Source organism: Halichoeres trimaculatus, unplaced genomic scaffold (genome assembly GCF_033239565.1).
Source record: "Halichoeres trimaculatus isolate MK-OKI-2021-1 unplaced genomic scaffold, fHalTri1.1 fHalTri1_scaffold_13, whole genome shotgun sequence".
Classification (NCBI taxonomy): Eukaryota; Metazoa; Chordata; class Actinopteri; order Labriformes; family Labridae; genus Halichoeres; species Halichoeres trimaculatus.
This window is the reverse complement of record NW_027437191.1, coordinates 9496307-9558556: the sequence shown is the minus strand read 5'-3', so window position 1 is coordinate 9558556 and position 62250 is coordinate 9496307. Positions and strand designations below refer to the sequence as shown.

At 41.6% G+C, this 62250-nt stretch overlaps 1 pseudogene; it reads right to left on the bottom strand.

Moving 5' to 3' along the window:
* Positions 1-56148: 56148 nt before the first annotated feature.
* Positions 56149-57562, bottom strand: LOC141802300 (uncharacterized; annotated as a pseudogene).
* Between the last annotated feature and the right edge of the window lie 4688 nt (positions 57563-62250).

Here is a 62250-nt window from a genome sequence, read left to right as displayed (position 1 = left end):
GCTGGAGCGTGCTTAAGCACTGTACAGTTTGCCAAGTGTGACCACGTCCTAAGGGCCCAAAGTGTGGCAAGAAAATCACCCCTACGCGGTTTCAGCAACAGCAGCAGCCTGAACCATTGACACAAGGCAGGATGGATCCATGATTTCATGTTGTTTACTCCAGATTCTGATCCTACCCCCTGAAAGTGGAGCAGAAATTCTCAGACTTAGTTCCCCAGTGAGGTCTTCTGCTGCTGTAGCCAGCCTGCTTCAAGGTTGGATGTGTGGTGTTTCAGTCTATCTAAATACTCTACATTTATCTTTTTCAATATTGATGGTGAGTCTAGTTATAAAATCATTTCACCTCAGTTGATCTGAGACCTAAAATCCTCCATTAATGTTTGTGAATATGAGATGAATCCTCTGACTGAAGCGGATGGTAACTCATGCTGTTAACTAAACACAACAACCACTTACACCAGTTAGCGTAGGAGCTATAGGAGTCGAACTGTTTGTTCGTTTAAACGTTGTTTTCAGGTTTGTTTATGCGGAGAACTTCTGTTGAGTAACATCCAGAGTATTTAATCGGCTGTGTGAAGTGTTGTCACTTTGAATTTGTTGTTATTGCTTCTATTAAGGAGATGAATGGAAAAGGGAAACAGGCCTGAGGGAAACTTCTTCCCCCTCAGTTCTTCATATCTCTGTCAGAGGCCGGATGAGACGCACTAAATGAAAGCTGAGCTCGATATTTCTCTCTGATCTGTGAACATCTCAGAGTGCGCTCACACCCTGTAACCAGGAGATGAATACGTCTGCAGACATTATCATTAGTTTTGTTGGAGGGATTGGGATGCTGTCTGCTGACTGGTTTATCTTTTTCCTGAGCATTATGATGATTCTTTTTTACTAAGATGATAAAACAAACAGCGTGAGGCTGACTTCATGAGCACAGCGGGGAACTCGGAGCACTCAGGGTAACTTCTGCAAAGACGACAATAAACATCGTTTGTCTTCAGAGCTGCAGTAAAAAATGAAGTTCAGCTAAGAGGCGATGAGCCGTATCCACACACACACACACACACACACACACACACACACGCACACATCTAGCTTTAGATCATAAACACTTAATAAGAAAACATTTTTCATCCTGAGCCTATTGGAGATTTTTTTCACTGAGTTCAAAGGAGCCTCATCTTTTTATGTCTGTTTTTGTGCAAAGTGTAAAAAGTCTGTAGAGTCTTTGCCTCATTTTACTTATTGGGGAATAAACACAAACAAACACACATGAGAAAAGGTGAAAAAAAAATCAAGGTGCATCAAATCAGAACATTTTTTTCTAAAGCGATTTAATTCTGCCAACGTAACTTTAAAAAATATTCCTACAAGCATCCTATGTGTCATCTAATTGTTTCTACCCAGACATTCACCTAACCCTCTGGATAAATTTGAATTAATACCCTGTCAACCCAAATAGAACATATGATACTAAATTTTAAAAAACCCTCTTCTTCCTGGAAGATTTAATTAAAGATGCTATGAGGAGGATCTGTTTTAATTGGACTGCTTCGTCACTTTCTGACCTGGAGTCTCAGGCACACTGTCTGAAGATGTGACTTTTAACCAGGTGTTTGTTTTGGAACCAATTTTCTATGAGTCAACTTTTTACCGGATGCAACGCAACAAGATAAGGTATTTATCAGTACAGTTATGTAGCGTTGTTCTGTGAAACATGACAACAAGCAAACGTAAGTTTGTACTGTACATCAGTAGCCAGTGCTAAGACGTAACTGTAGGCTAACATGTCAACGAGCTAACTGTCAGTTCACTGTTGCTGTGAAATGTGTCCACAATGTGCAACGTCAGTAAATCCTGGTTAGATATGTCCTGCCAGTCATCTACCAAGCAGAGCTAACGTAACCTCACTCTTCATTTTATTGATAGACTCTCAAGTTTGAACAGACCACTGCAGAATAACTGCTGACTGTGGGTTGGTATCATTATTAGCACATACAACTTAGCCCTTTTAGCCTTTAGCTCATGTTTTAGCCTTTAGCTCGGGTTGTATCACTCTCCTGTTTATCTTTCTTCTGCTCGTCTGACCTTTTTCTGTCCGACAGTTAGGCTCCTATGTCCATCATCACTACAAAATACATCACAGAAACCGTTTTCGGGAAGCTATGAAGAAGCTACAAAGTAGCATTTAGAAATAACATACATTGGTGTGGAAAATGTCATTTTAAAGTAGGGGTTACAATCAGGCATATATCTGGAAGTGAGACTTTTACTTTCAAACTTTGAATTTATGGATGGTTTTAGTATTCAGACCTGATAAAGAAAAAGTGCAAAGAAAAACGCAAATGCACTTCCTAGAAAACATTGATCATGCATTTATTTATTGTTGTCCCATTTCTGTTGTCAAGTTTCAGCAAAACCTTTATTCCCATCCTCACTTTCACCACAGCTCGTACTTGTCTCTTCATTCAAGATGTTTTCTAAAAGGGCAAATAGTTCTAATAGTGCGCTGCTGAATATTTTGGGAGCATATCTTTAAGACTTAATCATGATTTTCTTTGCAAGACAACAATGTTATTTGACTGTAATAACAGGGAGAGAAATGCTGATGCAAATGTGTTTTCCTGTAAGTGTAATAGCCTTCTGGTCAGTCCCTACAGAGTTTGAATGATAAATGAAGTAATCAAATATTGAGAGAACTTATAATTACTATTATCTTATTTTATTTTTTTGTTTACTTTTTTAAGGCTTCATATGAGCCACAATCACCTCATCAGTCTAGAAAAATGTCTTATTTCAAGTTATCTAAAGACAAGAAAAAAAAAAATTCTGCAAATTTTTCTTGTTTGTTTTGCAGAATAAATTCATTTGTAACAAGCAATTCAGACCACATTTTTTATTTTAAATAACTTACAACAAGATTTTTTTTGGGCTGACCGGTTGAATGTGCCTCATATCAAGTATAACAAGACAATTTTTACTTAAAATAAGAGAAAAACACTTGATAAGATTTCAGTTTTTCAGAGTGTGTCCAACAGAGAGTTTTACCGGTGAGCTTACCCTGATGGTTGTGGATTCCACCTTGCCTGGAAATAGATGGAGTAGATTGTTTTCTTTTCTATGAGTCCATGTTTTGATTACCTACAAATAGTTTTCTTCATACAAACACATTTTTGGTCTCCATTAAGGTTTTCCTAAGAAATAGTCTTGAAAAAGGTGGTCTTCTAACTGGCTGGCATTAAGACGATCTTCAAACTTGAAGTCTATCCCTGTTTCTGCCAACGCCCACCTCTCAGATTCTGCTTTATAGGCAAACGCATCCAAAGCTAACAACACCACATAGCAGTATTTCCACACCTCTCGTGGACGTAGCTGGTGTCAGTGATGGCGTCGACCACTAAAGCAGCTTTGGCAGCCTCTCTGCTGATTAAAACAGGAACAGCACCAGATTTCACAGGTTTGCCTGCAGGCCGACTGTGAACGGCAGCAGAACATGTTGTGTTGTTAAAACGTCTCGGTGTGAGACGGGCAGACATGCTGACTGCAGAAAACCGGGACACCAGACGAGGGAGGGACTGCAGTTTGTGGTGTGATTGCATTTATGGAAATAACACTTCATGTTTGTGAAACAGTACAAATGTCAGCGTGCGCCAGCTCGCATTCAAACAGCAGAGCAATCCATCACTGTGTCTGTCTGCACCGACACAAACTGGATTCAAAGAGAGGAACTTCCTCCTCCTGATCTACTGAGGATTATTACAGCCAGAGAATAGATCAAATATTAATATACCTTCATTTTGCATTTTAAAAGACTTCCTCGACTCACGTGTTTTTTATTTTACCAAAGGTCTGAAATTCATTCCTGGCAGCTGGAACGAACTGTTCTCTGACCTGATCTGTTTTATTCTGGAGAGTATGAGGAACTTCTACTGTTGCATCATGACTTATAACAAACCAGAACATCAGAAAACAAAACACACATATGAAACTATCTTTTCATATTTTTACTGATGGTTACTAGGGATGAAGCAGTTTACAAAATCCATGGTTCACTTCTCATCACGGTTTTCTGTTTGGTTTGGTGAGCATTGCTGTTGTTTTGAACACTTATTTTGACCATATACCCCAAATCCGGCATTAACAGATTATTTTTAATCCATTCTTTCATGTGTAGTCATGAAAAACCTGAAAGAATGAGGCTGTTTCTCATTTCAAACATCGTCAAATCTGAGTGAAACATTCCTAGTGTCAACATGCCAACTCCTCAGTAAGAAAAGTCACTATAGTCTGTCCCAGAAGTCACTAACAGTCACTAAATGACGCTGCTGTCTAATTTGCACATTAATCCATTTGCGTGTAATTGTCATGGGCTCTGTAGGAGAGAGACATAACATGAGAGAGACAGAAAGCAGGTAAAACACAACATCATAAATATGTTTAGAACTACAAATCAACTTTCTTCTGTCCAAATAGATGATATCAACCCTCCTCCTGTATCTGGGCTGGGGACTGGCAGAAGTGACCATAATGAGACACACACTTACGTGATTTCATCTGCTGTGATTGGTGAGGACTGTCTGTGTTTTGGATAGGGGAGGAGCTCACGTACGCTGACCATTGAGGCGATCAAAACACAATTTAACCTCAGGGCTGTTTACACGACAATGGTTTTAGGATGAAACGCAAAAGTTTTGCTGCGTTTCAGCCTTACGTTTACACGGAAACAGTGTTTTAGCCTACCTAAAATGTAAACTTTTGAGAATGGCCTCCAGAGTGGGATTTTTCTGAAACACTGCAGACACCGTTGCCGTGCAAACAGTAAACCAGCTTTTTCAGTGAAAACACTGACGTCACACTCCACTCTGGGCATACAACAGGTAAACAGTACTATTATTATGATCATCGCAGACTACCGTGTCGTGTTTGTGCTGCTCAATCTGTTGTATCAGCTGACTGTCTTCATGCAAAATGTTCATCTGTTGCTCCACTTCTGCTCTTAGTATTACCCAATACACAAGATAATCGGCTCAACTCTACTTTGGTGGATATCTACCAAAAGCAGCTTCTGGACAAGACAGTTATAGCAGCAAACACAGGTCTGGCATGCTTACTACAGCGTTTCAGTCCCTCAGCGTTAGCATGCAAACGCAGATTTTCTTCACTGTTTTTTTTGTGTTTTTAGATGAGGCCACAGATTCTCCAAACACCAAAGAAGTCAAAAGAGTTGTCAAATTTAAACTTGCCAGGGGGGTCTGAAAGTCATTAAATGCAGAATGAGAGTCTCTAAGTTGGCAACACTCAGTTGCGGTTTTATCCTCCACTTTCTTTCCGCCATCATCAGAGCTCACACTGAATCCAAACTGCTCCCAGACAGCAGAACAACACCACAGGTATATCCTCTAACTCTGTCTTCTCCACTCATCATGAAAACAACACACATGCCTTCCCACAAATGTTTGGTTATACTCCTTCACCTCATGTTGCGTATGATCGGAGTTACATCCAAACTGAGTTGTTAAACGAAGAAAAAAGACAAGTGAGCAAAACTGAACAGTTCCGATTTTTTTCAGAAACCAATCCATCCCTAATGGTTATTCACATAAATGAAGCATGGGAACTGATTTAATGATTTAAATTGCTTAATGAAGCCTGGTAAACTAATATTTTTATTAACTGCTGAAACACTTTTCAACCTGTCAGATATAGTTTTATGGTAAAAGACATGAATAATTTTGCAGGAGATGGAAATAGCTTGGCTGAGTCCAAGAAAACACCAACCTGTCACATCCATATGAAACCGTATCCCAGATTCAAAAAATGAGCTTCCTTTCATTCTATACTTCCCTCCCCCTGAAAAGGCTCATTAATGTACAGTGTGGTGATGGTATTTGGAGTTAAATGTCCTGCTGTGGCTTATTAAAACCTCTATTACCTGCCTCAGTGTGGGCTGCAGAGGGCTGAGCAGCCATCTGTGGCCTGCTCTCGTTCCGCTCCTCACCCTCTGCTGCTAATCTGGACCACAGCAGTGACTGAGAGGGATTAGTAAACAGGAATAACAGAGAAAGCTGCTAATATTCAGCGGTGTGAGTCGCCTGTAGTGCAGAGTCTGCTTTTAGAGACCTACTGACATTATCAAGTGGACTGACATTTCAGATATTTGCAGCGCTCAGCGGGTCCAAATGTGGTTTTAGTGAACCGTGGGCCTCCTCCTTCTCGCCGCCCGGCAAGCCATGCATGGCCATTTCATCACATGCACAGAAATGAGATCCAACAGCCCCAGCTCCCCAGACCTTTACAGTGCAGACAATGCAATCTGAAGAGCAGGTACTTTCCCCTAAACAGGCCACCGCCCCCACTGACTGCAATAGCTTTAAGTGCAAGAGGTGCTTTTTGAAGCACACACAGTGAATGATTAATTCAGGTCAGAGAGCTAAAGCAGCATGTGTGCTATCTCCTTCAGCTGCAGCAGATATTCCTCGTGTGCACTCAAACATCTGCGCCCTGTTCGAGGTGACAATGCAGCACTAATCCACACAGCCCAGGGATGAGGTTTCAGTAATGACAGCAAAGCCTGTGGTGTGTTTCGTATCAGCGCTATAAAAAGAAAACTGTCACTGACACCTCAGAAAACATAAGTGCTGAAAGAATAATCTTGCCAACACAGATTAAGCAACATGAGTGAGTATGTCCCGGCTCACTCTCATGAAAGACATCTCACCAGGAAAAGCCAGAAATCCAGATAAGAGTAGGACAGCTGACTCCGCTCGATTCAGTCACACTCAGACTGAGCACAAAGCGCTGCTGTTTGACACATAAAGAATGAAAACGTTTTTTGTTTCCAACTTGAGCTGTACACTGTCTTTTCTGACAGATAACATGAGAAAAAAGAGCCTTATCATTGTTGTTGTTGCCACTCTTGAGTTTAATAAGCTGCTTTTGTAATCTTTAAAATTTGTTCTGTAATTCGCCTAAAGACTAAAACATGAAACTGTTTATTGATCCTTTTTGTATTTTTAACCTTCAGCCTCATTTTCATGTATTTTTACATCTAAAAAATACATCTGGGATATATTACAGGATTCTTCAAACCTTCACACATTTAGAGAGCACACACTTGATGATAACAAAAGACAGATCACACAAGATTTCTCTCTTCTGATCTCATAGTGTGTGGTGTGCACTCTTGAGGACACCACACACTCATCGATCCTTCAGCAGAGCTTCAGCTTCTTCACACTCAATGTTCCAAGTCTCATGTAGTAAACCGTGACTTCGGTGTAAACAAACATGACGGACGAACCAGAGAAAGTAATGATGGTTGTTTTTGGCTTCTTAAACTTTAAAAAAAAGGAATATGGAAAAAGTTGTGGAGACGGCGGGAATGTGCAAGTTGGTGGTGAGTAAAGGTGTCACAAGTATTATAGATAGATTTCTTATTTCCTCTTCAGTCAGTCAGTTGACTGAGCTCACGTCTTAATTGGCTTCGCTCTGGTACACGTGACATTACACGCTGTACCTGCTCGGCTCCTCTCAGAACGCCCCACACACTACAGGGTTTCCAGTCCCAAATATTAAACATGTTCATTATCTACGATCTCCGACTGGACAAAACCAATCTTAACATAACCCACACCATATGAAAATGGCACAAGATGTCATTTTCAAACATCAGACAATTCGGCCTTTGCTGGCTTTGATCTTAAGGGGGATACCAAGACAAAAATCACCCCGATCATCCTGTAGCGTGTCCCCACCTATACACATCAACATGTACCAAAATATTTGGAACTCTCCCTTTAAATTGCAGTTGTGGGAAGTTATCATGCTGTTAGAGCTGCAAATGAATTGTTCAGGGAAATTTCCCCTAGACCAAAACAAATCTCCTAAGGCACCTTGTTTGTTGCTGTCTGGCTGAGGCTGTTTTTTCAGTGTCTGACAACATTACAGAAAGAATCTCTGAAGATAAAGATCTTTTTTCTAAAAACAGAATGATTTTTGAACTGGCCAATCAGAAGTCAGTGTCTGTGTCTGCCTCGCTCCCCTCCTATGCCTGTATGATGATGTTTTGTTGTTTCTGGGGGCAGAGTAAGTGCAGTTGCATCAGCCAGTCACAGCATGTCCAGTCCACAAGTGACTTTGCGTGTTGATGATAGAGTGGAGATATTATTCTGAGCAGCTATGATAGCAAAGAAAGATAAAAACAACCAAAGTGAAACAAAACCTCAAACAGATAAAGCTTTTTTCTGAACAAAGGTGAAACTTGGTTTGATTTTCTTTGACTTTCAGGGGACTTGGAGAGCAGCATAGGGTGAGGAGCCATGCGAGCTGACTTCCTGCTTAGCTGGTATGTGTCATGTTAGCTTGTGCTAACATGCTAAGTCAGGTGCATCGCTCTTAAGTCTTTCCCATGTAGAAACTTGATGATACAGGTGGTCGCTTGGCAAGTGAGTACGTTCACACAGTCACGGCTGTGGCTGTGTGCTGCTGCTGGCACTGAGCCAAGGAGGAGGAGCTCAGTTTGAATATTGTGTTTACTAACAAGTAGTAAAAGATCCTGCAGACCCTACCTTTAAAGAGACACAACAGTTTTTTAGACATAGGCTGAAATAAGGGTTTTCTAAAACACCAATGTGAAAAAGAGGGATTTTTTTGAGCTGTAAAGTTTGAAAAGCTGCTACAATATCCTCCTAAGTTCCATGCTTACAACTTGAATACATGATGCAAATTTATCCATACTTCTGCTTTGTTGAAAGTAACTGTGATACATCCTAAATCACTGAAACATTAACTCTTTTGAGGTCAAACACTGCTCATCTATGTCCGCTGATTAGTTTTCTATTTATCTACGCTCAGAGAGACTCTTTTTGCCGGCCTGCAGAGGTTTTCATCTTCGCCTCCACCTCTCACTGTTTGGCCTTGTGCTTGATTTAATGCAACGTGTACAGCTCGCACTGAAGAGTAGAGATAGAAGGAGTGAACAAAGTGGAATAGCTCTCCAGTCATCAGGACAGTGACTCACACTCACATTATTACACTCTGTTCCAATGAATAAATCAGGACGTAGCCCGGTCCAAAAACAACAGAATGCACAGAAAATCCCTGCACACTCGTCCTTCAGTCCTGCTGCTGTTTTCTGAGAAGGTGTCTTACACAATTAATGTGATAATGTGAAATTAAACACCTTTACCCCGAGTGCTCATCTCTGACTGATGCATAAATCGGCATTTTGGTGCTGAATGAGACCCGGAGGTGCGATGGCTCAGACAGGGTTGATGATAGAGATTAGTCTAAACAGCGGGCCGGCATGGTCGGATCAGCCCTGGTCAAGGAGAAGCTCATCGTTAAACGCTGCCTCTGGTTTTCAGACGTCCTGCGTGGTTCATTTAAACACTCCTAATGAGGATCCTTAAAGAGGGAGACGGCGTTATCTCCTCCCTCAGAGGCGGAGCTGTCTCATTGTTCACGTTGTCTGGCACGAGGGAAATCCATCAAATCTGTTACCCCTCCTGGGCCGTGGTACACAATTAAAATACCTCAAGACTGTGTGTGGGATTTATTCAGGGAATAAATGAGCCGTGCAGAGCAACACCTGAAAACAATTACAGCACAGTGATAGTGATATCTGTGCAGCAGCACTGTAGGCTTTAACAATTCACCTTGGAGCACCTCTTCTTTTATTAATTTTCTCCTTATTTTTCCTCTTTTGGGTCTTTGGAAACATGATTAATACATCACAGGAGGCTGAAAACTGAGAGGAAGCAACTGTTACCTCTGCCTCAGTTCATGGTGATGAAGTGGAAAAGAGAAAAACACTCATCAACATTAGAAACAGATCCTTAACCAACACAAAAAACTTCTGGGTACGCTGAAACACGGGTTACACAGAGATTTTCACTTCATCCATTTTTTGATTTTTATCAGACAATCTGTGTTCTCACCTGTGATGATGAGCTGTGGGTAGTGAACAGTGTTGGGGAAGTTACTTTTAAAAAGTAGTCGTGCTCATTGCACATTACCTCTTAAAAAAGTAGTCCCTTACTTTACTTAGTAACCCTCTATGGAAAGAAACTTTTTAAGTTACTCGTTACTTTCACGTTACTTTTATGGTGCTCGACTTTGGGCAGAACCCCATCTCATTTCCTAAATGTGTACAGGCTTACATAAAGCTCTACTATGGAAGACATAACAGGTATTTTTTTGGGCTCTTTCTATTGAAAAATGCCACAGAGCACTTGAAAAGAAAAACAGTAATGTCATGATGACTGACTGCTCTCTGTGTGCTACTGCAAATACCGGTCTCAGTGAGAGGCGGCAACTATTGCGCATGTGCGCAGCTGTGGCAGCGTTGCTGTCAAACTGGTCCCTTGGAAATGTAATGTTGTGCCCAAGCAGCAACCTCCGGTCTAAGAATATGAGACAATGCAGAAGTGCTAAAATCTGCTGTTTCTCGAGTGTTAGCTTGAGGCTGGCTCCAGAAGTATCGGAAGTCACATACACACAAAGCCAAAAAAAGCAATTTTCAAAGCAGAAATTAACCAAATTATAGCCTGGTTCAAAAACCATCTCCTGTCTGAGTCGCTAATTTTAGCGGCACCCACTGTACGGGGGGGTGAATTTTTTTCTAACTCGGCTGTTCAGATGATATTAAGATTGCGAACTCTCCCAATAAGAGGCACAGCTGAGGGTTACGTGACCGACAGGCGCCCTATGGCTGTAGGTGAAGCCCTTGCCACTACCAATATGGCCACTATAGCTGATGTGCTTCTTTTTCCATTTCAGAAACAGACGGGTGACGTCGACGAGACTACGTCCATTTTTTATACAGTCTATGGTTGTGCCCAACTGAAAAAGGAACCATGTTTCGTTACCACATTCTCATTAGTAACACGTACTTTACTTTTTACCCAAAAAAGTATTAAAGTTACTGTTACGCAGTTCTTTGTAACTCGTTGCACCCAACGCTGGTAGTGACCAAAAGAACAAGAAGGTCAAAACAAGCAGGTATGAAAAGTTTCTTCGGAAGAAGCCCAGAAATCTGGAGGGAGCGCTAATAGACCAGCTTTGTTAAAGGAGCCAATTACAGTGGATCAGGAGTTTGATGCAGACACATCCAGAGCTCATTCAGAGGTCACAAATCTCACTTGACCTTGGAACGCATTGAGATTCCCAAGGAGGAGAAGGAAGCCTTTACCATCAAGGTAACAGGCAGTGAAGGAAAATAGATGGAGAATGTTTGCAGTGAGTTTCAACTGTTGGATAAACATTTGTTTGATCAGTTGTTAACTTTTTTTTATTTTTTCACCTCCATCAAGGAGGTTGTGTTTTAGGGAGAGTTTGTCTGTTTGTCTGTGAACAACATAACTCAAAAAGTAACAAACAAATCTTGATGACACTTTCTAGAAAATGTTCAAAATGGGATAAGGAAGAAGTAATTCAATTTTGATAGATAGGGCTGTTTTCACCATATGTGTAAATAGCTCCACAATAAATGGTCGGGTTGCTTTGCAAAACAATACAAGACAAGGTCACCATAATTTCTGACAGATGTAAAAGTACGATCCAGATCCTGGCAATATTCTGGATACTAAGATCCAGAATTTGAAATATGTACTGGGTCATCATAATCTTCAACATTTATCGTACAAACCTGCAACTAACACCAAATTGTAGCATACAGTCTGCTGAAAGGGAGTATAACATTAAAGTAGGACTTAAGTGTTGCATGACAATCATAATATGCTTTGCGGAGGTCTGTGCTCTCTGAGTGCTTTTCAAGTTAAATTTGGCATTTACAGATTTTTAAGTTTGTGCTTTAAGGAACCCAAAAGCACAGTTTTACTTGTGCAAGAGACTCAGGCTACCTCCCCCTGAATGTGGGGACGTGCTCGACTGTAGCACTTGTGAAACCACAGAAGGTCCAGCAGGCAAACCTTTGACACCCATTTGTCAGCTGACTCAGCAGCCAGTCAGACAGGAAGCTGGCAGATTGGTCGTTGATCTGGGCTAAGAGATGAGGTAGCAGAGGAAAAAGTAGAGTGGTGCCTCCTCTGTGATTAAAGGCTGCAGAGCCTGACATGCATGATAACCCCGTGACTCCTGTGACCACGGCCCAGGAGAGACAAAGTGACGGCTCTCCTTCTTCTTCTTCTCTGCTGTGCCTTCCTCTGCAGCCGTATTTCACCGGCCTCTGGAGGAGGCTTCTCTCGACTTTACTACTTTTCCTACAGCCTCTGCACCTCATCCCAGCTGCATCTGTCACCAGCTGCAAAGTGTAGGATGCATTAGGGAAAGAAAAAGGCAAAATAAAAGAGGCAGAGTGCTGATTTCAACAGGTAATGAAATAACAGAGATAAAAAAAAGTTCTCTAAAGGCAACACTGCTGATAAAATCAAAAGAGTTTATAGGTGACACGAATAAGCAGAAATGATACAGCATCTTTTTTTTCATATATAGACACAAAGAGGGATATGTACACTCACACAGTGTTGATATAAATTCAGGTAGAGATCATAAAATTAATCACACTGTAAATGTTGATAAACACTGATAACCATTGTCTCAGGAAGGTCGACACCAAACCATTCATCATGTGTTCAGTCCAGAGCTCAGACTCACACATCATCGCTGCTCACTGCAGCTAGACGCCCTGCAGGCTGCTACATGATACAGCATGATGTCATTAGGATAGTGATATATGAGTGTTTGTTAACAATGTTAATTATTAATTAGATTTTATATGTATGTGTAAATAAGAAAAAACAAAAAACAAAAAAAAACAGAGAAATGTTTAAGTTAAAACAAGTTCTCCCAAACAATGAAAACATCAATGTCATCACTGGCTCTGTTTTCATATCATGGCAATCCAGGTAGAATGTTAGCATAAAATATTGGCAATAGGCACCAAAGGGAACGTTATCATTAGCATTATTATTATTATTATTATTTTCATTATTTTTTAAAGTTGGATAGCATTTTTTAACAGTTATATGTTTTAAACATAGTATTATGTCATTTGCATTCCTCAGTTTTTACCAGGCAATATAATTCAAGCTTTCAGAATGAAGTAAAGATATTGAAAATAAAGCCTGTAAAAATACATCTCAATCAGTGAAAGTAGAGATTTTTGCACCTCCTATAGAGAGACTCATTTGTGCTGCTGCTGTTGTGGGATCTCTGCAGGTGTTAAATAAACTCAAAAGTATCTGCGGTTGTGATATCAATGAGATACTGAACAAACATCTTTGACGGTTGATGTCAAATGTGTGATGAAGATTTAATCTCACTTTAGCATGTCTCATTTTTCTTGGTTCATCCGGCACAAATGTGTGCTAAAGTTCCTGTGAGGACTTTCCGAGTGATCTTGGAACAGTCCAACTTTGGTAACACGTCAGTTTAGAGGTCTGCAAATTTCATAACACTTATGTAATGATTAGACAAAGTTTTTTCTTATTTCATTGAAATTACCCCTGAAATTTCATGAGAATTTCGTGAAAATTAGCACACAACTTCTGTCCAGATTCTGTTTTGCAGTGCGCCTGTACTCACAGTGTCTATCACAATCAGGTAAGGCCAATTTACAACCTCACTCTTGGTGAATATCACATCTGGAGCCTTCAGTTGTATCATGTAAAACATTATAGGCCTAATCATAAAGGTTTATCATTTTACATGTGATCTCAATTATGAATATCAACAAACTGGTGAAATTAAATAACAAATAACTATCAACTGCTCATTGGGAAATTGAATTATTCACTGAACATTTCAAAGGTAATTATCAGAGGAAACAATGAACCTAACTTCCGTTTTCAAGAGCTCAGAAGTTCTTGTGTGTGTCAGTTTTACGTGGGAATCTGCAGCAGCACTAAATCTGGCTGACATATTATTGTCATTCATGGTTGGTGTTTTGTTTGCTTTGGATACTGTAGTGTGAATGGAATAGAATAGAATAGAATAGAATAGAATAGAATAGAATAGAAAATACTTTGTTTATCCCCGAGGGGAAATTCAGGAGTCACCGCAGCATTTAAGAAAACAAAAGTAAGAAAGAGTATAGAAAATGCAAAAAGATCCATAAGAAATTAGATGACGACATCCCGTCCACCACTCGTTCACCACTCTCCAGCTCAGCCAGTCTCCACCTCCACAGGGTCCAGGACTCAGCCTCCCCAGCAGTCTGTTCAGTCTCTGTCTCCTGGATCCTGTCTGCTCACAGCAGGCGAAGCTCCTCCGATGTGGGGCCGGCGTCCGATGTCAGCTCCGTCAGCCACGTCCGTGAACAGCACGATGCCGCTGGGCTAGCACAGCTAGCTCGTCCATCCCACCGGAGCTGGATCCCACGTTCCCAACAACGATGGATGGAAGGACAGGTCCACGTTGTCACCTCCCAGCTCACATCCGAGAATCAGCACGACATCCTCACCTCCTCCTCCTCAGCTCAAGGGAAATCATCAAGCCCTACACTAGTTAGCATTGACATGCTACAGGCTGCTAACAGCTAATTTCACATGTAAACAATGCAGCCATGGATACATGTAGGATCTCCAGACAAACACAGGAGAAAAGTAGTAAAAAAATACCGCCGAAGCCACAAAAAGTTTGGTGTCCGTGACCAACAATGAACCATACAAAGTGATGATCCACTCCAAATACAAAGATTACGAAAAAGAGACGAAAAAATTACAAAAAACGGACAAAGACGAGAGAGCTGCTGCAACAGGCAGCTACTTGGGTAGCGCCTAGCAACGGAAAAAAAAGAAAATACGTGTACATCAGTAAGGCAAAAATACCAAAGCAAAAAGCTGAGGAAAGTGAAGAGATGCTGGGTTAACCGGTCAACAGTAAAAGCCTTCAGCACTTTCAGATCAGATCATGCAGGTCTGCATGCTACAAAAGGTGGAAGTAGATTTCATAACCAAAGTCATCTCTTCAGATAAAAGTAAACTTGGTGAGTCATGACTTTTATTTTGGATTTTAAGTCCATTAAGGTCTCAGCTGGATGTGTTATCTGGTCACTCAGACGTATTTAGAGGTCTGACATTATAAAGGTTTTTGACCTTTAAATGGCTGCAGCAGCCACCGTTAAAACTTTCACTTTTACTTTGGTGAGATTTCAGAGTCAAAGCACCGTGGGCATGATACCTGAGCTGTAGACACAGGCCTGAACTACTTTATGTGTTTATGACATTTTGCACCTGTCACAAAGATGGATCTTAGTACACTGAAGGGGGAAGCACAGAGACATTTACATGCATGAAAAAGAGGTCGAAAAGGAGCTGTTGAACACTCCCTGCAGTGGATGTATGAGCGCTGTTACCTTGCTGGAATACTTATGGCGGTAATCCCTCCGCCGACCCAAGAGAAACGCTGAGATGATGGAATAATGTTTTATGTTTGGAGGGGGAAGAGAGCGATGGACAGGTCTGCATACGCTGACAGCAGAATGTATGAAGAGGAACATTGAAGGAGAGTCAGAGAGGAATACAGAAGAAGCTGGCGCTCACCTTCCCTCCCTATGGTGCAACCACACGACCCATAATTCCTGCTGCTGGGAACAGATCACATGGCTGCTCATTAGACAGAGGGGAATTCAGCACAATGTTAACAACCACATCACCTTGCTCCTGTGTTCTTTTTAAGACTTGTTTATGCAGCAGACATTTGTTTTGGGGGGCAGAGTGAGGGCAGGATGATCCATCACAGGCAGCAGTTAATAAAATTACAGCTCACACCGGCTCGTACATCCCTTTGATTCATCACCGGCTGCCAGCGGCTCCCTGCCACACCCCATCACTCTGTGCTGCTGAAAAGCTGCAGTCTGAGAGGCTTTGGGGAAATCAGAGGCAGAAAACAGGAATCAGATTTTGATTAGTAAACACTTACAGTGGTGACTCCTCTCCATGATGATGTGTGACAGTAGTAAATGAGCTCATCTTTTCAGCTCCAGGCAACGGCTGGGTGCTGGAGCAGCTTGCCTGGAGGCTTGTGCTGGCTGTAGCGTGCGCTCAGCGCCACTGATGTGAACAGTAAGTCATTTACGGGAGCTTTCAGGGGACAGGTTGACCCTAAGAGGGAACCTTAGCTCGAAACACACCCTCATTTTAATTCACCACTCCTTTGAGGCTGTGCAGTGTGACGACCCTGCCACCAGGCCTCTGGATGTCTCTGTTAAACTCTGCCTGTGTGTTGTGCAGACGAGGTGTGTCCTGGTAGATGAGATGCACCTGGGCCCAGTGCACCCTGCGTCACACACATAGTCAGGTATTTTCAAAATCAAGTATCCCCCCTCATTCGTTTTTAGAAATACTACATGCTCCAGCAAATCCACCAGTAAGTGCCAACTGAGACGTTTGAGGGACTGTTTTCCAATCCAAGCAAACTCAGAGACAAATATTGAGCCAGTGGAACGGGTTAAAATTTTGTCCTCAAAAGTCAAAATCTAGTTGCATTTGGTTCAGGGGTGGGTAAAAATATTGATGAATTGATGCATAGCCCAATTCAATATCGATTCAGCAAATTCTCTGAATCCATTCACCTCCTGGCAAGTAGGGGGTGCTGTGCGTGCTGTTTATGTTGTATGGACGAGGGCCGGACGAGACCAAACAACAACAAAATGGCAGCCAAAGCATCTGCAGTGTAAAACTCCTTCAGCTTTAAAGTCTGATATTTGGGTTGTTTTATTCCTTCAAAACGTGAGGTGACATTCCACATATGTTCACAAGGGGCATGAAAAACAAAAATCCAAGCATTTCAATCTAATCTTATCACAATTTAAGGAATTGAAATCGAACCGCGAGGTTCTTAGAAATACTCAGCCCTAATTCAGTTTATTGAAAATCTTGTTTTCAATCACGTTCCCTGACATTCAAATGAAATACAATGCAATAAACACACAATGAAATCACTCACACAGGTCAGTTAACCATCTGGGGCATGTATTATGAAAGTCTGTGTCAGATTTTTTTCTATTTAGTGTTTTTACTGTTTTGAGGGCCTATTGTTCAAGCTCAAATAAGAAAACAAACAATATTCAGTGAGGGATGGGTACCTTTCACATTTGAAAAGTCATGGTACCAATGTCCTGTACCTGACAACTGGTGTCGTAACTTAACAGTACAAATTTTTCATACTTAAGTCTGTTATTGTGGTAATGAAGATCAATTTGTTACCTCCACAAAGAAGGTTATATTTTTGGAGTGGAGAGTTTGTCTGTCTGTGAACAACAAATCTCAAAAAGTAACAAACTGATCTTGATGAAATTTTCAGGAAATGTTTAAAATGGGATAAGAAAAAAGTGGTTAGAATTTGGAGGTGATCCAGATCATCGTCTGGAGCTGGGATTTTTTAAAGGATTCTTTATCAATGTGAGATAGGGCTGTTTTCACCATATGTGTATATAACTCCACCATAAATGGTCGGATTGCTTTGCAAAACAATACAAGACAAGGTCATCATAATTTCTGACATATGTAAAAGTATGATCCAGATCCTGACAATATTCTGGAAACTAAGATCTGGAATATGAAATATGTACTGGGTCATCATAATCTTCAACACTGTCAGGAAACAAATTATCGTACAAACCTGCAACTAACACAAAATTTTAGCAGACAGTCTGCTGAAAGGAAGTATAACATAAAAGTAGGACTAAAGTGTTGGTGACAATCACAATATGCTTGGTGGAGGTCTGCGCTCTCTGAGTGCTTTTCTAGTTTAATTATAACATCTCAAAGATTTTCAATTAAACATTTATTTTTCAACATATATTGTAACCTTCCAATGTTGTGTTCATGTCCTGCATGGAAAATAGCCTACTGTCCATTCTTTCAGAGTCACAAGGATGCGTTTACGTACCTAAACATGGTACTGTTTGATTTTACGTGATGTTGGTACGTCCCTGTAAAGGTACCTTATTCGGTACCCATCCCTACTCACGGCTGTGAAACTTTGACCTGAGACAAGTCTGTACTTTTAAAACATTTCCAACAACAAGAACTTTATTATTGTGAGTCTCTTTTGTTCTTCAAGAATTCAGGTATTACCATGCTCAAGTAATATGCTCAAAGGTTTTACATTAACATCATTATTTCCTAACATTGCCTTTCTCTGGGTTTTTAGTCTTCATTTAATCAGCAACCAGCGTGTGCTGAGCAAAAGCAGCCCTGTTTGTGTCATCATGCTTGAGCTGTTTAAGAGCAGAAATAAACTTGAAATAATCACACATAAGAGACACCTTTTCAGGAAAATCCTGATTATTAGGAAGATATTGGCAGACACCTGCACCAGCACATCATTTGGTGATTTTGCTTAAACAAAGGATAACATCTCCCCTGAACCTCCCTGAAATCACCTGCCAATTGTGGGAGAACAGGGGGAGGTGGAGCAGAAGGAGGCAGCTGCTGCAGCCTAGGGGTGACCTACAGGAGGGAGCAACACATCTGTAACAGCTGACAGGCCAATAAGGACCAAACGTCCCATTATCATCGTCAGCAGGAAGCATCACGGCAGGACGTCTGCAGAGAGTCCCTCAGTCTGAAGTCTTTGTGAGCAGCAGAGAAACCGGCGTGCAGCTGCTGATAGTTTCACCTCAAAGGCTCCTTTTACTGCACTAATAAATACACAGAGAGTATTAGCATATCTGGACTGTTTTATTTGTCAGTGAAATCAGGAGCAAAGAGCAGCAATTAGCAACAAAACAGAACAGCATAAAAAAGCGATTAGTTTCCCCCTGAACGGTGATGTGTCAGGAGCCGTTTGATCGTAATGAGCAGAGACAGGGGAGGTTAAAAGAGCCATAATGACAACAGCAGCATTTGTTATGAGCAATTATGGGAGCTGCTGTCTCATACAAACACAAGACATGTGCATCAGGAATAAACAACCAAACAACAGAGGAGGGAGCTGAACAGCACTTCAGTGAGATTACCTGGACGTGTGTCAACAGCTTTCGCTCTCTGTTTGCTTTCAGAGATCTGATACACAGTTTACGCCGCTGTTTCAAGGATTATCACACAAAATGTTGGCAGGATAAACAAAACAGGAGCAGGACAGGAGACTCTTTATTTTTCCAAACAAAACAGACCAAAGAATCCCAAGGTTTTTTTTTTAACATTATTATACCAGATCAGTTTCAGGAACTTCTGCATTGGCTTCATTTTGTGGCCAGAGAAAGCTGCTTGGGAGAAACACAAGATAAGAAGGGAAGCCATGGTAGCCTAAATAAATGCCATAATGCAGAAATCAAAAAGGTGATAGTCAACTGGAAAAAAAAAAAAAAAAAAAGAATAAGCAACCAATGTTGATGTTGAATTTTTAGTAAACCCATCCAAACTGGAATCCAGCTCCATGGCTCAGTGCCAGCAGCAGCACACACCCACTGCCTCCAACCGTGATGTATGTAAACACAAACTAGCCTGGAACCATCTGTAGCATTGCAATTCTACGTGAGAGAGACTTGAGAGACGTGCACCTGACTTAGCATGTTAGCACAAGCTAATCACAGGTATTTGACACATACCTGGTTAGCAGAAAGCTAACTCATGTCGCTTCTCGTCTTGGTTTTTATTTCACTTTGGTTGTGTTTTCTTGCTCTATGTTATGTCCACTATCGTAGCTGCTCGGGATAGCTTCTACTGAGCTAAAGGCTAATTAGCCTTTAGCTCAGGCTGTATCAATCTACAAAACATGGGGCTAAACTGTGCTAATGTTCATTCCAACCCACAGTCAGCAGATATTCTGCAGTGGTCTGTTCAAACTTGAGAGTCTATCAATGAAATGAAGAGTGAGGTTACATTCGTGGACTGCCAGCTGCGCTAAATATAAACGGCTACTAAACTACTTACAAACTGACAGTGTTTACTTGTTGTCACGTTAGCCTACAGATACGTCAGAGCACTGGGCTAACATATAGCTGGCTGCTACAATGTTTGCTTGATGTCTTGTTTCAAACCGTAGCACTACGCAACTCTACTGATAAGTCCCTTACCTTGGTGTGTTGTATCCAGTAAAAAGTTGTCTTGAACAATGAAAATTTGTTTTCATTTAATTCCAATACAAACACACGCCTCACTAAAAGTAATTTATGACAGTATGTGAAGACTCCGGACCACAATGTGACAAGGGAGTGCAATTAAAACCGTTCTTCCCCTTAAGAATTCCTACTTAGATAAGCTTGATAATGTCATGCAGGTTATGTGAGAACAGGTTAAGTGCTGTAAGTTCCATGGTTTTTAGCTCTCAGCCTTGTACACTTGTTCATTTTCCAGGTGGCGTGAATATAGTTAAGCTTAGGGTTAGGATTTATGGCGTACAATGAAATCCAGCCTGAATTTACAGTGCAGCTCCTTTACTCACCAACCACTGGTCTCTGCTTTAGCATAAAATCTTGCACGGCAACAACTATTTGCACTCACATAAACGCTGCCAAACATATTTTGATTCCTCAGAGTAAATTTTGGATGCTTCAGTAGCTTAAGTCTAAAGCCCTGCTGTCTTAAACTAAAGAGGTAACCTGTGTAATAAAGACAAACCATGTTATCACAGCTCACCTGCCAGCACAGAGACTTAAAGTGGATCAGCTCTAAATCAAGCCTTTAACCCTGCAGGAGGAACGATCACAACCTGAGATACCAGACGAGCTCTGTGTTTAAGAGGAGCTGAACACGTCGGGAAAGTAAAGCCGTGCAGCCCCGTTTATAGTCTCATTACTGAGAGTGAGTCTCTGTTACACTCAGAAACAGCTCTCAGCCTCTCTACACTCACTGCGCGCTGAAGCGTGGCGGAGCTGTGACTGCCAGCGCAGAGGTGTGTCGATGAACACGAACGACTTTGCTCTGTGTGTGTGTGTGAAGTTTAGTATAGGAAGAGAGCAGCTTTAACAGAGCAGAAGGAGCCCGTTCAGGGTTTCCAGGTCTCCTCCCGTACTTCTTCTGATCAGCGACAGTCTTCTGCTTCTGTAAGAGAAGGAGAGAGGAGGAGAGAGGAGGGGGAGGAGAGGGGGGAGACAGCCACCACAAATCAATAGGAGAAAAGCAGATGAATAGATTTCCAATGCAAACAGTCCCTCAGTAGCTCTGCTAATGACCCACAGGGCTGTAATCCAAGGTGTCGGACACGGGAATGCACTCACAGGGCGAGGTGCCATGATCAAATCATAGCCCAGATGTCCTCCTCCCTCACTGCACTTACATTCTTCAGAAACATCTCAAACAGTCATTAATCTCCATCTCCACTGCTGACATGCCATCTCTCCTTTCCTCCTCAGAGGGCGGGATGTTTACTGCAATAACACTCTTTGTTTACTGGGAAAACAATACAGTTATTTTTCAATCAAACTACACAAACATTTCTCTGAAGATGCTGCGCGCTGTGTCTTCTCCTGCTGCAGAAACACAGAGTTACACAACCTGATGTGAAAGAAAATTTCATCTGGAAATACAAAGAACAAGTTATTGAACATTTTTTTTAATACACAAATTGCAGTTTTGTTACTTTATTTGGTGTTTCAATGCAAAGCAAACACACTGATGCTACAGTCTGCTGACCATAGAATGTATTTAGAGTGGTTAGCGTGGCTTCGCCAGTTATCATTGTACGGTTTTAAAGCCAAAATACCCCCGTCACAGGCACCATCATTGGCAGCAGGTGTGCAGCCAGAGACTGTTTTCCAAACCGCCTACTACATACTACATGTGAATGTAGTATGTAGTAGGCACTACATACTACCTACTGCTTTTGCAAGTAGTATGATATTTCGGTTGGGTCTGTTTTGTAGTATACTACTCTGGTCTCCAGTCTGGGAAGGCTGAGATGATGTTGTTTTTTTTTTTTTTTTTGTCAATAATATTAATATACAAAACAAGCTATGGACAGATCTCGTATCAGTGTATCATTTGTTCATTCCATAACCATTTTAGAATCCAAAATCGGAAAACAGATAATGACTTATTTAATTTCCTGTTTTCAAATCAAAAATCGGGAAAAAAACAGCAGCCTATTTTTATTTGTTTTGATTTTGTTTTGAAATTCAAAATAGAATATGACAAAATGGAATTATCATGGGATTTTTGTTCTATTCATTTTTGGTTTGTATCATTTTCGATGTGTTGCGACCCGGGAGTATGTCACTCACTGTATTTCGCCTTCTCTATCTCTGTGAACAGGTTTCAAGATCCGCGCGGTTAAGACTGGCCTCCCTGAGAAAAAAGTCGACAACCTTCGGGTCACAACACATCAAAATGAAACAAACCAAAAATGAATAGAACAAAAATCCCATGATAATTCCATTCTCTCATATTTCATTCTAAACTCAAAACTAAATCAAACAGCGAAAAATTGGCCGTTATTTGTTTTTCCGATTTTTGATTCGAAAACGAGAAATGAAATAACAAGTCGTTATCTGTTTTCCAATTTTGGGTTCTAAAATAGAAATAGAATGAATGAATAATACACTAATAATCTCGGCATTTTGGTTATATTATTGTTCATATCATAGCAGCATCATCATTCTTGATTTCTAATCTAACACCAAAAGCTGTATTATGGCTGAAAATAAATCTGGATTTTTATTTTTACAGCTGATGAAAAAACCACTTACATGCAATCAACGTATGGTTAAAAAGGGGTAATTTGTGTTTTATATGGACTTTAATGAATTTGTAGACGTAAACACCTTTTTTTACAGCCAGAAGTGACAGGATATACTGGTATTTCTTTTTCATCACTTCACTTTTAACTCACGGACCGTCTTACGTTAATGTTGTTGTGTTGTAATTATAGTGCTGACTTATTCCAGTAGATGGCGGCAATTCACCAAAACCTTTCTCTGGCATAGACAAACAGCGTTAGTGCCATGCATTGTGGGTAACAGTATGCCAGGTAGGCTGGTCTGTTGCATACTGTGAAATTTTCCTGGATCCGTAGGACATCCGGGGATTTTTGGCATACGGCAGATTTTGCAAGTTTTCGCACACTGACTACTACATATTGAATTTCAGCCAAAATAGCAGGCACTGCTACTGTAGTTAGCGGTTTGAAAAACAGCCAGAGTCTGTGCAGTAGATACTGTGAGGGATTCAGGGAGAATCTGAGTGAAGCTGGGTGACAAAAATAATATATATTTTTTTCTTTCCAGAGTCTAATCACTTCTTGACTCTACCTCCTGACATATTTTACCATCCCTGAAAAAAAATACACAAGAATGTGAGCTGTCAATCATCATTTAACATGACGTAAAGCCTTGCTTTTAATTTCTTATAACTAATAAAAATAAAATTTTAGAAAAAAAGAGGACTTGAATATAAGGCAGCCAAACGATGTCTTCAAATCACCTCAACAATGAGGTGAGAAGCATTTGCACAAGGCGTATGAATTTTTGAAGCTTGACCACAGCTCATCTGGAATGACTGGAGAACCAGATTTTTTGACCTATACTGCAGCCAGCCACCAGGGGGAGCAGTTTTTGTTGCGACCTCACTTCAAGCCAAGCAAGATGTTGTCCTTTTTTTTTTTTTTTTCAAATCTATGCTACTGACAAAGGAGAGAAAAAATAATCAAAATGTATTTAAGTTAAGTTTTATGTATTAAACCAGCCTTGCTTTTTTCTTTATATGCCAATGTCTACATTGATTAACACATTTCTTTGGGTTTGATTCTCCACCTTGCAGTGCTTCTTGTTCAGCCCTACAGAGACAGAAAAGATGTTTAGGAAGAGAAATTTGTGCTAACCACTCTCTCTTTTCTCCCAGCATGACACCACTGAGCCCTGATCCCCTCTGAACACCTCCTCCTCTCCCTCATCCATCCTCTGAGAACACTTTCCATATGTCTGCTCCGCTCCCAGCCAGCCCTCTCCACCTGACTCCTCCACCTGCTCAGCAGCCCTCCGCTCCACAGACTGCTCAGCTGTGCACAATCAGAAGGAGTTTGGGACAGGTGTGGTGAGGGTGTAGCTGGATGATCTGGAGGCTGTTGTCTCTCCACAAAGTTTATAGCTTATTAATGAGAGAAAGAAGACGTGCTCAGAGGAAGAGTTTTGTTTTTGCTCCGATGAGATTTGACACTCTTTTCTGGGACTTCTTAATATTTATTCTGCAGCTGAATGTGGGTCACATCCTCTGAGTCTGAGAGTCGCTGTGTGGCGTCTTCAGCTGTGATAGTGGCAAAGCCCCAAAATCCAAAACCGCCTAGAGTTGTCTTTGTTTTGGTGCATTCAGGAGAAGCTGGGACTGAGCACACGCCATAAAACGCCAACCAGAATCACACCTCTTACTTTTAATTCAGGTGTACCTTCAGCCTGATTGTGCATTGCTTGCTGTACAGAGTGCAGGTGGACACATGGGACAAATGGTCAGATTATTTCATTTCCACCAATGGTTCATTTTGGTTCATCTTGGTTGGTGTGCATTCTGTGGCGTTTGCTTTGACTGAAACCAGGTCAGGTCTCCAAATTACCGACCTATGCCATCTCACTTTTTTGGTAACTTTCTGCTGGGGTGCCAGACATACTGATCTGACCCCAGAAGGTGTAGCTAGAAACACTGCAGTCCATGGATTGGTTGAAAGAATCGTCACTTCCCGTGCAACAGTGGCAGCTGCATTTCTCCTAGTGGCTCACAGTCTTCTCTGAAACAAAGCTTGATTGTACTTCATGACAAAGAGTCACATGGAAATCACAAAGAAGACAAATTGCTGGTTGTCTTCCAACATTGTTCTTTGTTTACTGTGTCATGATTTTCTTCCTCATTGAATTTATTAGCCGAGTACGCTGTGTTGAGCTGCTACAGTGTCACGCTATTACATAACTGACGTGGCTATGAGCATCTTGCTTACACCCAACCCACCAAAAGGGGGCACGGTGTGACAGTGTCACCAAAAACAAAAATTTGATTAAATGAGGGAAGTATTATTGTGAATGAAACTAATGAAGGTGCGATTAATGAAATTAATGAGAGGTTTTCAGTGTGATGAAAATAAATCCCTGTTAGAAAAATGTAAGATTAGATGGGGTACCTGTTGTAATGTTTCCTGAGTTAGTTTATGGTTAAAAAGAAAAAAGAAGATAAAGGACGAAATTATAAAAGGAGGATGTGGCATCAGGGAAGGGGCGGAGAGGAGATTGCGACGGAAAAGGACAATAAAACAGGCGTGCCTGTAGAAAGGGCCTGAAAAACAAGCAAAAGTAATGAGCCGTCTGGGCAAAGTTGAAATAAACTTAAAATAAACGTCCCAGAGGATAGTTACTAGAGTGTGCCGATACATCCCCATGGTTCCTCGTGGATTATCTCTGCCTGGAACCCAGAGCGTTCACAAGGAACAAACAGATGTCTTTGTGGGTTTAAGTTGTTCCAAAGGTGGTTAGGTCGTATTTATTTTGCACTTTGCCTGGTATACCAGTGTTTTTGGTTGATCGATCACATTTTAGGGGGTTTGGAGTTTTTTGTTCCTGTGTGGATTAACTTTTGGGGCTTAGAAGATTTACTGCGGCCTCCGTTGTGGGCAAGTGGACCTAAAACTGCGGGAAAGACACTTTAAAAGGACTTGGAAAAGGACAAGCAGGGTATTTTTCATTAGATGGGGATTTTTACATTATGTAGGGTTGAAAAAGACTGTGTTTGGGGCATTGTATCAGCAAATATGTAAGTTGGATTGTAATTATGTGCCAGGTGTGAGGCGTTCATTGATTTTGATTAAATGGTAAACTTTTTTTTGATTTGGACACAGTCTCTTGAGAACTCATTGGTATCTTTCGTTTAACATTTATTATTTGGGTCTACTTAAATACGCTTTGTTGGCAGAATTGCTTAGTTTCCTGAAAGTCTCCCCCCTTGAGTGTTTTAGTGCTGACTCGAGAAAGGTCGTGTCGTTACAATAGTTGGCTGTGGAAACGCAAACAGGATCAGGCTTTACCGATCCAACCTATACCAGACTATACTGATCCATACTGCACCACTTGGTGGAAATGGGGCTTAACACCAAGAGCTGAGCCTCGAGCTTAAAATGACACGTTGCATTGTCTTTCTTTAACACTGAGTCAAACTATCATGCTGAAAAGTGTCACCGTGCACGAAGCTAAAACTTTTACTGTTGATGGTTTGTGTGTCACAATCCTGGCAGACGAAGGTTTTCTGCTGATTTAAAGCACCTGTACCTATGACACTTTATCACGCTTGCCAAGAATCAGTCTCTGGGGTGTTATTAAAAAGGCTGTGGGAATATTTATCCCCTTGGAGGTAGAGGAGGCTGTCACAGGTTGGTTTGTTCTGGTTATGATTTAAAGGATCTCCAGACGTATTCTCATCAACGGCTGAATGGGTAAAAAGTCTAAACAGGAGGAAGCGTAGCTTGGGGGACAGCTGAGTGTCCTGCTGCAATGAAGAGGAGGATTTACAGACCCCGAAGGAACCCTGACCTTTTTGTTGATGTCCTCTGATTGGACTGGAGAGGTAATTAGACAAATGATGGATGTGCTGCTCTTTTATAGTGTTGATTCATCCACTGAATCTCAAACTGTCTGTCAAGTTTTCTTTTTGTAACGCTCCATCAACGGTATATTAACACTAATGATGTTTTGCAGGAGCATTAATTCACGCCATAAACTTTTTTGTTTAGCAGCCTGTAGCAGGATTTCTCTGTGTCCCTGCTTCAAGTTGAAAAACTACATTTGTCTTTTGAAACAGGTTATTTGTTCCTTGCAGGTAGAAAAAGTTGGGTTATACTGTTGATGGTAGAAACACTTACGTGGAGCTATTGTTTGAAATCTATCTGTTTAGTGTCACTCACAGCCCGGTGCTCTGAGACGTCTCTTACCTTTCACTTAGTCAACTGACTGCACACTGCTACTCCCTGCCGGCCAACATAGTGTCATCAAAAGGCCTTGTGGTCAACATGTCGTACATGGATTTGAGTTTCCTTGAGAAAATCGGACCCAACCACGGCAACTGAGAAAAAGAATTTAGAAATAACCAGTTTTGGCGCCAATAAGTTGTGAATTTAAAAGTCCCATACAAAGCAAAAATCACTTTATCAAGTCTTTTAGTGAAATGTGTGGGTCGTTGGCTTTCCTCCCAGCCCACAAAATGTGATATTAAATGACAAAACCTGTACTTAGTAGTGCTTGTGCACGTAAAATCCTGACCTAAAATGAGCTGTTTGGATTTTGGGAATTTGACCTGGTTGGCCCACCAGAGCAGATACCCTGCACCCCCTCCCCGCCCGCTCATCTCTCCCCGAGATTTCTCTCCAGCAGCGGGGGAGAAGAATGCCGAAGTTGAAGAGCCATCACTGCTCTGTTTTTGGCTGTAAACAGCCACATAGTTCCATGCTCAAGCTTTCCATCTCGGAAGAACACAAGACTCAGTGGCTTAAGTTAATTTATCAAGGAAATGTGCCAGCTACACTCAGTAAAACTGTGCATGTGTGTGCTAGTCACTTCATGGCCGACTGCTTTTCCAACTTTGGACAGTACAACAGAGGGCTAGTGAATAGACTGGTCCTGAATCCAGGCACATCACCAACCATCCTCCAACAAACCTCAGACCCTGAAAATGTGAGTATTTTAAATGCTGTGTGCTGTGGAGCAGATGTAAGAGCTTTTCCTCAGTGTCCCCCTGTCTTTGTGTTAGCTTCAGGATGCTAACTTTAGCTGCGGTTAGCCTGTTGTTTTAGCCTGTAATGTTATGGTAAACAAGCTTCGCTGTTTTCTAAACATTATTCACTCGGAGCTCAGAAGTCATGGTTACATGGCATTAAACTGCAGAAAAGGAGCATAATATGGGACCTGGACAACAGAGTCTTCCTACAGAAAAAAAGACTAAGCTTCAGCTGAACCTACCAGAGCTGGATATGAATTTTCATCCCTACACATGTATCAAACGGACTTACCCCTAATTCACACATAAAGCATGAGGGCCACGGTTTTGGGGTGAGCGCCAATTCACACTGGATGCGTCCCTGGAGTGCCGCCCAGCACAGGGCAGTGCCGATAGCAGCTGGATACTGGAGATCACAAGATCACAGGAGAACCACATATTCCTGCAGGAATCCCACTCATTACAACATACTTGCAAGGTGATTAATTCGTATGTTAAGCTCATCTAGTCCTCTCGAAACTTCAGCACCTGTAGCCCATGCCACCTCCTTTCTCTTTTTATTCTTCTCTGTACATAGCGCTTTATTGTTATCATTATTTTTATTTTCTACGACTCAAGCCCTTTTTTTTCTATTTTGTACAGAGAGAGTGTGGTTTACCGGAGTCAAATTCCTTGTATTATTGAGATACTTGGTGATTGGCGATCTGATTCTGATTCATACGTATAGAATGAATGTGTTGTGTCGTATAGAAGTATGAAGTTTTTCACCTCCAAGATGAACTTTCCCCTTCCAAAAGGTCAGGTTTCATCTGGATCTGACCGGCTGAATACTTGGGGCCATGCGCCAAAAATAAAGTTTTGATAAATGAGGATGAGATTTATGACCAGTAGCCAGAATATGGTACTTTATTTTGAAATGGCCAGATGAGTGAATTAGGGGTTAGGGTGGAAGTGGTAGACAATCAACTCCAATCTCAAGGGTTACAGCTGTAGTCAGGAGAGTGTGGTGACTTTAAAAGAGGATTATTACGATTGTTTATCTGTCTCTGCAGGGATTGTCTTTGTCTCCATTGTCTCATCTGGGAGATCTCAATCAAAAAGCAAATTTTTGACATCTTTTTAAAAACTGTTGAACCCACTCAGAAACAGAAAATGTACAATTTAACCCCCAAAATCTCCAAAAGTATGGGATTGTATTTATTGGAACTGTCATTCTCTGCTTTGAGCCATTTTCCATCAGGCAGCACTAGAAGTATAAAGGGATGAATGTGCTCTTTCATTTCCTAACAGCCTTTCTTCAGGTGTCACTGACTGTCCCGTCACAGACCGCTGTAATCCTGCTCATAACAGAAAGCGCTGCATTCAATTTCCCATACAGAGATAGGCTCTGCAGCCCAGAAACTCAATAACAGATGACAGTGTCCAGTTTCCAGTAGTGTGGAAAATGAAGGCTGCCTGTGGAAGTGAGAAAAATCCTCTGGCTGTCCCCTGAGCACGCTGAGCGGGCGGGGAGGGTGGTGTCACTGTGGCGCCTGATAGCCGCCTCTGCATTAGCATAGCGACAGGTTCCTGCTCGGGTCTGCCTCTCTGTCTGTCTCCTCTGTGTCTGTCAGTCCGCGGACGGCAGGTCGAAGCCTCCCTCAAGGTTGGACATGAGGAGATGGATCTGACAGACGTGACCTCGCTGCTCCAGAGGGAAGGAAGTTTTTTCTGCAGATTTCTGAAGCGTCTTCAAGATGCATGGTCCTGCCAGCCGCTGTGATTGAAAGCAGAGAGCGATGCTGCTTTTCTGTGTAAATGAGCTGCATTTATTTCTTTACTGCCCCAACTTGTGTGTCATCTGTGTGATGAACAGGCAGCTGACCCCCTGCATAAACTGTCAGGAGAGGAGGAGGAGGAGGACACGGTCAAGGTTAAACGCTGTCCTCCATCTTGTCTGCTGGAGTTCATGATCCGTCTGGATGGTTCATGTTTCCTTTAATACGCTGGATCAAAGACTCTCAGTTCAGAGGAGAGTACTAATGGCTGTTCAGTGTAAGTACAGTAACTCGACTCACTGTGTGCTTCTCTTTGTGTCCTGACATGAGGTCACCAGGACACAAAGACCAGAGATGGGACCAATACGTTTGATCAGAGGAACTGAATTAAAGCAGGAATGACATTGTCTACAACTAGAAAACAGATGGAATACAGGAACATAAATTCAATTCTAAGAGAAAATACATGATCACAAGGAAATGTGAAACTAGAGAAAGAGACTTTATTGCCACCAAAAGACTCACAGATACAAATTGACACAAAGCTGTCGGTGAAGTACCACCAAGAGACTTAAAACAATATTTGTGCAATAATGAGTTCATATGAGGCTGCAATGCTGCTGAAAGGAACAAAATGAACAACAGCAAAAACGCTTTGAATCACTGAAAAATACAAACCACGGAGAACTTTGAAAGAATTCAATAAATTGCAAAAAAAAAAAATCCTTGAGCACCAGCAGGAGAAATAAAGCATCAAAAAATGTAACAAAACAATGATGCAAGGTGACCGATTGATGTATGGCCAGGCCACGCCCCCTTTACTCACTCCAACAATGAACATTCAACAACAGACACTGTGGTTTTTGGAGTCTGAAAGATCAAGTATCATCATGAAGTCACCAAACTGATCTAAACTAGGCATTGGAGGGATTTATCAATCATTTAACTCCTGACTGCCTGAATTGATTAACAATTATATTATGAAATTTTGGTAGCACTTTATAATACCACCTGCGTCTTACAGTGTAGTTTCCTCAATTTTTAGGGTAACTTTCCGAAATGAACAAGTCATTTCACAAAATCTGTGTAGAAGTTACACTCGTGTCTTAATGTGTAAGTGCTGTTGTCTTACTGTGTGTTGTCTTACCCTGTTAGACTCCAGAACTTACACTGTAAGACGCAAGTTTAACTACCCCATAGATACAGCCAAAATGTCATGGTACATGTGGTACATACCCAAACAGTTGAGGAAACTATACATTAAGACACGGAACACTGCACTGCAAGACAACAACACTTACGCTTTAACACACAAGTGTAACTACTACACAGGTTCAGCGAGATTACGTGTTGGAAAGCTACCCTAAGAGTTGAGGAAACTACGCTGTAAGACGCAGGCCGTGTTATAAAGTGCTACTGAAATTCTTTCTGTGTGTTTTTTTTATTCTTACAGATGCTAAATTGCGTGGAGACTGTAAATTTGACTATAGCATCATATATATATACATAATATATTGCATATAACCAAGTTATATTTATAGATATGAGAAGTTCACCCTCTGACCAATTTATTGTGACATAATGCCTTTGATATGATCCTTGGTATGTGAAGAATATGAATCAATACACATTGGTGTACAAAGGTCATTTCAGCTGCATCAAGACCTGACGGTGTATGTCACAAATTCACGACAACAGGCATCAAGGGGTTAATTGACGAGAGGATTGATAAAAAGCTTCAGTCAAAAGCCAAAATGTACAGAACCCAGTGCAAACACGATAAACCACATCTTGTTGCCATCACCATCACAGTCAACAAGATAGATAATCAGCATTGTTGTTCACAATGGCTACATTTACATGCAGTCAATATTTGGGTCAAGGTTTCTGAGTTATTTTAAATAACCTGTTTACATGAGTAAGCAAAGAGGGTTATTCCTGTTTACATGGTATCTCGATCAAAACAGCGACACACGAACAACATCTTGACAGATGCAATGTGCATCACTTCCTGTACTAAAAGGACCTAGATTCCTTGCAGTACAGAGAGTGTGCACAACACAAATGAATGTTCTTTTCAATGGGAATATCCCCATGGGCGTATACATGACCAAATATTCAGTTAGAAAAGGTGTAACTCTGAGCACATTTAGGTTTTCAAAAGGGGTTATTCGTGTTTACATTCCCATGCGCAACCATGTTATTGCTAATACTCCAAGTATAAAATGGTTAATAACTGCATGCAAATGTAGCCAATGATATACAATTACCAAAGTATAAAAACTAGAGTAAAATAGGCCAATGAACTTCAAACACACAAAGTGACATGATAAACAACACAGATAGGAGCTAACAGTAGGCTAACATTAGAGATGTTAAAGATAACTTTGTATTTTTATTTCCAGCAGAGTGACAATATGCTGCCTCAAATCAGCTGAATTGAGAGCAGATGGAGACATCCTTGTTAATTTTGTTTACGTTGAGTTGATGTTGGCCACACAGTGTTATCCAAAGAAAACACTTTCTGGGTCGAGATGTGGCTTAATAAGGGTGAAAAATGCACCCTTTTGCCCGGCCTCTCAGGGTACCTCATGTTGGAGTTGCATGAACACAGTTTGGACATAAAAAAAAAAGATCAGCATTTCAGCGCTGATGTTTAAACATTTTTCAATGATTCATTATGCATTCATTCAGGGAAAACTGACACACTTTCTATGCAAATGAGCCTCATTGGAAAAGTGTCTCATTTACAAATAGCAGTGCGAGCAGCCCCCACACAGTGAGAGTGAAATATTTACTGTCTACTGAGAGTTGGTGGGAATTGGGCTGTATTTATAAAAAAAATGAAAACTTTCTAGAGATCAAAACAAACAATTCAGAGAAAGAACCTTAAAATAAAATCCAGCTTACTTAGAGCCATTCTTGTCATTTTCAGGATTATTGAGTTGAGCATGTTTGTTTGTTTTTCAATATTATGTTCGGGCTGTTAATACCGTTATAGCTCAGGGAGGACAAGCTAGAGCAGGAAACAAGGTGAGAGTCAGGGGTGACATGGGGGAAAGGTGCTGCAGATTGGATTTGATCTTGGACCAAATAAAGCCCAGCCTCATGTGGTGCGCAACCTAGACCAGAGGGCTGTACTAGTATGTCATCAGAGCTCTGTCAGGATGAAGCTCACAGCACAGATCTGAGCAGAGAGGAGATGCTGACAGCTCATCTTCACAATTACATGCTAAACAAGAGCAAACTGCGCCAATCTGCAGAGCGATACAAACTTTTATTGACTGAAATATCATTGAGTGCAGTATGCTTTGTGGATAAAAACTTAGTATGGGGTAGATACCGTGGGCAAATAATGCACAATGCATGGCTCTACTTGAGGTCTCAATCTGCTCTCAAATTGACCGAAAGAAACAAGCTGACACACATGAGAAAACTAGAATGTCCAGGAATGAGATCCTAAATGACAGCAAAGCACTAAATCACACAAGAAATGGACCCTTAAGAACCAAAAAAAACTTTAAAGTAAAGAAGTACTTATTTCCTGTATCTTTAATCATCCAGCTCTGTGTCATTTAGCCACGCCCTGTATTAGCTCCCAATATGAAGAGGCCCTCCTCCAAAGATGGCTTACACGGGGGGCAGGTCATGATGGCGGTCTGCTCTGTCCGGCAGGCCCCACTTTATCCTGGATGACCCAAAGCAGCAAACCCATGTGCAAAGGCAGTTGAGGAGGGTCCATTGTCAGCGGACTAGCAGTTCTCTTTCAACACCTTCCCCAGGGTCCCCGATGTACCTATGAGGACGTGTCCATCCTGCTGACTCCCAGACTTGCTTCCAAGCTGCTGCCAGCCAGGCCTTGAAAGGCAAGTCCTCTGGGATGGAAGTGAGCAGCTCTTAAGGAATGGCAGGACCCAAGCCTGCTTGGAGGAGCTGGCTGTAATGTTGTGGCATACAGAATGTGCCGGTTGTGTTGTTTTGCTATCCGTACCAGGGTGAGGGTGGTCATCTTTTGCTGTAGGCCAGGTGGGGTGATTCCTGCAAGGTTTGGTAGGTAGAACACAGGGGTGGGTTCCAGGTAGCCCATCACAATCCAGAGGGCATTGTTGGTGACCTCGTCTACCCTCTTGGCATGCAAGGCAAGGGCTTGTGTGGAGAAACGGAGTACCTTGAGGAAGGTCCCCCAGGTTGTACCAGTGAGGTGGCAGATTAGCAACACCATTGGTGTGACTTTGGACCTGACATCCTAGATATTGTTTGAATGATGGTGTTCTGTCCAAGTGTATTTGGGGTCTCCTGGGACACAGGGCGTTTGTCTTTCACACATATCTCCAGCTCCCTTTTGGCTTCTCTGTTGTTGATTTGAAAATCTTCCCAGTGCTGAGCTGCACATGCCACCCACAAAGGTATTCAGCCAAGATGACCATGTCTTGTTTCAAGGCCTTCTCCAATGTAGGGGAAAGATGGCAGCTTTAACGTAGCTTCTCCAGTGTGTTGTGAGAAATGGTGCTAGACCAGCTCACATAACTAATGTCACCAACCAATCGTCTTCAGGACAGACCAATGCACAAGAGGCCAGTAGCACACAAACAAAATACTGACAGGCACTGATTTATTACAAATCATCCAAAATGAGCAAAACTAACTAACTAACTTCAACTACCAAACATTTTTCCATCTGTTTACTTCCTGTTTCCAGCTTTGGTCATGGGATGAATGAAAAAACAGTTGATCTTCTTGATCATGTCAGGACTGTGTAGTGATCAGGTGACAATGAAGCTGACGGAAACATACCAGTGGATACACTCTCCATCCATCTGCCTCCCCACTCTCCCAGCACAGAACTCCCTCCTTACTGGTTCCAGTGTGTCAATCACATCTACACATGACAGCAGAGGAAGCTGGTTCCAGTTTACATACAGTCTCTCCTCCCTGATGTCTAATTACTGCGGTTCCCATTCACATATGGCTCTGTCAGGTTGGTTCTGCACACAGCTGTTCTCCACATGAAGGAATTCACTGCTTCTCTTTGCCTGCCTCTGCATTGAAAAACACCTTTACTAAACAGTAGCATTTTCTATGCTCAGCCCTGCACCACAGATTAAATTTTACTCCCTGATGACTGAAGACTACGAGATAGTAAATAATCAATGTTAAATATTTGCGAATAGAAATGCTATATTGTGTGGGGTGCTCTATGTGTACCAGAACAAAAGTCAGTAAGGACGTCAGCTGACTCATCTGATGAAAGAGGAAGCGAAAACAAACAAAAAAACATGGCGCCGGTGAAAACAAAAGTTTCTTGGACCTTTAAATCACCCCCAACTCTTGCTGTAATGCACACAGCCCACATTCCCGCTGCCTCTATGACTTTTTTCTTGAATACTACATCTTTTTTTGCATGTTTTGGAACATTTTATGGTCAGACCAGCCTGTGATCTTGATCACAGGTGGTCCATCTAATCACAGTGAATGCTGCCACTCATGGGTCAACATCAGTCAACCTTACAGTCAACCTAGAAACAGACAGAGAGGTGTGCAGCTAAGGCAGGATTTAGCCTCTAAGCAAACAGTAGAACAACACAGCTATCTGTCAGCTCAGCTGTGCTTCTAAGTATACAAGTGTTGCCTTAAAATCATTAGATCAGGAGATTTGTCAGACATTTTAAAAAAGAAATTAAACAAATTTTAAACCAGACAATAAGCATGTTTATATCTGCAGCTAAGATCAGTTATTAACAGCGGACATTCAAGGCATTGAAGGTTTTACCATTTCAAGTTTGTTTCAGTGTTCAACACCTGTGATGTGATTTTAATATGACTAATATCTTGTACAATATTGAATAAGAAAGCCCTCCAAAGCTGTAGAATTGTTACCTAAATAATTAACAACACGACAATTCAGATTCCTTTGTGTGTGTGTGCGCGTAAGATTCAGAATATTTATTGTACCCTTGGGTAAATTCGTTATACAGCAGGGGCGGAGTGGGACTCATTTTCAGCCCTGGAATTTCATACCTCAGACTGGCCCACTTTATATCATGATCTATTGTATTAAAATAATGTAATTATAACTTTACATGTTAAGAGCGACAATTAGAAAAAAAAAATGTATATCCTGTGACTGAGGGCGAGCAAAGTCAAAACTATCAACAGGCTCATCGTCATCTATCTCATCCCTAACTTGTGGTTCAGGGTTCTGCTGCTGAGCTGCTGTCTCTGAAATCAGTCTCAGAGTAGACTCTGCTCTCCCTTTCACACTTCCTCCAGGTTCCATAAACTCACCTAAACCTGTGCAATAAGAATCAATGATAATAAACAATAATATTTTGTTCAAAGGTCTATTGCATCTAACATTCATCTTATTCATTTTCAATTGTGTGCTTTGTTTACCATCTTACTTTTGATGATAAAAAGGGCCACTGCTAATATTTGGGCACAGAAAGTGATTATATTAGAGCTGATGCTTGCTTGTTCACACATTTTTTACAACAGCTCACCTGTTTCTCCAAAACTGACAGCAGCATCCCCTTCCTCATCACTGTCCCCTGTGTCTTCCTCTGACATTAAATCATATTTTAAAAAATAGTCAATAGTCAGCCTTCTGGTCAATTCAAGTCAATTTCATTATTGTAGTGCTGAATCATCAAGTATCAATTATCTCAGGACAATTTTCATATAGAGTAGGTCTACACCATACTCTGATATTAATTCTAATTTCCACTCAGTGAACAATCCTACCTGCCCACTCTGCACCTGTGGTGGGCTCATAGCTGGTTGGTGCTGCTGCATCTCACTTCTGAGGGGCTACAAGACAAAGTTTCCCCAGTTATGTGGTGTCGTCTCATCACATGGTGCAAGCTGCATTTTATCCAACATCTTGCCTTACCAGTTACATCGCCATCCTCTGCTGTTTCAAACTGCGAGCCCGTTGATGTTTTATTTATTTATTTATTTATTTTTAAAGATGCAATTTTTGCGCATTTTGGTGTCATTTTCCAGCGCTTTGCTATTCTTAATTCTAAGCTTCTCCGCGCTACCAATATGGCTGTTATGGCCCATGTGCTTCATTTACCGTTTCAGAAACAGACAGGTGACGTCGGGAGTCTACGTCCATGTTTTATACAGTCAATGAGCGAGTACCATGAACCTCCGACTTGATGGGAGCAGCTGAAACTCACCATCAAGAGAGTGAGAGTCGTCTCTCACAATAGAGTAAGATATTCTCTGTCACTGTTTGGTGTACAGGGATTCTGGGTGAAGCTGAGACTCTTCAATCAGCTTGCTGGACCATTTCTGTACAGTGTTTTTGTAAATATTCTTACATAAATCAATGTCTTTATGAGGGTTGTTGTTGTTTTATTCTATTGAGAGGCATCTCTGATGCACGATTAGTCAAAGTTCAGTTCTGATTTGATTTGAAAGGGAGTCAGCTTCAGAAAAGTTAGATTTTCCTTTTGTGAGTACTAGGCAATGAATCATCTGTGTTTTGCACCAAAAGCAAGTGTCCAATTTCAGTCAGCCATTGTGGAAACGCTGACACGCAGTCAAAATAATAAGAGACAAACAGTGGAAACAGACTGGAAGTGAAAGTGCCGTGCTCATTTACGCAGCTCGGGATAACATTTCAGTGTTTTAAAGTGGAGAACTGAAAATAATGTCATCCTACATTTCTCTGCTATCACTTCAAACTTTGAGTCCTTAAACAGAATTGGAAAGATTGATGCTACAGGAGACAAAACTCAATAAAGATCCGTTCACTTTGATCCATCGTTGGATGCCACGGGGGACGTTCCTGTGATTGGATCACTGTCCTCAGTTTGAGTAAGAACACATCCAGCTCTTTCTGTCAGGACCACTGAGCTTTCAAACAGCAAAGAAAAGGATCAGGGTGAGAAACAAGGAAATAAGACCATTTCAGTGACATAGCGGAGTTCATGATTAATTTTTAGGATTCAGATGGCTGGATGACAGACTTTGAAACTTCTGTCTGTAGCTGAATGTCAGAATCAATAATATATTTCACTTTCCAAGCTGTCAGTGTAGCACTAATATCTTAAAAACTGAATTAGCTCTTCTGTATGCATCACTCTGCCAGCATATTCTGACCATTAAATATTCCTCTGGCATTTATATCACAATCTGAAGGGACACAGTCAGCACTCCATCGCCTCGCCGTGCTTCTGCCAAACAGACCATCAGTTGTTGTGCCAGCTGCCCGGAGCCTTCGGACACTGGAGCCGTTAGCTGTCCACGCAGACTTCCTTTTAAAGATATTGCACACCTCAGCTGGCTAACTGATGAGAGAGCACTTTGATTAGCTTGGACAGCAGAGATGTGCAGAGTGTGAAACAGGAGGAGGTCTAACAGCCAAAGACGACAGCCCTACCAACACATTTGTTCTTTTGTGGCAAATTTAAGTGTTGCATTTAACAGGTTTTTTTTTAATATTTAAAATGAATATGAAAAATTCTGGACCACAATTTTTTAAAACTGGCACGTAAAATACTCAGAGGAAAACAAAAAGCCTCCTTTAAGTATTCCCTTTGGAAATGCTCTACAAAATTCCAGCGCTATCCAAACAACAAAAGTCAGCTAGACCGAGTGATCTGCGAAGGCCAAATGGTCTCCATTCAGAGGAACAAGCTGCAAATTCAGAGATGATGCAAACTCTAACACACATGTGAAAGTCCAAGACAGACGTTAGTACAAACTGAACAAAAATGCCACAACAAGTAAAAACAACTGCACTCTATTTGATGCGCTGTTGGGAAGGTTTCTGTCCTGGGCTTCACAGACCTAAAGCAGTGGCTCGGGTGTTGATTCAACGCTTAAGTACAAGCCAGGCGTTGCACTTTGTTTACATCCTAACAGCTAAACCATAAAGTTAATTTGAAGAACTTCATATCTTCCTGCCAGGTTGACTTGACTCGTTGTTAGTGTTTGATATAACATCAACTTCCGGAAGTACTTAAGATAAATCTGTAGTGTATAATCATATAAGTCAAACTTGAAAACTATTTGCTGTACATTAGAGCAGCTTGCTCCCCAGATAAGTGACAGAAAGAGCAGGAAAGAGCTGGAGTTAATGGTTTTCAAGAAGGCGGAGCACATATGTGCAGCAGCTCTAGCTCTACCCTGCAATGTTTTCATGTAAAGGTCCTACTGACTGTAATTGCAGTTTAAAGGCTTGACTGACCTTTGACTATGGTCGAATTTGTCCAGCAAATGTCTGCTAATCACAGTTCACTTTAAAGCTACATGCATTTGGATTAATTATATTTATATTTTTTTTATAAAATTATCAAACAGTATCTTTTTCTGCTGAATATTTGTTAATGTGTAAATTTTAAAGCACCTAAAGGAGTCAAACCCTGGATTTTGTTATGTGTTGTGGCATACAAAGATAACTACATTGTTTAGCATGCAGATGGTGTTTAAATCATAGACTCTGAAAATACTGGATGTCATCTTCTTTGGCTCAAAGTGAGGTCACCATGAAAACTGCTCCCCCTGGTGGCTGGCTGCAGTATAAGTCAAAAAATCTGTCTCTCCAGCCATTCCAATGGCCTGTGGTCAAACGTTGAAAAATTAATGCACTTTGTAGAAATGTTTCTCACGTCCGATTGTTGTGGTGATTTGAAGATATTATTTGGATGCCTTGTATTGAATTCCTCTTTTTTCTGAAAAGTTTCATTTTCAGTAGTTATACGAGGTTAAAAACAAGGTTTTATGTCATATTTAGTGATGATTGACAGCTGCTGCTCTTGTTTTTTTTTTTTTTTTTTTTTTTTTTTTTTTTTTTTTTCCGAGGATCATAAAATATGTAAGGAGGTAGAGTCAAGAAGTGATTAGACTCTTGAAAGAAAAAATATGATTATTTTTGTCACCCGGCTCCACTCAGATTCTCCCAGAATCCCTCACAGTCTTTACTGCGCAGACTCTGACTGCACAACAGCTACCAATGGCTGCACCTGTGACGGAGGTATTTTGGCTCAAAAACTGTACAATGATAAATGGCGGAGCCACACTGTCCACTCTATATACAGTCTATGGTTTAAATCAGTGGCAAAACAGACCATGATGATGCTTTACTAGAGCGCATTCCTTTGTAAGACACACCTACATAGTAGACAAAAAAAGTGAAAGTATCTGGTCGCCCATGCTCTTTTGTTGTAGACTCTCTTTCATTATCTATTATGAAGAAACAGCCAAGAACTGCTGATTTAATTTATATCAAATGAGGCACAAGATTCCATTATAAACAGGGTTTTAAAAATAGTTTGTTTTGTAAACACTTGAGGCCACAGCATCCTCCAGACCTCCATAAAGGAACGCCTCTGTTTACTCCTCAACCTGTCGTTTCTCCTCTAGGATGCAGCACAGCATCACAGCTCAGCGTCTCCTCTCTGCTCCCCATCTCTCTGAACTGGAGTGTTGTTTCAGCAGGATTATTGCACAAACACTTGTAAAGCATTGAAATCTTCACATTTGGATCCTTTTCCCTCTGCCCCTCCTCCCCTCCTCTCGCCTCCCTCCTGAAATAGCACCGTTAACTGCGGGTGTCTGCTGCCACTTGGGCATTTCATCCCTGAGACAATCAACACTTGACCAGATGGACGTGAGGAGTGGCCGCTCTGCTCCATCTCTGCAGATTGGACTCATGGAAAGGTCCACATAAATGCTGGATTCAAGGTGGTTTTGTTTGTATTCAGACTTGTTTTGCATTCCTGTGATGTAGCGTCTTGTGAGAAGTGCAGACTTGTGTCATCGTCCACAGCTTGTGATCATTACTCTCACTGATGTGTAAAGAAAAGACAAAGGTGGAAAGATTTCAGCTTGCTGGGGCTTTCTTTGTAATTGGGTGTATTTAGGAGTAAAAAGGTGTACCTCGCAGAAAATCTGCATTCCACTTTTCAGGTAATAAATCATAGCCGGAAAGACTCTTCTTTGTTATTGTCAAAAGCTGGCGTAATACGACTGTGGCCTGTGAGAATGTTATTTATTCCTGTGGCATTGTCGGTGTCTTTCCCCTCCACCGATCTCCAGCTGAAAAAGCTTTTCTTACAAGCCCCATTCAGACAGAACAAAGCGGCGCACTAATCATTCAAAACCAGATCTCGCTGGCTGTCCTCAGGGATCTGACGGGGCTCAATGCAGAATCTGTTAAAAGAAATAGTTTTTGAGACTCCACCAAAAGGTCAAGTAGATGGATTAAGAGATAAAAGCCTGATGAGATAGAAAGTCAGCTACACAAAAGCAATATACGGAGGTGGAGGCCTCGTCTCCTCACAACCTTTCCGAGTCCCTCCAGAGGACAGACAGGCGCTCAAATGAGAGCAATCCAGCCTGACCTTAACCAAAGTATTCTGATACTCCGAGCTTATCAGAGGAAAGCTAGATAATCTCATCCAGTCAGTTGATAAGACTTTAAATCTGTGGGGAGGTTCAAGAGCGTCTGAGGGTAACTAAGAGCCTCATTCATCAAATATGCCAAAGTTTTTATTCTAATTTGCTTCTTAAAAAAGTCCAAAAAAAAACTGTCCACCAGATGAAAAAACCTGCAGAGCTGGGAGAGCGGCAGAAACTTAAACATGAAATTTTCAAGCATGTTCTTTATGTTGTGTGTTATTGTGTAAGCATAAGAAATGTGTCTGTGAAGAGGCCTAACGTCTAAAATATTCAACATTCAAACTGAAAACCTGCAGTTGCGTGCTAAGATTATATGAGAGAGATTGTGCGGAAGAAGTTTTCAAGCTTCTTTTTGTCATCTGAAGAGAAATTGCCAATAAATTCTGAGGCCTGTACTACGAAGCGGGATTAACAAATCCAGGATCTTTCTCTGTTTCTTGGGTTAACTTTACGGGACATTCCCAGTCCCTATAAGCGGCACTAGAAGCTGGATATTAACTCAGTAAGTGAACCCAGGGATGATCATTGTGCGCTCACACAAAAGGGGTGGAGTCTGCAGCGTCTGACCAATCACAAACATGGAGAAACTTTGCCTGCTTCACTCTGGAGGAGCAGACAGTTGTTCTTCAGAAATATGGAGAACTCAAACTCATCATCCAAGACAAAAAGCAACACTGCTGCAGCAAAATCCAGAAAGGAATCCTGGCAGAAGATTACCAACCCAGTTTATGCGTAAATTTGTGTAATTATACAATATTAAAAGGACGGCACTGTAATCACTCAATTTCAAATTATTGAAGCACAGATGTTTGGGGCAGAGCTCTTCCCCAGTGCCCTTCCTCTGGTTCTGATTTTCCATTGAGTTCTTTTGAGGCTCAACCCCCATGAGCGTGTTTTGTGTTGAATATCAATTCCTCACTGTAATGACATGAGTATTTGTGCGTTCCATAAATTCATGTTTCTGCAGTTCTGCCATGTGTGACCATCATTATTGATCACATTACTACAGATGCCCCTAACTGTGCCAGACATTCGTAACATATGGCTCCATTCCTTGACTGATGTAGACTAATTCTTCAGACTGGATGCCATCAGGGACATCAACGGATTACATCAAAACTCTTTCTCTCCTAAGTGTTCCTCTGGATCCGCTCACCAACTTTGTCAGGATCCTCTACAAATGGGCAGGTCATTTTCCAAGACAGCTGATTGGTCAGGAGGTGGTGCTTTTGCACTCGCTGATCTCTAATCTAGAACCTAAACTGCTCCAGAGCAGGTTAGCCATTCCACTTAAGTTACCTTGGTGATTTATCCCAGTAAGAAGTGAACCAGCGTCATAGGACAGAAAAGTCCAGGGTTAAGCCTGAAGTTACCTTGACAAGGGAAATCCAGCTTTGTAGTGACCTCGTACAGACCTCTGGCAGGAAAAAATCCTGAAAACCCGCATGAAGAACAGCGAACAATTTGCTCCAGATCAAATATTTACTCTCAGGCACAAATCTGCATGATTTTCAGTCGCTAAAGACAATCAGCGTTGACTCGTCCTGGAATACATCAGACACAAGAGATCCCCCCTCCTTTCAACAAACAAACATTGTAAAGGTAGCTTTATTCTCCTCAGAAAGACGGACCCAACAATGTTTCACCTTTTACACATGATGTTCTTCTTTTACAAATGGACTGCCAAGGACTGCAAATATGATGCTGAACCCTAACCTGTAATCTCCAATACTAAACTTTACAACAAAAGATCCCTGAGATGTCACCTCAGTTTTGAGGTCACGAAAGTGCATTTAAGCTCTGTGTCCACCAAGCAGTTCAGTTCAGTTTGTCTCGGCACGGCACGCCTTTTACAGCGTTTCCACTGACTGATCCTGGGACAGATCGCCAAATGACCAAGACGAGCCGTCCCACTTTTTGGCACCCTTCCATAGGGGTGCCAGACTAAGCCGATCTAATCTCGAAAGGTGGGGCTACAACACTGCAGATCATTGATTGGTCGAAAGAATTGTCACTTACCCCATGACAGCGGCTGCACACAGTATTCTCTGAAACAAAGCTGATTTCACTTTGTATCAAAGAGCTACATGTCAGTCACAAGGAGGACGACATGCTAGATGTCTTCCATCTATGCTCTTTGTTAACTGTGTCGCATTTTTCTTCTTCATTGGATTTATCACTTTTTTGCGCTGCTATGGCGTCACGCTATTGTTTAACAGATGCAGCTTTCAGTATCTGGCACACCACGAGGGGGCACAGTTTGCTGTGGAAACGCAAACAGGATTAGGCTTAACTGTACTATACCGTGCCAAACCACACTGAACTGAACCGGACTGCTTGGTGTAAACGCGCCTTTAGATGGAAAAGTGGATTAATTGGGATTATTAAGCAGTCAGATTCTAGGTTAAAACGCTCTCTTGCTTACACCTCCCATTGGTGAAGTGATGGTGGCCTTTGAGGACCATAAACTCATGTGATGCATAAAGCAGTCTGATCTTACTTTTCTGTAACAAATTGATTTTAATATTTAGCTGATAAACTCATTCAAACATAACTATTTATATCATATACCACTTCTACCAAATCTGATGAGCAACATTTTGCCTAATAAATCAGACTACTGAAGGGAAGCTTCTAATTTTACAGTGAAACTGAGACTCACCAGAAGCCGATGAGCAGGATCTCTTCAAAGGAATGTGATTCAGTGAGTTAAGAAATGACCGTTTGAAATTCTTTGCAGGAATATCTGGAGTGATATTTCATATCTTTGTTTTGCAGTTTACAGACTGTGGTGTGGTGAAGTCATTTGAGGGTCTGGAGAAGTTTAGCTAAAAGCAGCAAAACAGATTTATGGGGATGCATTTCCTCTGAGCAGAAAGACAGTTTCAGTACTGCTGACCTGGGCTGAATCTTTCCTTGCCTTTCATCTATTGCATGCTGGGATATCCTCCTCAAAGACCCCACAGAGTCCTCACACAGCTCTGCTACATCTGCTTTGTAAAAACTGCACCACCTGTTAGTTTAACTCAGTCTACGTCTCTGACTTACAGCAGCACACTGATTAGGATGCTGTAAGCACTCCTTTACTCATTTCAGAGTGTGTGTGTGTGCATGTATGTGTGTGTGGACGTGCCTGAGTGTGTGTGTGTGTGTGTGTGGGAATGGACACGTGTTCGTGCTCTCCCTCTGTGTCCTCAGACCTGCTCTCGTCTGCTAATGAATACTGGTGGAATGAGGAGCTCTAATGGAATTACACTTTAATGATGTTTGCTGTTTTTACGATGGTAATTAATTAGATCAGTGTAATCTCCTTCTCCCAAAAACCTGCCCACATGAAAAACCATAAGTAGTGAACGCCCCGGCCCCCCAGCACATCATAAACAGCAGTAATGGTGTTCTCCCTGGATGAAGCTCTCTCCCTAAATGAAGCAGAGCAGACGCAGAGAATCCTCATCCTCTGAGATGTTCACAGACCAATTACCTGCTGTCTCCATATGCATTTTAATTTTAACTTTCAACTCAGAGCTCCTCTCGCTGCCTGCTAACTGCATCCCAGAGCACCTCTTCAGGTTGAGTGCCACACATAAATCCACTTTAAAATGAGGTTTCCTCAAGCTTTTACCGTAGAATCATGTTGACTGTTAACCACCAAGATCCTCGTGGGGAAGACGATGAAACGAACAAAAGCACACTCAGCCGGAGAGGGTGAAGGAAGCGGTTGTTGGAAGGTTAAGGAGGCTTAGATAACAGAATCTGGTCTTGCATTTATCAAGTGTTTAAATCAGCCTTCAAGTGTAAGTCTAGTTTTCATCCACACCTTGAAGAAGTTGGATGTCTCTGCAGATTGAGGAGAGAGAAAAGAAATAAAGAGCACTGCATTTTTTTTTTTTTTTAGATATTTATGGGTCCAAAAATCTAGATCTAATGGGCAGAAAGGGTACAGTTAAGGCTACGAGAAATCTAAAAAAACAGCTCCTGGAAAAAAACAGAATCGATGCCTATGCTGCAGTGGTCTGTTCACACTTGAGAGTTTATCAACAAAATGAAGAGTGAGGTTACGTTAGCTCTGCTTGGTAGATGACTGGCAGGACATAGCTAACCAGGATTCACTAACGTTACACATTATGGGCATGTCTCACCACCTGCCAGCTGTTCTAAAGATAGATAACCACTAAACTACTTCAAAACTGACAGATTTTAGCTGTTGTCACTTGAGCCTACAGATACGTTGGATATAGCAGGCTACAACATTTGCTTGATGTCACCTTTCAAACCATATCGCCACAAAACTGTACTGGTAAATACCTCGGAGTGTTGTATCCAGTAAAAAGTTGTCTTGAACAAAGAAATTTGTTTCGATCCGATCTCCATTCAATTCCAAAACAAGCACTTGCCTCCATTAAAGTAGCTTACGACAGTGTGTGTGAGACTTCAGGCCAGAAGGTGGCGAGGCAGATCCTCCTCAAAGCATCTTTAAGAGTGACCTTTCTCTAATCTGCTTAGAAGACGTTCAGTGTTTTACTGCTGAATCATTTCCCTGTTTACATGTTTGTAAGGCAAATATCATGTGTTGTTTATGTTATTTCTTTGTTAAATTAGAAGCACATGTCATCAGACAGCATTTATACCAGGATGTGTTTTTTGTTGATGTGGAGTTTGTCTACCACAATTGTTTACAAATCATCTTGTTATATGATGTGTGCTATCTTAGCTTGTGATTGTGATTGTAGACACAGTATGTCCTTTTATTTAATAAGGCTGCCGCATATCTCTTGCAGTCATAAGTTCATAAAGAGGGTTTATTATCATATTTTATACTTTGCTTAAGGTAAAAAGTTTATCACTGACTCTGCTAGCATTGCTGTTTTTCTATGAGATTTATTATGTACTGTTAGCATTATGCTAAGTAAGGATTTTTGTCCTTGAGCCAGCTTAACTGTGAATCTGAAGTTTTACAGATATGTGTTTTTAAAGCAGTAGATCAAATAATCCTAAACGAATGTCTTTTTGTTTTTTTTTTGTTTTTTTTCTAATTATGTATGGGGGTTGCAGTGGCTTAGCCCATAGGGACTTGGCTTTGTAACAAGAGGGTTGCTGGTTCAAGTCCCGGGATAGACCAAGATTGGAAATTGGGCTGATAGCTGAAGAGGTGCCGGCACAACTCCCTTGAGCACTGTCTAGGTATCCTTGAGCAAGGCACCACACTCCTTGCTCTCCCAACTGCTCAATGTTGTATGTTGCTATGGACAAGAGTGTCTGTGAATATAGCTTGTGCAGTGTATAGTTAAGTGTTTCTTTTTATTTCAAGAGGTGGTTGAACTGTGTTATTTTTATATAAAAGACTGAAATGAAAATACTGTCGAATTGCTGAAACAAATGTTTAAAAATAAAGACTAACAGAAGCAAGAGAAGGAGACACACCTGTTGCCTGTCTCAGTAAGCTATGTGTCAGCTCACTCACATTTTTATCTTCTGTTTTTGTCTCATTTCAAACAAACAGAAATATAAACTCATCCTCAGACCGCAAGCTTGAAGCAGCAGTGGCTAAAAATACTTACAGAGCTTTTATTTGCGCTGGAGTTGATTTACCAACAGTTACATCCCAACCACTTGATGATTCACTATAGGTGAAACAGACTCCGAGCTGAGCGTTTAGGGTGTTGTTAAGTTGGTCTTTTTCTTTCACCTTTATCAAACCAGGAAGTCTGATTGAGATTCAAAATCTCTTTTAAGAGAGTGACCTGGCCAAGGAAGCAGCCAATCACACCATATTAAGATGCAACAAATACAGCACAAAACAACAGTAATCTATCATCCAGAGACGGAAACACGGAGGTATTAAGAGGACTAAGATGTTAAGATGATTAAGATATGGACTGTCAGCACTGACTTCATTCCTCAGTGTCTTTTTTATCCACTTGTGTTGTTCTTTTTTTGGAAACCCTTCCTGTATAAATCTTCTTGCTTTGCACCGTCGACTCATCAGATAGCAAACAATAAACGTGATAAGAGGATTGACATCCCCGCTCACTTGGCACCGAAACAGATAGCGACCACATCCGTCCATGCAGCCTGAATACATGCATACTGATTCCCGCTCTCCTGTTTTCAATTTGCATTTACAATGCAGCCGTCAAGTAGCTGGTCACCTAGCGAAGTGAAATATCTGCCCCTCCCTCCTGCAATTGACATTGTGAACGCAGCGCCAAGGCAAGTGGAAACAAACACGGCAAACGAGTCGGTCACATGGTGAGAACGACCTTGCTTTATGACTTAAGTGCTTCCCGCCTTCTCCTGTCTGATCTGCAGCTTCCATCTATCAATCTAATGACGTGGCAGAGGGCCAGGTTCATCAGGCTCAATTACTCTGCTCTCATCTGAGACTGACAGAGATGCAGCAGTGTCCCAGCTGCAGCTGGTCTGAGACTGGACCGGCCTTGGTGTCAGGATGGTACTACTGTAGAAAGAGCAGTCTGTAGGATTTATCATATCAATTCACAACTACAGAGCTCTTCCAGCAGAAAACATCAAAGACTAATGTACAAAAAAAAAACTTGTTCTGAAAAGTTGGGGTGCTGTGTTAAATGTTAATTTAAAAAAAAATAGTGATAACTTGTAAACACTTTAAAGCCTTTATTTGATTGTAAGGTGTGGAAAGCCTACACATTTAAAGAATTAATGGTTAATGTAAATATTTGATTCATTTGAATATAATTTTACCCACACATTTTAAACTGTTTGTACAGGGACAACAAAACAGGTCAAATCTGTGTGATATTAAAAAATAGCTGAAGGAACATCTCCCAACTAACTTGGTTAATGATCAACAGGTTGATCACATGACTCTGCATTGAAAGGACACGCCAGAGAGGCTGAGTCAGAAGGAAGAGGGACAGATGAGAAGAGGTTCATCACTCTGTGAGAGACTGTGTGAGTTCAGTTTAAGAATAATGTCTCAATACCTCAAAGTACATAAGCAAGAACATAATCTCATTAAAAAGATTAAAATAATCTGAGGAAATCTCTAAACAAAAGAGACCAGACCAAAACCTAAAGTCTTGTGTTTTGCTCCTAAGAAAATTATCAAAAACTATTGTCATTTTTAACTAGAAAAATCTTGAGGTCATCCTTCATGCTTTTATCACCTCTCATTTGGACTATTGTAACTCTCTGTACAGATGTTTCAACCAACACAGTGTGCAGAGGTTACAGTTAGTCCAAAACCCAGAAAACCGAAGGAGAGAGCATAACTCCCATTTTATCTTCTCTTCACTGGCTCCCCATAAATTTTAAGATTGATTCCAAGATTTTATTGTTGACTTTTATAGCACGCTCTGGACTTTCCCCTAAGTATATTTCTGATCTCCTCAGTCCATGTGTGCCTGGTCATACCCTTGAGGTCCTCAGCCAATGCTCTGCTCGCTGGCCCAAAGTCAAGGCTGAGGACCAAAGGTGACTGGGCTTTCTCTGTCAGAGCTCCCACTCAATGAAAAAACTGCCTGATGAGATCAGAATGGCAGACTCTTTGTCCTCTTTTAAATGTCTTTTAAAAACACATTTTTATCAATCTGCTTTTACTGGAGACACAAGCTGGGCGTGTTTTAATTGTTAAAATGCTGCTTTTATTTTTTTTATTTTTTTTCCTCTAATTTTTGTCTTTCACCATACATAGGCAGGATATTAAATTCTTATCTTTTGTACTTTTTATCTGTTTTAATGTTTTTATTGATTTATTGTTTGATTGATTGATTTATCTATTTATTTTTCTGATGTCTCCTGTCCTTTATTTGGTGGTGGTTTTTAGCCCTTTATATACATATACTACAATTTATTTAGTTAATCACCTTTCTCTTTTATTTCTTCTCGTTCACCTCTTCCATTGTTTGTTTCATTTTGTACAGCACTTTGTAACATAGCTTTGGAAAAGTGCTATATAAATAAAGTTTATTATTATTATCATTATCAAAGAACATGACTCTATAGTGGAACTCACTGCATGGGCTGAAAACCACTTCACAAATGTCATCTATGAACACAGTTAAACACTGCAGCCATAAAGTCAGATTTAAGCTGTCAATCAGAGGAAACCAGATAAACATGATCCAGAAACATCAGAGACTTCTCTGGACCTCAGCCTGTAAAGGTGAGAACAGTGTTGAATGCAAATCTGACATTCTTTTAGGAAATCCTGGACACTGTGTCCAGCACCCTAAAGAGGAGAGGGAGCACCCAGCTTGGCGTCAGCTCACAGTTCAAAGTCAGCGCCCCTGATGGTCTGGGGATCAGAAGTGTCCATGGCATGGGGAGCTTACACATCTGTGAAGGCTCCATTGGTGCAGAACAGTATAAATACAGGTAGGAAAGGAGTCGCATATGCTGCCATCCAGACAAAGACTCTTTCAGGAACCACTTTCTGCATGAATTACGGTATCGTGGCTCTGTAGTATGAAAATATGTCAACTGTTGAGCAGCTGAAATCCTCTATCAGGCAAGAATGGGACGTTTCACTTTCAAACTCCAGAAACGGTTCTCCTGGTTCACAGACGTTTACACACATGTTCAAAGAAGAGCTAATGATGCACAATGGGAAACATTTTACTGCATCAACTGTCCAAAACAATAACAAAACAAAATAAAAAACATAACCCCACTACAGGTCTCTCCTGGTTTTTGTTCTTACTCTTGTTTTTTTATCATCCATCACTTACCCTGTCACGGTCTCATTTTTTTCCCCCTCTCCACTCCTGCCCTCTGTGCTCTCCTCCTGTTGTCTCTGGATATCTCGGCTTCATTAGTTAACTGGTGACCCTCCTGATTTGAGTTTGGCTTCTGCAGCCTGCCAGCAGAGAGCACCCAGAGGCTCCGATCAGCTGCTGGGATCATTAGTGAGAGACTCCTGCCTTCCTGCTCAAACACATCAAAACATTTCCACCTCTGTCCTGGAGGAAGGAAAGATAACGGGAGCAGAAGGTTTAATAAATATTACATCTGACTGCAGGCCGTCCTCAAAAACAGCAGCACGATGAATTCTAAGCACCGGTGGCAGTTAGCAGATGTTAGTTCATCTTTAAAACTTCAGACGGACTGATTCATGTCGGGTATGTGATAATCAAGAAGAGTTTCAATGGAGCCAGCACAGAAGTCCCTCTGTGAGTCACAACTTATTTTCGTTATGCCTGTTTTGTTATTAACATGGTGCATGTTGTTTCTTGAAGTGCTTCCTGGTAACAAAAAACAAACCAAAGTGCTTAAAAAAAATTCAATGTAACTTCCTCTGTTACTGGTGAAAGATTATTACAGACACAGTAAAGAATAAGGTCATAAAGTTGTGGTATAAGTGTGTTAGAGTTGTGATATCATGAGGATAAATTCTGTACTGTTTATTAAAGAGAGAAAGGTCAGAAAAGCAGTCTGGGTTACATTTATCACAGATAAATAGGACAAAAAAAAAAACCTGTTTACTTAAAATGTATCTTATTTAACTGTAATACATAAAATGTTGAAGTGTTTTCAATAAATATATTTCCTGATTTTACAAGAGGTGTTTTTTTCTTCTCCATGTTAGATATGTTGTGGGTAAAAGGAATAAGAAGTCCAGCAGTGGCTGATTCCTTGTCCTTAAAAAATTAGCCAGGACATTTTTAAATCCTGGAGTGAGACAAAAATAATCCCTAAAGACTCTCTGGCGAAAGAATTTTTTGTCAAGCAGACAAGACAAGTGGCACAGATTCAAACAAACCCTGAGTTTTCCCAGAAGGAACTGACAAAGACTGATTTTACTGAATAATTTACAGTGAAATGTGAATTTGGTAGAACTTTTGTAAAATTTTATAAAAGTACCTTAGTCAGCATGCTGACATATTGTTTTTATGCTGATTTTTATGGCACTGAAAATCTACAACCACTCATGGTGTCAAACTCTGGTCAGAAGTAAGGGGCTCCTTACCTGTTGATGCACCTCTTGGCATGTCATCACAGACTCTAAACTGCCTACCACAATAGCAGTGCCTACTGCTTTGGCCAAAATTCAGTATACAGTGGGCAGTATGAAAAATCTGGCAAGATATGCAGTAGGCTATGCCAAAAATTCCTGGATGTAGTGACCCGGGAAAATTTCTCAGTATGCAGGGGGCCAGTGTATGTTGCATACGTTTTCCCACAATGCACAGTACTAATGCTGTTCATCCGACATGCTGCTTGTCAGACTGAACACACAGCCGGTGTAAGTTGACAAACGCAGTCAAGATGCAGTGGAACAGAGTTGGACTGCAGATTGTTACGTCCCCGGCCTAGGGGTGCCCAGGACACAACATGCAGAGCCCTCTCTGCTTGCCCAACCCAACAAAGGCCAAAGAAACAGGTTTTAAATTAGGTCAGGAGTTTTATTGTCTAAAGGTGAGCACAGCCCAAAACAACAAACAAAACGTTCCTATGAATCTAACCTTACCTGTGGAAAAGAACCAATGAAAAACAAATGGCACGTATCTTACCTAACTAAATCTAACAAAAACAGGAGAAAAGTACCAATAAAAGAAAACGGGCTTCTCCCTCCTGAAAATTCGCCCTTTTGGCTTCACACAAATCTCACTAGGCTCTACGAGGACAAACAGGCGGCACACGGCTCTTTGTTTGGCGTGGCAAGTCAGAGAGCGAGGGCGGGGCTTTCTCTGGCTTTTAAAGATGGAGACGCCTGATCCCTCCAATCGGAGCTCTTCCCCTCAAAACCAGTCCTCCAGCAGAGCACCAATCGCACCGACCGTCCTCCATCTCCACCTGTTGGGCTCACTCACGCACTCAAACACAGGGAAGAGACACAACTAACAAAACAAACAAATACATGACTGAGGGTCATGACAAGATGTATCTAGCGTATTTCAGGTGTAAGACCATTCTTCAGGAATAAGTCAGAAATTTGTGTTTTTATCAAACTTATTCAAAGACATTTAATGCATTCATCTTTCACGTTTATATTTGATCTACTGAGTACTGTATACAAAAGCAGTATATAGTATTCAGTACTTACTTCATGTTCCATTTATATGTAGCATGTAATAGGCGCTTTGAAATGTAGCAAAGGACCAGCGATAACAAAACACAGGTGAGGCACATCAGAGTCATAAAGGAAGTGCAGACAGGTGCACAGAGAGTTAAGACACCTTGCACACAATGCACAGCACTAATGCTGTTGATCTATGATGGTGGCACTCAGGTGAATTACTGTCACCTAACTGGGATGTGTCAGCATAACAACTACAATACAACACTTATGTTAGACAATCTGTGAGATACAAGTGAAGGGCTCCCAAAGAAACAGCAGTCAGTCTTATCACGTCTTCTCAAGAAGTGTTTACTTCTCTGAAATTCATGACAGCCCATAAACCACTAACTGACTTTTTTCAGTGTACATGGATTTTACGGAAGTAGGTTTTCCAAATTTTTGATGCATAAAAACAGGACCCTGAAATCTGTCAAATTTATTCATTTCTAAATTAATGTAAAATGTACATTGACCCCCCCCCCAACACACACACATTAAATAAATAAATAGATTCAATTACTTTAAAATAACTCCTCACCAAAACTAATAACTGTTTACTTCCCTTGCGTAATTTTAATTTTATTTAAATTATATTTTGATCACCTTTAACCCACCTGTTATTGTATTGTTGCGGTACGTTCACTATCTCTGCATATTAATAACTAAAATGCAAAGATCTGCCCATGGATTGTTTTGCATATTTATAACAAAGGCACAAAAAAAAGTCAACTAGTTGTGCGCCCACTTTTCTAACTGAAAACCTGCATTGCATGCTTTAAAAAGGCCCCACGGAACAGCCAAACACAAAAGTAGTAGGCAGTATGCAGTGACTACTACATACTACATTTAAATGTAGTTGGTAGTAGATAGTAGGCAGTTTGTAGCAGAGCTTAACACCTAAAATACACCAAATCCATCTGTGTTTCATTACTGTAAACTGATATTATAGGATTTCATTTAAATCAATGTGTCAACTTACACAGGATCTGTTCAGTTGCAGTACGTCTGCATGGCTGGTCCGTCGTGTTGCAGGTAATACACAGCCTTGCTACTTTTGACTGACGCAGAGCTGTGACGTATAATTCACTGCAGGGAAGATCGAGTGGGTCAGGAAGATGTGACCGGGAACTACCTAAAAACACCCAGAGTCTTTCAAAATAAAACAGACCCTGTCAAAATCAGTTTGTATTTAGCTTGACTACAATGATAAACAGACAAAATGAGCGGAGCCAGACCAGGAGTCAACAGGTTTGAGGTTTTACAACCCAACCTGAATGAAGAGAGACTTATGAATGGAGTGAAAAGCACGGGAACTCCTTGGTCTGTGACTCCAGCTGCTTGTCGGACTGAACATGCAGCTGGTATATATTGACAAACGCAGTCAAGACGCAGCGGAAAAGAGTTGGACTGCAGATGTATCAGGTGTATTTCAGGTGTAAGACCATTCTTCAGGAATAAGTCAGTTGATTGTTGATAAAGCGTCACAGCATTCTTGGACTGGAGTCGGTGTAGGTGTACCTGGTCCTGGTGCTCCCTGAATGAACATTTTAAGAAAGTGATGTAATGCCTTTAAAAGTTACATAATTCATCTTCTTTAACAGCATGAAACTTGTTCATACCTCTCCCAAAAAATGCTCAACATTGAAAGTTTTGTTCTCCATGAAGTCCTTACTTATCAAAAGTAAAGTTTCTTTTTTTTTTTCACCTGCGTGCAGTTAGTCATGCAGAGACTGTCAGAAAGGTCTCAAAGAGCAGGGGAACAAAATTAGTCAAGACTCAGAGGTTACACAGTTTTTATTTCCTCAGCCATTAGCATCCGTTCAGGTAATGAGTGTTCCTCCCACACTACACGCTGCATATTTCTAATAATTAGCATTAATGAAGTGACCTGCAGACCCACCACCTGCAGCACTTGACACATAACACCTTTTGATTCAAAATTGTTTTTCACTTTCAGCCCAGTCAGAGAGTTTGATCCAGAGACGGAGCTGAGGGCGGAGATTCAGAGGGCAAGGTCCAGCCCAGAGGATGTCTGCTCTGCTGTCCTGCTACACCTCCACCCATCGCCTTCTGCTAACTGCCTGGTAACATTGCAAGAAAAAGTTTAATGCACACACTGAATGAGAAAATGTGCTGTAAAAAGCTGCGACAACTTCACTTCACTTCACACTGAACAAATTGAATGAAGCAGAACAAAATCCGGAAACAGGACACATCAAACTAAGGCTTGATACTGGAGTACTCCATGACTGTAGGGGGCGCTGCAATCATACTTTGAACATTGAAATCCTTAAGATCAGATTTAAGACATAAAGACTCTTCTCACAATAAAGACTTATCAAAAGGGTAGGGTAAGGAGTGACATATTTCCTGTCTTCAATCTGCATCAGTTTTTGCATCCGTTCCACCTTTTTACTGCAGAGAAATCTGCTTTTTTTTTAGGTCAGAGGTCTCAAAGCACCAAGAGCATCCAATCTTGGGGCCTCTTCACAATTTTCCTAAAAAAAAAAAAAAAAAAAGAAAAAAAAAGAAAAAAGCTAGACAGCTGAGAGCGTTTCTTCTCGGACAGCTGGGTCACATTTGCTCTGAGGGAGGTGGCAGATGAAACCCTCAGTATGTCTTGAAGATGGACATCACTAAGTTTGGAGCTGTTCTTTGATTTGCCTCGTGTTTTGTTCTCTGGAATACATTTTATTGTGTTGACAGCTCTTTCTTTAGCTGTGCAGCTTGTTGTGTGCACTCATCTTCTTGTTACTTTGCACACTGCTCCTCATGTTTAGTTGAATAATGCTGCATGTTGTACTCCTTTAAGATGACAGCTTTCTCTTTGCACATAAAGCCCACTTAGTTGGGTCATTTTGGAGCGAAATGTGACTGCGGTGAGCGAAGGTCCGTTTCTCAATGGATTTGTCATCTAGGAGGGCTAAAAAACAAATTTAGTCGGGGTGTATTTTTTAAAATGGTGGGGAAAATTTTTTAGAGCCCAAAATCCAAAATGGCTGTCATGGAAATGATCTTTTTAACAGCTCGACCTACAATGATGAACAATACATGTTTTCAGACCTTATTTTTGTTGAGAAATACATATTTCAGGGTTGGATAATGATTTGACCTTATTTGAACCTTCAAATTCAAGATGGCTGCCAGTTTTGGTGTTTTTTATGGGTATTTTGGGGGAGTTTTTGCCATTTTGGGGGCTTATTTTTTCAGTTTTGTTACAGAGTCTCTATAGGGTTATAATGGAAGCTCTGCTCATGATAAATTGAATAATATACAGTTAAAGTTCACAGATATAACATCTGAAGTCAATAAAGTAGATGTTTATCTGTAAACAACTCTTGTTGATTGACTATTTCCCATTAAAAAGGACTATGCAGAAATGACTTTTCAGGTCTATATCACAATATTTTTGGCTTCATTAAATTCTTTTGCAGTTTCAGACCAATGGAAATGAAAAGATTCCTTTATTTCGCTCCCATTTAAATGAATGGAGATTTATCATCACCATGGAAACCACTGGAGCAAAGACATATGTGTGATGTCACAAGGAAAACGCAGGCTGTTTTCAAATTCACCTACAACATACTGTGTATGAAAGTAGTATGTAGTAGGCCCTGGGTACTGCATACCACACTTGAATGTAGTGTGTACTATGACTGTTCTGTTAGGTTTATTTTGTCAATGACAGCCATTTTGGATTTTGGCCTCTAAAAAATTTTCCCCACCATTTTAAAAAATACACCCCGGCTAAATTTGTTTTTTAGCCCTCCTAGATGACAAATCCATTGAGAAACGAACCTTCGCTCACCGCGGTCACGTTTCACTCCAAAATGACCCAACTAACTAAGGAAACACTGAGGAACTGAAAATGGTGTAGTAAGTATGCCAGATCTGTAGGTGGCACTATAACTGTCTTGTCCAGAAAGGGCTTTTGGTAGATTTTCACCAAAGTAGTGCTAGGCTGATCATCTGGTGTATTGGGGAATGATTTATGCTTAATTGGAGCAACAGATGCACATTTTGTCGAAAGACAGTCAGCATATTAAGTGGAACAAGCACAACACAGTGGGCCACGACAATCTCAACCACAGTATTGTTGTACAGTTGTATGTGCATGCACAAAACTCAAGAATTGTACAGCATCTTACTAAAACTAAGCAATGTCTCCAGTTTAAACTTAGCTGCCAGTTGTCCCTCCTGCCCCCTCAGCTTTGGGGTGGGAGCAAACAGAATGGTTTGTTACACACATCTAGTGATGCTTATTCTTGGACACATCATCAGTGATAGTACCTGGGGTCATAGGAGGTTTCGGGTCTTTCAACTTCAGACCCACTCTCCCAGGCGACCCGACCGGGAGTGATCAGTTCCCGGTCTGTGTCCAAGAAGCGCTCGTCCACTGCTTGTCCCTCTGGATCCACAGCCATCGTGAGGCTCTCTCCGCAGCCTCTGATGATGAACAGATGGCTTTTCTTTTGTGTGCACCTGTGATGCCCAAGAGGCTAAAGGCCTTGCAGAGTGACTTCCCTGCAAAACCCCTTGCCCCTACCTCAATGGGTAGACATCTTGCACGCCACCCCCGTCCACGGCACTCCTCCACCAGCTCTGCATATTTCTCCCTCTTTCTCTCATTGGCTTCCTATATCCTCTCCTCCCAAGGCACTGTCAGCTCCAGCAAAACCACCTGTTTGGACGTGGCTGAGGATAGGATGATGTCTGGTCTGAGGGTGGTTTCGACGATGTTTTCTGGAAACTTCAGTTGTCTTCCCAGGTCCACCCTTAGCTGCCAGTCCCTGGCTGTTCCGAGGAGGCCAGTTGGAGTTTTCCTGCTGAGGGGTGACTGTTCCCCAGCTTTAACTAAGGGTATGGCCCGAGTTGGTGGTTGTAGGCGCCTGCTCTGGTCTATGGCAGCATTGATGGACTCAGCAACCGCCTTTAGCACCTGGTCATGGCGCCAGCGATAGCGGCCATCACCAAGTGCTCTAGGACAGCTGCTAAGAAATGTGCTCCAGCGATCCTCTACCCTGACACAAGGGGCATGCTGGGGTTTCCACCTTGCCCCAGCAGAAGAGGTTGGATGGGCTGGGCAGGACGTCGTAGACCGACTGAATGAGGAATCTGATGCGGAGGGGCTCAGCTCTCCACAGCTCGGCCCATGAGATTTTCCTCTCCATGGCCTCTTCCCATCTGGTCCAAGCACCCTGCTGCCTCAGACCTACCCACTGGCTTGCCCGCTGCTCTTCAACCCCCGCCCTCACTTCGAGCTGGACAAGGTCCCTCCTTTTCTTGCCCTTGACCTTGCTGTAGTGGGTTGTTGGGATGGTGCCCAGTCCTGCTCGACCGGTTGCCACGGAACCGACCAGTTCTTTGTGGGACAGCCGTGCTTCTGCCTGGTCCACCGCCTCCTGCGCCCGCCATCTTCTGCCCGTCCTCACTTCGATACCGGCCTGGGCCACTTTCGGGTCCTTCGACTCCTTGTATTGGAGGACTTCCCTCGCTCTGGCAACCTTGAATTCCTCCGTCAGACTGTTGAAAGGGAGGGTCAGTTTGTTCTTATTGCCATAAAGGGCGATGCTGCTCAGGCTTCTGGGTAATCCTAACCAGCGTCGCAAGTGGCTACTGACCCTCCTCTCGAACCCTTCGACCGTGGAGATGGGAAAGTCGTATACCAGCAATGGCCACAGAATCCTTGGCAGAATGCCATGCTGGTATACCCAGGCCTTGAATTTCCCTGGGAGACCTGACTTGTCAACTGTGGTCAGCCAACACTCCAGCATGGTAAATAACAGAATGACAGGTGACAGACATTGCTTTCAGTGTCTTCAAGAGTACAGGGGATGAAGCTGGACACTACCCAATGGATGAGCTCGCTGAATGTTATAATGTTGCTGTTTTAGATCAATACGACCTTAAAGGGTCGCTGGATTCTGAGAAACATTTTCACAAATTTCCTCTTTCTGACAAATGAAGACACCATGATAGCCCAGTGGCAGAGGGGCTGCTGGGGGGCAGAGTGCCATCGTGCTGTTTACAGACATGGCTGACAGAGCTGACATCGGACGCCGGCGCCACATTGGAGGAGCTTTGCCCGCTGTGGGCAGACAGGATCCAGGAGACAGAGACTGAACGGACTGCTGGGGAGGCTCAGTCCTGGACCCTGTGGAGGTGGAGACTGGCTGGGCTGGAGAGTGGTGGACGGGCCGTCGTCATCTATTTTTTTGTGGACCTTTTTGCACTTTCTATACATTTTCTTACTTTTGTTTTCTTGATTGCTGCAGTGACTCCTGAATTTCCCCTCGGGGATAAATTAAGTATTTTCTATTCTATTCTATTCTATTCTATTCTATTCTATTCTATTCTATCATCATGTCCCGCCAGTCTCCTCCTGAAGTGTCGGCTGACATGCAGGTCCAAGGCCAGCTATGACAGAAATAACATGGAAACATCTGACACTGAACCTGAGCCTACACTAATTCAGGATGCAGCAGGAGTTTCTGTTATGAACTCCAAACTGACTACCAATGCACATCTTCCAAATGTGGACCCAAGAAAGACAGCCTCTGTTGCTCAGAAAAGAACAGCCAATCAACACATTGTGCTGAGGAAAGGATGGCTTGCAGATCATCTGGAACGTCCAACAACAAGATATAAAAGAAGCAGCTTCAGTGTCTAAGGAGGTCTAAGGAGGTTTTTCTTAGGGCCTGTGGAGGGTTTTTTCTTAGGGTCTGTAAAGGTCTTTAGAAAATTTTAAGGGGTCTTTAGAGGTTTAGAAGACCTAGGGGGCTCACTTTGTTCAAGATAGCTTGTTTTGAATAAAGTTTTTGAATTCAATCCATCCCGACGAGGCTTGCAGGAGACCCGAAGCACCAGAAAAAGTTACTACTGCTTGCTGTGTACACAGCATCAGTGGCTGCGGCATTCAAAAAAAATACAAAAAACAAAAATCCACTCTGGTGGCCATTTTTAAAACTTTCAGTTATAGGTTGTTCAAAACATTGTTTCTGTATCAAGGAGAAGCAGAAACGCAACAATACTTTTGTATTTCATCCTAAAACTGTTGTCATGTAAACAGCCCCCCGCAACAGGTGTGATTCTCCTTGAACTCCATAGAAATAGTGATTCTTCTACTGCACCTGAAACACGTTTGTGCTTCGGCGTTTGCGTTTGCGCTCAGGGTCAACAAGGAAATCAGGTATTTCTTCCTCTGTCCCAAAAGTCAACAGTCGATAAAACAACAGTTAGCCAGATCTTAGCTGATTAATGACTCGGTAGATCATCAAAGGACAGCTGCTCTGAAGCTGCAAAGATACAGCGGTTGTTACATTTCAACCAAATATCCTGGTTCTGTGAGGCGCCTGACCCTGTAAACAGGACATCAGAGCAGGATTTGGTCGGCCTTGAGGAGCTGAAGGCGGCAGTGAGTTAATCTCTGCTCTCTCTGCTGTAAAATAACCCCGAGCTGTGAGCACCTCTGGGTGATGTGAGGAACCAGGGCCGGACAGTGATGAGTTTCCTAATTTGTGAGAATTGAACTTGTTCATCATTACAGCCAGCGGGGTCAGGTTTAGCCTGAGCACAGAGACAGACATTATGTTTAAAATGAGCAGCAGGTCAGTGTCTTCATTACCAAGACGTCTGCCTCTGCCTCTGCCTCTCCTCTGGACGGGGTCAGAAATGATTTCATGCTTATTTTGGCTAAGCTCCTATTCCATCAGTTATTTGAAATCCATCGAGTTAAGCCTCTTGCAATCAGCAACAAAAAGCCCTGTTGAAATGTTTAAGCAGTCGTAACAAAAATAAATGAAGTTCATTAAAAATGGAAATCTTGCAGAGGATTAGACAGAGAGCCGCTCTGCGCTGCTGGGACTGCCGGATGAAAACCCTGCTGCTCAGGATCAACACACAGAACGGTGTCAATGCTGTTAATTGCCCCCAAGTCCCCGTCCCCCAGTGAGGCTCCCGGCTGCCTCTCAGCTCTGTCGGACTAATCTGAACACGGTGTTAATCAATGCCACTGCCATTTCCATAACAAGTGTGTAACGATGTTTTCAGAGAGAATTTTACATCTCCTCCATTTCTCCTCTCACTGACTGAACGTCTGCTGCGTCACTGAACCCAAACTGAAACTCGCCACTGGTGCTTAATGTCTGTGATGGCAGGAGTCAGAGTATGGTGTCATCTGTGGAAGTCTCATTTTGAATCATTGCTGTTCAGATCAGTAAGAGACAGTGTATAACAAACAGGTGGTTTTATGAACCAAAGTATGAAGCTCGCTATTCTCACTTGGATACTCTCTAAAAATAAAAACAAGTTAGAAGTACAGTTTGAAGAAGGTAATTTATTTAAATGGGGAGGAAGTGGCATTGTGATTCACAGCTGTGTTGACCAATGAGGCCCCTGTAGCACCAGATAATCAGAGTGTATTTCCTTAACAGTTCTCTAACATTCTGAATTTTTATCTGTTACAAATGAACAAAACAGTCTCAGTGATGTCATGAAGAGGAGTTTTGAAGCCCATCGTCATGAAGGTCACGTTGAGATAGGTCTTTGCTAATGGCTGCAGTGTTTTGCCTCAGTAAAGTCAGCCCAAGCAGCAACCTCTGATCTTACAAAAAAATGTCTCACTGGCTCACACTGTAGAGAGGGTTAATTTTTGATCTTAATCATCAGGTTGGAAGATACTTAGATCACTAGTTTGCCCGTTCAGAAGCACAGCTTAGCTGATAGACAGGCGGCGCCCTGTAGCTGTTGGTGAAACAACTCGTAGCCCACACCATTTCCATTTTGGCTCCTGCTGAAGATTTGCCTCAAACTTTGTCTCAGGAACAGATGGGTGACATCATGGAGACTATGTCCATTACTTATACAGTCTATGAGTCAGCCATGCTCTATTTGTTAAAAACTTGTGATTTTAATATTTTCAATACTGCTGAGTTCAACCCCCCAGTGTGCTGAGCTCTAAAAACTAAAATCCTTGTTTGTACCAAGCGGCAACCTCCAGTCTAAGAATATGAGACTATGCGGAAGTGGTAAAATCTGCTGTTTCTTGATTTTTTGCTTGTGGCTGGCTCCAGAAGTACCAGAGGTCGCATACACACCAAGCCAAAAAAAGATGTTTTCAAAGCAAAATTAACCTATTTACATCCTGGTTCAAAAAAAAGTATTTTGTCTGAATCGCTAATTTTACTATTTGCACCCACTGTACAGGGGATGAAATGTTTTCTTGGTAGTTTAGAGGATATCAAGAATGCGAGCTCGCCCAATCAGAGGCACAGCTCAGGGTCACATGACTGACAGGCGCCCTATAGCTGTACCTGAAGCCCTTTCCACTACCAATATGGCCCATAGCTGATGTGCTTCATTTTTCGTTTCAGCAACAGACAGGTGACATCAGGGAGACTACATCTATGTTTTATACAGTATATGGTTTGAACCAGGCAGAAAATACATTATTATCTAGTGAATAGATTTGCATTTGAATTGGTGCCTCTTCAGCCACCCTCTAGTGGACACTCAAGGAACTGCAGTTTTCAACACCTCTGCAGCTCATGGCAGGAGACTGCTGCTTGTTTTCACTCTCGACTTAAAAAATGCAGTGAAAAAAATCTGCGTTTACACGAAAATGCTGAGAATACCAGGCCTGTGGCTGGTGCAACAACTGTCATGTGCAGAAGCAGCTTTTGGTAGAGCTCCACTGAAGTAGAGCTGGGCCGATCATCTGGTGTATTAGTGAATGCTAAGTGCGGAAGTGGAGCAACAGATGCACAGTTTGTTGAAAGACAGTCAGCAGAAACAGCAGCACAAGTACAACATGGTAGTCCATGATGCTAATAACAACAGTACTGTTGTACTGTTGTATGCACATGTACAAAGTCAAGTTTGATGTCAGTGTTTCTGCTGAAAACTCTATCTTACCGTTCACACAGCAATTGCAGCTGCGGCATTTCAGAAAAATTCCTCTCTGAAGGTGTTTTTCAAAAGTTTCTGTTTCAGAAACACGGTTTCTGTGTAAACGAGAGGCCGAAACGCAATAATACTTTTTGCATTGTATCATTAAACCGTTGTCATGTACACAGCCCCTCAGTCATGAAACCAAAACTGTACTGAGTAGATATATTCTTATTTTTAATTTCTCCAGAGAGGACTGTGTTGTTGTGATTAGAGTCTGATTTTATTTAAAGCTGCCACCTAAAGCAAACTACTGAAGCAAGCTCAGTTCCTCTTTGAGCTGAATCCACATGGATTCGTTTTTGTGCTGAAATTATTCTTCATCTTATCCCTCAGTGTTAAATCTACCCGTTTATAACAAGTTTAACTGATTAAAAAAGTTAAATCTGCGAGAACATGAGTAGAAGTCAGAAGTTCCTCTCCTGATCCTCTGAAATAAGCTCATGGGTTTACTCATCACTTCCTTCAGCTATAAGTCATATTGGAAACAGAAAAACAGATGTGCTTGTCACCGTAT